Here is a 72,089-nt window from a genome sequence, read left to right as displayed (position 1 = left end):
AAAAAATTGTATTCTATACACAGGTGGTGTAGCTTGCAACACATATAGGCTTCTCCACTGACTAACACACACCGCAAGAGGACAACGAGGATTTGCTTTGCTAGATTTAGCCAAATGCTGTGAAAAAAAACTTGCACAGCACTGACACAGACCTGCCTGGCAAAAAGTAATAGAAACTGATGTAACCTAGCCCTGAAAAGGACTGCAATTACAATTAGTCTTTACTCCCAACCTATCTATTTAAGAGCACAGACCTGCCTGATAAAAGTGATAGGAACTGATGTAACCTAGCCCTGAAAAGGACTGCAATTACAATTAGTCTTTACTCCCAACCTATCTATTTAAGAGCACAGACCTGCCTGATAAAAGTCGTAGGAAATGATGTAACCTAGTCCATAAAAGGACAGCAATCATAACTATTCCCTACTCCCAAGCTATCTGTAGATTTGTGCGAAAATTGGCTTGAAATTAACAAAGTATAGCGCACACAGCAACAGCGGTGCCGTCTAACATGCAGCTGCAGCAGTGAGAAAATGGTGGTGACGGGGAAAATGGCCGGGTCTTAATGGGCAAGGACATGTGACATACACTGACAATGACACATGCCCTTGCTTGTGTGAAAAAAAGCAGTTTGCTCCGTGTGTGCACTGCTGATAGGCTGACAGATTGCACCTCAACACTGTAAATGCGGGAAAGAGAAAAAAAAATGGAGATCTTCATTATTTCTGCAGAGATCCATCCCCTGCCCCTCCCCCCGCCCCGCTGTACACTCAAACTGCGTATTAACATTAATTTTCAGCATTACTGAGAAAAAATCCAGTTATGATTTTGGTGCACGAACAGTTATCGAACATAACCTCTAACAGCCGAATTTCTTTCAAATTGCTCGTGTTCGCCGAACGGCTCGAACACTGCCCAAAACAGCTCGAATTTGAGATTGGCGAACAGTTCGAGTCGAACACCGCTCACCTCTACCCAGAAGCACAAGTTGTTCAGTGCTCAGAGACAATGCCAAGGTAAGGCAGGCTGAAATCCGACCACCACTGATCAAGATACATCGCTTGAGATGAAAGATTACTGGATCAAAAACAGGCATAGACATCAACTGCAACTCAGATGTCAGCAACGTGTATGTGGGCTGCTGCTAAGGGCTGGTATTATTAAAGATGCTCTATTTGGACCTTTTTTATTTGAAGGTACACTAAAAATCAACTCCCAAACCTACTACCTATTTTTAGAAGACACTTTTTTAAAGCAGTGGTACAGGAAAAAGTCTACATCCTTCAAGAAAACCATGACTTTTCTGCAGGACAATGCTCCATCGCATGCATGGAAGTCTCCACTATCTCCACTACTTGGATAGCCAGTAAAGATGAAAAAATAATGACATGGCCCCCTTCCTCACCTGGCCTAAACGCTGTTAATAACTTGTGGATCCTTCTTAAATGGGAGATTTATGGTGATGGAAATCAGTACACTCAAAAAGGTGATTGTCTACAGAAAAAGAAACTGACAGGCTCCATAGATGGAAGGCTTATGAATGTTATTGAAAAGAAGTGTGGCTATATTGGTCAATGATTATTATTATTATTATAGCACAATTTATTCCAAGGTGCTGTAAAAAAGGGGTATACATAATAAAAACAAGTACAATAATCTTAGACAAAAGAAGTGGCTAACTAGTACAGGAGCAGAGAGGATCCTGTCCATGAGGGCTCACAATCTACAAGGGATGGGTGAGGATACAGTAGGTGGGGGTAGAGCTGGTTGCGCAGCGGTATGGTGGAGCGAGGGTTACTGCAGGTTGTATGCTTGTCGGAAGAGGTAGGTCTTCATATTGCTTTTGAAGGCTTCCATGATAGGTGAAAGTTTGATGTGTTGGGATAAAGTGTTCTAGAGAAGGGGTGATGCACGGGAGAAATCTTGTATGCAATTATGGGAAGATGAGATAACAGGGGAATAGAGAAGGAGATCTTGAGAGGATCGGAGGTTGCGCACAGGTAAGTACCAGGAGACTAGGCAACAGATGTATGGAGGAGACAGGTTGTGGATGGCTTTGTATGCCGTGGTTAGGGTTTTGAACTGGAGTCTCTGGGTAATGGGGAGCCAGTGAAGAAATTGAAAGAGGGGAGAGGCCGGGGAATAGCGGGGGAACTGGTGAATTAGTCGGGCAGCAGAGTTTAGGATAGATTGGAGGGGTGCGAGCGTTTTAATGATATATATTTTTTTTTGAGATGTCAGAAAATGTATTTCTGAGTTGTTTGGTTATTTTCACTTAAACAGATGAAAATAAACAATTGAGATGAGAAAATTAATTTTTTTCATTTAGTTGCATAATTCTGCTTACTATTAGTTGCCAAATAATTAGGCCCATAGAGATATTCTCCTAAAAATACAAAAACTCACTTTTACTTACTTAAATATTCAGGTTTCTTAACCTTTTGTATTGATTGACAGCACTGGAGTTATTCAATAATAAAATTAGTCATCAAAAATAATAATTGCCTAATAATTGTGCACACTGTGTGTTCTTTTCACTGGCAGTAGACGTTATCCATAAGATATATAGTATCTAGTCATAGTATCTAGTACTTTTGCATATAATCACGCTTTAAAGATTTAATAGCGTGAAACAATCACAAATCACTTTATATGCCAGTAGCATACTGTATCTTTTAAATAGTGTGTTACGTGTTGTTACCAGTATTTTATAGGTCTTGTTTAAATGGGACTTCTCTTTTAGAAATATGAAAAAGTGGTGTCATTTTTAAGTCATTTGCAAATGATATTTGTAACAACTCATTTACTATTTACAGCTAAAACTCATGAATTCTTTTTGCATTTATCACTGACTTTCATAAAGTTGTACAAAACCACTCGTGTATTATTATGTATGAGCTAACACAATACTTATAATAAGTTGCACCTAATGCATTAGCAAGGGACATCATTCGCAACACAAAATGACTGTATAAATTAGATGTCCTATTAGCGCCGTGCATAACAAATTTTACATCATTATATCCACACAGATAAATAGTAGGAGATATACATTAACCTTGATAATTCATTCTAAATTTTGTGAAGGAGGAATCAAGGAACAGTGTTTAATGACTGTGACAAACAGAGTTAACACTGCCCTAATTATGTAAAATTCAGCATGAAACGCACTAACAAATAGAAAAAAAGGTGTTGCTTTAACAGTATATATGTAAAGCAACAAATAGAAAATAAATAACACCTAAATTCTATATACTGCACAGCATGTCTACATATCCACATGGGCAACACCATGAATACACCTTCAAGATGCAATGTCACACTGGTCCTACCGGGAATATTGTGTGGGGTGGCATAATGTACAGTAGCTAAATTCCATTAGTTTTCATTACATGTGCACTAACAACTCTGTGTTACATTTATTTAGTCGGAGAACAAGTGGTACGGCCATTTCACCAAAGTGCCCCAGGAACTATTTTTCAACACGACAGAGGTAGGCCACAAGTTGCTAATTTTTCTGTGATGTGCTACTATGGCCTGCAGGGTCTTCTGACTTGCCTCCCATTGAGCACATCTGGCATGTTCGTGGTCAGAAATTGAAAAGAAATCTGCAAGCACCGTATTGTTGTCATTTGTGTGCAAAGTACAGGGTAGGCCATTTATATGGAAACACCTAAATTAAATGGGAATGGTTGGTGATATGAACTTCTTGTTTGTGGCACATTAGTATATGGGAAGAGGAAAACTTTTCCAGATGGGTGGTGACCATGGTGGCCATTTTGAAGTCGGTCATTTTGGATCCAACTTTATTTTTTTCAATGGGAAGAGGGTCATGTGACACATCAAACTTATTGAGAATGTCATAAGAAAAACAATGGTGTGTTTGGTTTTAACGTAACTTTTTTCTTTCATGAGTTTTTTGCAAGTTTATGACCACTTATAAATTGTGTTCAAAGTGCTTCCCATTGTGTTGAATTGTTAATGCAACCCTCTTCTCGCACTCTCGACACACTGATAGCAACACCGCAGAAGAAATGCTAGCACAGGCTTCCAGTATCCATTGTTTCAGATGCTGCACATCTCGTATCTTCACATTATAGACAATTGCCTTTAGATGACACCAAAGATAAAAGTCTAAGGGGGTCAGATCAGGAGACCTTGGTGGCCATTCAACTGTCCCACGACGAACAATCCACTTTCCAGGAAACTGTTCATGTAGGAATGCTCGGACTTGACACCCATAATGTGGTGGTGCACCATCTTGTTGGAAAAACTCAGGGAACGTGCTATCTTCAGTGCATAAAGAGGGCAACACATCATCATGTAGCAATTTCAGATATCCAGTGGCATTGAGGTTTCCATTGATGAAGAATGACCCCACTATCTTTGTATCCCATATACCACACCACACCATCAAGATACAAGATGTGCAGCATCTGAAACAATAGATACTGGAAGCCTGTGCTAGCATTTCATCTGCGGTGTTGCTATCAGTGTGTCAAGAGTGGGAGAAGAGGGTTGCATTGACAATCCAACACAATGGGCAGCACTTTGAACACATTTTATCAGTGGTCATCAACTGGTAAAAAAACTCATGAAAGAATAAAGTTATGTTAAAACTAAGCACATCATTGTTTTTCTTATGAAATTCTCAATAAGTTTGATGTGTCACATGACCCTCTTCCCATTGAAAATATAAAGTTGGATCCAAAATGGCCATGGTCACCACCCATCTGGAAAGTTTTCTCCCTCCCATATACTAATGTGCCACGAAAAGGAAGTTAATATCACCAACCATTCCCATTTAATTTTGGTGTATCCATATAAATGGCCCACCCAGTACATTAACCATTTCAGAACTTTCCTCAGACAACCATTAGTAACCTCACTGATGCCAAAGCTTGAAAGTTGTTGTGCGAGGCTCATTCTCAATACTGAACAAATCAAGATAATTTTGAAAAATATTGTTTCCACTGTTTCATAATTTGCATATTATAAACATTTATTCTGTGGTTTCCATAATTTCATGAATTTTCTGTCTTGGTGTTGCAAGTTTAACCCCTTTACAACTCAAGGTAGTTTGCACATTAATAACCAGGCCAATTTTTACAATTCTGACCACTGTCACTTTATGAAGTAATTACTCTGGAACGCTTTAATGGATCCCCCTGATTCTGAGACTGTTTTTTGTGACATATTGCACTTTATGATTGTGGTAAAAGTTATTCGATATCACTTTCGTTTATTTGTGAAAAAAACTGAAATTTGGCGAAAATTTTGAAAATTTTGCCATTTTCAAAATTTAAATTTTTATGCCCTTAAATCAGAGAGATATGTCAGACAAAATAGTTAATAAATAACATTTCCCACATGTCTACTTTACATCAGCACAATTTTGGAACCCACATTTATTTTTATTAGGGAGCTATAAGGGTTAAAAGTTGACCAGCGAATTCTCATTTTTCCAACAAAATTTACAAAACCATTTTTTTAGGGACCATGTCACATTTGAAGTCACTTTGAGGGGTCTTTATGACAGAATAAACCCAAAATTGACACCATTCTAAAAACTGCACCCCTCAAGGTGCTCAAAAACATATTCAAGAACTTTATTAACCCTTCAGGTGCTTCACAGGAATTTTTGGAATGTGGAAGAAAAAATTTAACATTTAACTTTTTTCACAAAAATGTTATTTTAGACCCAATTTTTTTATTTTCACAGGGGTAACAGGAAAAAATGGACCCCAAAATTTGTTGTGCAATATCCCCTGAGCACTCAGATACCCCATATGTTGGGAAAAACCACTGTTTGGGCACAAGGCAGGGTTCGGAAGGGAAGGAGTGCCATTTGACTTTTTGAATGTAAGATTTGCTTGAATAATTAGCGGACGCCATGTTGCATTTAGGAAGCCCCTGATGTGCCTAAACAGTGGAAACCCCCCACAAGTGACACCATTTTGGAAACTAGACCCCTCAGGGAACTTTTCTAGATGTGTGGTGAGCACCCTGAACCCCCAAGTGCTTTACAGAAATTTATAACATGAAGCCGTGAAAATAAAAAAATCTAACTTTTTCCAACAAAAATGATGTTCTAGCCCCAATTTTTTTATTTTCTCAAGGGTAAGAGGAGAAAATGGACCCAAAAAACATTTGTGCAATTTCTCTTGAGTACACCAATACCCCATATGTGGGGAAAATACAGTGTTTGGGTGCACGGCAGAGTTCAGAAGGGAAGGGGCACTGTGTGACTTTTTGAACTCAAAATTGGCTGGAATTGAGAGTGGATTCTATGTCGCCTTTGGGGAGCCTCTGATGTGCCTAAATAGTGACCCCATTTTGGTAAAAACACCCTCAAGGATATTATCAAGGGGTATAGTAAACATTTTGAACCAAGAGGTGCGACACAGAATTTGAGAACATTAGGTCATCATATTGAATAAGTTGTCATTAGTCTTGAATGCAAGTGCTCGCTACTTGAGTTTGCATCGGGTACTCAGGTATGCACCGTGTATCGCACGTGCTCGAGTGACATGCTCGAGTCCCCGCCTGCATGTTTCATGGTTATTAAACACCCAAAAAAAGCATGTGGGAATCGCTCGTGCATGGCAGGCAATCACCGCGAGGATCTTTTGGCCGCGAAGCATATGGGGTGGAGACTCGAGCATGTCACTCGAGCACCCGCGATAATCAGTGCATACCCAAGCACCCGATGTAAACTCAAGTAGCGAGCACATGCGCTCAACACTAGTTGCCATATAGTCATCTTTTTTTTTACTTTTGAAAAAAATCCCAACCCTAATACAACCCGAGCCCTAATCCTAGCCCAACCCTAAAATTAACCCCAACCCTAACCCTAGCACAACCCTAACCCTAACCATAACCCTAGATTTTTTTTTTACGCCGTTCCTTGTGCAGTATAAGTGATTAGTCGACTTTATTCTCGGGTTGGTGCGATTACAGCGATACCAGAATCATATAGGGTTTTTATGATTGACAGCTGTCACACACCAAAAGACGCATTTTTTTGTAAAATCTAGTTTTTGCATCGCCATATTTTGAGAGCTATAATTTTTCCATATTTTTGCCGACAGAGTCATGTGACGGCTTGTTTTTTGCAAAATGAGTTGACTAGTGTTGAGCGAGCATGCTCGACACTGCTCGGTACTCGCCCGAGCATCACATTACTCGGGATGTTCGGCGAGCACCGAGAATTTCCGGGTTACTCGGGCGGGAGCTCGGGTCTCCGCCCTGCATGATTGGAGCTCTTTACAGAGCCAATGAACTTGCAGGGATTGCCTGCCAGTCACTGTAATGCCGCAGCCATGTTGGTTGTGGGCATTACATTGATTGGCTGGCCGCACCGCATCACCTCGAGTATTTAAAACCGGGCGCCGCCATCTTGGACACAGAGGGCTGGGATCAGACAGTGTAGGGACAGCGCTGCTGATTTAGGGAGAGATATATAGTGCGAAATAGTTAATGTAGGGTCTGTAAAGGCTGCCAGTTCACACAAACAGTACTTCTCAGGACTAATATCCATCCCAGATATCAGGCAGGCAGGCTGTATAGGAGACGCAGTGGTTATACCAGCAAACGCTGCATTACAGTCCTGTGTGCTCCTATTGCTGAAATTGCTGGACTTAGCTCCAGGTCTCGGGGGCCAGGAAAAATCTTTTTTTTTCATCTAAATCCTCTTTTTTTTTCCTCCTTCACACTGTACAGATACCCATCTTATTAACCTTTTGGTGTCCCCCACCCAAAAAAAAAAAAAAAGTGTGTCTGTGACAGTTCAGACATCTGTTGAAAATAGTCTGGTGTAGGCCAGAGAGACAGAAGTGTGGTTTTGCTGTTTCACTGTAAAAAATCTCTATTATCCTTCTTTTGGCATTTTTTGCCATAAAAAAAAACTAATAGGGTCTCCCTGATTTTTCAGACACAAATATATCTGTTGAAAATAGTCTGGTGTAGGTTAGAGAAACAGAAGTGTGGTTTTGAAATTCCACGGTTCAAACCTCTGTATTATCCACTTTGGGCCATTTGTATCTAAAAAAACCTGTTTGAGTGTGTCGCTCACTGTTCAGCCGCAAATATATATATTTAAAAAAGTCTGGTATACACCAGTAAATTATAACTGTGGTTTTGCTGTTCCACGGTAGAAAATCTCTATTACCCTGCTTTTGGTATTTTTTTCCATAAAAAAAAACCTATTAGTGTCTCCCTGATTTTTCAGACACAAATATATGTGTTGAAAATAGTCTGGGGTAGGCCAGAGAGACAGATGTGTGGTTTTGCTGTTCCACGGTAAAAAATCTCTACTATCCTGCTTTTCGCATTTTTTCCCGTAAAATAAAAAACTAATTGTGACTCCCTGATTTTTCAGACACAAATATATCTGTTGAAAATAGTCTGGTGTAGGCCCAAGAAATAGAAGTGTGGTTTTGCAGCTCCACGGGTCAAATCTCTGTATTATCCTGCTTTTGGCATTTTTTGCCGTAAAGAAAATCTAAGAGTGTCTCCCTGATTTTTTAGACACAAATACAGTATATATGTTGAAAATTTTGAAAATAGTCTGGTTTAGGCCAGAGAAATAGAAGTGTGGTTTTGCAGTTCCATGGGTCAAATCTCTGTAATATCCTGCTTTTGGCATTTTTTGCCGTAAAGAAAAACTAATAGTGTCTCCCTGATTTTTCAGACACAAATATATCTGTTGAAAATAGTCTGGTGTAGGCCCGAGAAATAGAAGTGTGGTTTTGCATTTCTACGGGTCAAATCTCTGTGTTATCCTGCTTTTGGCATTTTTTGCCGTAAAGAAAAACTCATAGTGTCACCCTGATTTTTCAGACACAAATATATCTGTTGAAAATAGAAGTATGGTTTTGAAGTTCCACGGGTCAAATCTCTGTATTATCCTGCTTTTGGCATTTTTTGCCGTACAGAAAATCTAATAGTGTCTACCTGATTTTTCAGATACAAATTTATCTGTTCAAATTAGTCTGGTGTACGCCTGAGAAATAGAAGTGTGGTTTTGCAGTTCCACGGGTAAAATCTCTGTATTATCCTGCTTTTGGCATTTTTTGCTGTAAAGAAAAACTAATAGTGTCTCCCTGATTTTTCAGACACAAATACAGTATATATGTTGAAAATAGTCTGGTGTAGGCCCAAGAAATAGAAGTGTGGTTTTGCAGTTCCCCGGGTCAAATCTCTGTATTTACCTGCTTTTGGCATATTTTGCCGTAAAGAAAAACTAATAGTGTCTCCCTGATTTTTCAGAGACAAATATATCTGTTGAAAATAGTCTGGTGTAGGCCCGAGAAATAGAAGTGTGGTTTTGCAGTTCCACAGGTCAAATCTCTGTATTATCCACTTTTGGGCCATTTCTATCTAAAAAAAAACAGTTTGAGTGTGTCGCTCACTATTCAGCCGCAAATATATCTCTTTAAAATTGTCTGGTATACCCCAGTAAACAATTACTGTTATTTTGCCATTCCACTGTAAAAAATCTCTATTATTCAGCTTTTGGTATTTTTTTGCATAAAGAAAAACAGTAATAGTTTCCCCCTGATTGTTCAGATTGTTTAAAAGTGTCGGGTGTAGGCCAGAGAAATCGATCAGTGGTTTTCCTCTTCCACGGTTCGAATCTACTTTTTATTACCCTTTTTCCATTGATAGTGCGAGTGTAAGCTATTTTACTTCCTTTACAATGGGCAAGGCGCGTGGCAAGAGATGTGGACGTGGACGTTCTGGTGATGGTGCGTGCAGAGGACGGGGCCGTGGCCAAGGTGAAAATGTGCCACAACCAACAGCCACATCTTCTCGCTCTCACTTCTTGACCGAATTACTATGGAAGCACAGAACAACACCAGTATTGCGAACTGATCAGTGAGAGCAGGTTATTAATTTGATAGCAGATAATACTTCCAGTTACCTGGGCACCACCACCTCACAGGGTGAGGGAGGCAGAGTACCCCAACAGGCAGGAAGAAGCAGTGTGGTGGCCGCACACAGAAGGCAGGCAACAGTTCCCTGTAACACCAACACGAGGGACGTTGCCAGTATAACCTGTAGGTCTTCCAAAGTCTGGAATTTTTTTAAAGACTCTGCTGATAACCCCAAAAAGGCTATTTGTGCCACCTGCCATGACAGCATCAGAAGGGGTGACAAAACTACCAGCCTGACCACTACCAGCATGATCAGGCACATGGCAGCAAAGCACCTGACTTTGTGGGGCGAACCCCAGGGTCCACGACCAGTGTCAGCGGGTGTCACCACTGCTTTTTCCGCTGTTGTGCGTGCAATAGAACACCCAGTTTTGTGTGCAAGGCAATTCCCTGTCCATACTGCATGCAAACATGCCCCCTCCTCTCAGTCTTTACTTGTTCTTGCAGTTTCTCAAGAAACAGCATCAACGTCCATGTCCACGTCCCACCGCAGTGTTCAATTGTCCATTTCTCAGATCTTTGAACGAAAGCGGAAATTCGCAGCCAACACCCCACAGGCCACAGTCCTAAATTCGCACATTTCACGACTGCTTGCATTGGAAATGCTTCCTTTTAGGCTGGTGGAGACGGAATCCTTCCGCAACCTTATGGAGGTGGCCTTCCCTCAGTACTCGGTCCCCCGCCGACACTATTTTGCCCGGTGTGCCAGCCTTGCACTACACAAGCACGTGTCCCAAAACATCTGCCGTGCCCTCAACAACGCAGTTACTGGGAGAGTCCACCTGACAATGGACACGTGGACAAGTGATTGTGGCCAGGGACAGTACATCTCCCTGACGGCACACTGGGTAAACATAGTGGAAGCCGGACCCAGTCGGAACTTGGGATGGAACACATCCTCCACACACCGAGGATTGCGGGCCCTATGTCAGTCAGAGTTGCCCCCACAGTGTACAGTTCCTGCGCATCATCCTCCTCCTCATGTTCAGCCTCCATCTCAGATTTCACCACATCAGTTACAAGCTGGAAGCATTGCAGTACTGCCTCAGCCAAGCGGCAACAGGCTGTGCTGAAACTCATAAGCTTAGGTGATAAACCTCACACTGCTTGTGAGTTGTGGACAGCTGTGAAAGACCAGGCAGATCTGTGGCTGAGACCGCTGAACCTACATCCAGGCATGGTCGTGTGTGACAATGGCCGTAACCTGGTGGTGGCTCTGAGGCGAGGCGAGATCACACACGTACCATGCCTGGCTCATGTGCTTAACCTTGTGGTTCAGTGGTTTCTTAAATCGTACCCCGAGTTGCCAGATCTGCTCGTCAAAGTACACCGCCTGTCAGCTCATTTTCGCAAGTCGACTACAGCTTCCGCCGCCCTTGCTGCGTTGCAGCAGCGTTTTCAGCTTCCGTCACACCGACTGGTGCGTGATGTCCCCACACATTGGAACTCTACCCTCTACATGTTGCAAAGGATTTATGAGCAGAAGAGAGCAGTTGTGGAGTACCAGCTGCAACAAGGCCGTCGATATTCTGGTCAGACTCCACACATAAGACCTCAGGAGTGGACCTGGATGTCTGACATGTACCATCTTGACAAACTTTGAGGAGTCCACCAAGATGGTGAGTGGCGATGATGCCATCATTAGCGTCCGCATTCCAATTGACTGTCTTTTGCAACGCTCTCTGCAGAGAATTAAAGAGGAGGCATTGCAGCCAGAGTAGGATGAGATGGATCAAGAAGCCGTAGCGGGCGATTACACACAGCCCAGCCTCATCTCATCCCAACGTGCATTGGGGGACAATGAGGGAGAGGTGGAGGAGGAGGAGGAGGAAGAACAGGAGCTTGTATCATGCGCTGTAGACGGTAGTACCTGTACAACTGTCATACCGTCGGTTCAACGTGGGTGGCCTGAGGACAGGGAGGAGGTGGAGGAGGAGGAGGAGAGCATGGTCAGTCTTCATCTTGGTGAGGACACGGAAGTCTTGCCCATTACCAGTCTGGCACGCATGGCTGACTTTATGTTACGCTGCCATAACCATGACCCTCGCGTTGTCAAAATGTTGGGTGACAGTCATTACTGGTTGGTGACACTTTTAGACCCCTGCAACAAGCAGAACTTTCACTCTCTTATTCCTGAGGTGGAGAGGTCTACAAAAATGGGGCAGTACCAGAAGGCCCTTGCCGCAGAACTGTTAAAAATAATTCCCATCTGAACACGCTAGTGGCAGAGGTCACAGTTCATTGCTCAACCAAGGCGTACATGCCAGAGAGACGGAACTCCAATCCAGCAGAGGCAGGGGAACACTGTCAATTTTCTGGGACAGTTTTCTCAGACCCTCCCTTCGGACAAACCCTGAGGCGTGGGGTACTCTAACAAGGAGTGGAAAGATTCAAAAGATGGTGAGGGAATACCTTGCCGACCGTACCAGTATCCTCCGTGATTCCTCTGTGCCTTTTAATTATTGGGTATCCAAGCTGGACACTTGGAATGAACTCGCTCTGTACACCTTGGAGGTCCTGGCTTGCCCTGCTGCTAGCGTGTTATCGGAGCGTGTTTTTAGTGCTGCTGGGGGAATTATAACTGATATGCGGACTCACCTGTCAACTGACAATGCTGACAAGCTGACCCGTATCAAAATAGACAAGGGCTGGATTGGGCCAGACTTCTCATCACCATGAAATGACAGCAGAGTAACATAAAGTCAAATCCACTGTGTTATTTCAGGAGGTGCATTCCCATGCACCGCTTCACACCCACATATGGGTATACGCTTCCTCATTTCGGCTGTATTTTGCTCTTCTCCTTATCCTCAGCCTCCACCACCACTATACCACCAGGGTGACCGTGGTCCGTGTTGCCATTATTGAAAGTTCCTCCGTCCTTATTTTTGTCAGCTTTTGCTTGGAAGGCATAAGCAAAGACTGTGGGAGACCCACTCCCCAATAATGGGAATAATATTTTTAAGATGCTGTACTGTATGGCTCTTGAAAGGGGAATTGAAACCGTCTTGTTAAGCTACTGGGACCACCACGTCTCTTCTGAGGGTGATTAAAAGCGTCTTGTTAAACCACTCTGAACTCCACAGCTCTTCCAAGGGGCATTGAAATGTTGCTTTTAATTAACTCTAACCTCCACGGCTCTTCGAACGGGCATTGCATTTCATCCTAATTTTTGGCAGCTTTTGCTTGGAAGGCATAAGCAAAGACTATGGGAGACCCACTCCCCAATAATGGGAATAATGTTTGTAATAAGCTGTACTGTATGGCTCTTATAAGGGGCATTGCAAATTCCTCCGTCCTAAATTTTGGCAGTTTTTGCTTGGAAGGCATAAGCAAAGACTGTGGGAGACCCACTCCCCACTAATGGGAATAATATTTTTAAGATGCTGTACTGTATGGCTCTTGTAAGGGGCATTAAAACCGTCTTGCTAAGCTAGTGTGACCTCTACCACTTTTCCAAGGGGCATTAAAACCATCTTGTTAAGCTACTGGGACCTCCACGTCTCTTCTGAGGGGTATTAAAAGCATGTTGTTAAGCTACTGAGACCTCCACGTCTCTTCTGAGGGGCATGAAATGCGACTTCTTAAGCTACTGGGACCTCCACGTCTCTTCAAACGGGCATTAAAAGCATCTTCTTAAGCTTCTGCGACCTCCACCACTTTTCCAAGGGGCATTAAAACCGTATTGCTAAGCTACTGGTTCCTCCACGTCTCTTCTGAGGGGCATTCAAACCGTGTTGTTAAGCTACTGGGACCTCCACGTCTCTTCTGAGGGGCATTAAAAGCGTCTTATTAAGCTACTGCGACCTCCACCACTTTTTCGATGGGCATTAAAACCATCTTGTTAAGCTACTGGGACCTCTACCACTTTTCCAAGGGTTATTAAAACTGTCTTGTTAAGCTACTGGGACCTCCACGTCTCTTCTGAGGGGCATTAAAAGCATCTTGTTATGCTCCTGCTACTACCACGTCTCTACAAAGGGGCATTAAAATCATCTTGTTAAGCTACTGGGACCTCCACGTCTCTTCCGAGGGGCATTAAAACGATCTTGTTAAGCTACTGTGACCTACACGTCTCTTCAAAGGGGCATTAATAGCATCTTGTTAAGCTACTGCGACATCCACCTCTTTTCTGAGCGGCATTAAAACCGTCTTGTTAAGCTACTGTGACTTCTACCACTTTTCCAAGGGGCATTAAAACCATCTTGTTAAGCTACTGGGACCTCCACGTCTCTTCTGAGGGGCATTCAAACCGTCTTGTTAATCTACTGGAACCTCCACGTCTCTTCTGAGGGGCATTAAAAGCATCTTGTTGAGCTACTGAGACCTCCACGTCTCTTCTGAGGGGCATTAAAAGCATCTTGTTAAGCTACTGGGACCTCCACATCTCTTCTGAGGGGCATTAAAAGCGACTTCTGAAGCTACTGGGACCTCCACGTCTCTTCAAACGGGCATTAAAAGCATCTTCTTAAGCCACTGCGACCTCCACCACTTTTCCGAGGGGCATTAAAACCGTATTGCTAAGCTACTGGTTCCTCCACGTCTCTTCTGAGGGGCATTCAAACCGTGTTGTTAAGCTACTGGGACCTCCACGTCTCTTCTGAGGGGCATTAAAAGCGTCTTGTTAAGCTCCTGCTACCTCCACGTCTGTACAAAGGGGCATTAAAATCGTCTTGTTAAGCTACTGGGACCTCCACGTCTCTTCCGAGGGGCATTAAAACGATCTTGATAAGCTACTGTGACCTACACGTCTCTTCAAAGGGGCATTAATAGCGTCTTGTTAAGCTACTGCAACATCCACCTCTTTTCCGATCGGCATTAAAACTGTCTTGTTAAGCTACTGGGACCTCCACGTCTCTTCTGAGGGGCATTCAAACCGTCTTGTTAACCTACTGGGACCTCCACGTCTCTTCTGAGGGGCATTAAAAGCATCTTGTTAAGCTACTGAGACCTCCACGTCTCTTCTGAGGGGCATTAAAAGCGTCTTGTTAAGCTACTGGGACCTCCACGTCTCTTCTGAGGGGCATTAAAAGCGATTTCTTAAGCTACTGTGACCTCCACGTCTCTTCAAACGGGCATTAAAGCCATCTTGTTAAGCTACTGTGACCTCCACCACTTTTCCAAGGGGCATTAATGCCGTCTTGTTAAGCTACTGGGACCTCCACGTCTCTTCCGAGGGGCATTAAAACCATCTTGTTAAGCTACTGGGACCTCCACGTCTCTTCTGAGGGGCATTAAAAGCGACTTCTTAAGCTACTGGGACCTCCACGTCTCTTCAAACGGGCATTAAAGCCATCTTGTTAAGCTACTGTGACCTCCACTACTTTTCCAAGGGGCATTAATGCCGTCTTGTTAACCTACTGGAACCTCCACGTCTCTTCTGAGGGGCATTTAAAGCATCTTGTTGAGCAACAGAGACCTCCACGTCTCTTCTGAGGGGCATTAAAAGCGTCTTGTTAAGCTACTGGGACCTCCACATCTCTTCTGAGGGGCATTAAAAACGACTTCTTAAGCTACTGGGACCTCCACGTCTCTTCAAACGGGCATTAAAAGCATCTTCTTAAGCCACTGCGACCTCCACCACTTTTCCGAGGGGCATTAAAACTGTATTGCTAAGCTACTGGTTCCTCCACGTCTCTTCTGAGGGGCATTCAAACCGTGTTGTTAAGCTACTGGGACCTCCACGTCTCTTCTGAGGGGCATTAAAAGCATCTTGTTAAGCTCCTGCTACCTCCACGTCTCTACAAAGGGGCATTAAAATCGTCTTGTTAGGCTACTGGGACCTTCACGTCTCTTCCGAGGGGCATTAAAACGATCTTGATAAGCTACTGTGACCTACACGTCTCTTCAAAGGGGCATTAATAGTGTCTTGTTAAGCTACTGCAACATCCACCTCTTTTCCGAGCGGCATTAAAACTGTCTTGTTAAGCTACTGTGACCTCCATGTCTCTTCTGAGGGGTATTCAAACCGTCTTGTTAACCTACTGGGACCTCCACATCTCTTCTGAGGGGCATTAAAAGCATCTTGTTAAGCTACTGAGACCTCCACGTCTGATCTGAGGGGCATTAAAAGCGTCTTGTTAAGCTACTGAGACCTCCACGTCTCTTCTGAGGGGCATTAAAAGTGTCTTGTTAAGCTACTGGGACCTCCACGTCTCTTCTGAGGGGCATTAAAAGCGACTTCTTAAGCTACTGGGACCTCCACGTCTCTTCAAACGGGCATTAAAGCCATCTTGTTAAGCTACTGTGACCTCCACCACTTTTCCAAGGGGCATTAATGCCGTCTTTTTAAGCTACTGGGACCTCCACGTCTCTTCCAAGGGGCATTAAAACCATCTTGTTAAGCTACTGGGACCTCCATGTCTCTTCTGAGGGGTATTCAAACCGTCTTGTTAACCTACTGGGACCTCCACGTCTCTTCTGAGGGGCATTAAAAGCATCTTGTTAAGCTACTGAGACCTCCACGTCTCTTCTGAGGGGCATTAAAAGCGTCTTGTTAAGCTACTGGGACCTCCACGTCTCTTCTGAGGGGCATTAAAAGCGACTTCTTAAGCTACTGGGACCTCCACGTCTCTTCAAACGGGCATTAAAGCCATCTTGTTAAGCTACTGTGACCTCCACCACTTTTCCAAGGGGCATTAATGCCGTCTTTTTAAGCTACTGGGACCTCCACGTCTCTTCCGAGGGGCATTAAAACCATCTTGTTAAGCTACTGTGACCTCCACGTCTCTTCAAAGGGGCATAAAAAGCGTCTTCTTAAGCCACTCTGAACTCCACACCTCTTCCAAGGGGCATTGAAATGTTGTTTTTAATTACCTCTAACCTCCACGACTCTTCCAACGGGCATTGCATTTCCTCCTAATTTTAGTCAGCTTTTGCTTTTCAATGCAAAGGCGAAAACTAAGGGAGACCCACTCCCAATAATGGGTAGAAGGTTTTTAGTACGCTGTAATCCACGTCTGTTTCAATGGACATTGCAATTGCTCATAATTTTTGGAAAGCCTTCCATTCACTGCTTAGGCCAACAGTGTACAGGAGACCCAGTTGCTATAAATGGAAAAAAAGGTTTAGTTAAGGCCCTCTGTCCGCCATGTCATTTCCAAGGGGCATTGGAGTGCCTCGAAATTTTTGGTAGGCATTGCACTCACTGTATGCCCTATAACTGTGTAGCCGAACTGCTCCTTTTGTTACAGAAACATATCCTACTAGAGATTCGTGGTTGACTGGCCTGATATTGATGTGAATGGTCCCTGTTCCTCCTGCTTTTTCTCCTTTGCCACCACCTCATCCATCATTTATCACCTGAAGCTTTGTTTTAACCGGAGTCATAGAACTGGGATAGTAGCAGGAAACCATCCAGCAATCCTTGGATGAGGTAGGATATGCTCCAAAACGCTGACCACCTCAGGCCTAGCCGCTACTACATACATGCGCTTGCATTCCAAGAAAACAAAGCAGATGCTAACTTCTATCATCATCATTCTCCTCACCTTGGCACTCTCAGCTCCCCTGATGGAGAAGCCAGGGCCCACCGGAGGAGTATGGTTCTCTGGTGGGCTCGTCCAATGCTGCCCTAAAGCAGGCCGGGCTAAGAAAAGTGTGTGGGGGGAAGCTGACAGGAGAAATACTGGGGACCGAGTATGGACACCCGGCCGCCCCCTGGTGGCTGGGGACCGAGCATGGACACCCGGCCGCCGGGCGGCTGGGGACTGAGTATGGATACCAGGCCGCCAACGCAGCCATGACGTGGTGGCAAGATTCTGGATCCACATGCCTAAAAGGCCCAATTTTAAGTGCAAGCAAGCAGTATGGTATTGTAGCCTGGGGGTGGGTGGGTGGCAGGCTGCATACTTGCGCTTGCATTGCAAGTAATGGAAGAGGTACAATTGAACACTTCCCTGGAACAAGGACTTGAACGGGTATAGTTGCAAGTCTGCAACGACAGGTGCAGGGTGGGAGGCATCTTCGCATGTACCATGAACAGGGGTTTGGCATGCACACACTACAGTGAAATAGGCTGTCCTTCCCACTAAATGCACTGGGGAGGGCACAGGTAATGTTTTGGTATGCGCGCTTAATCTTATGTAAAAGGCACACCAGGACTAATAGGTACGGCTGTGGACTGAGTGTGGATACCTCGCTGCCGAAGCAGCCATGAGGTAGTGGCCAGCTTTGGCCTCCTCCAAACTAAAAGGCCCCATATCAAGTGCAAGCTAGCAGTATGGTATTGCAGCCTTGTGGTGGGTGGGTGGCAGGCTGCACACTTACGCTTGCATTCCAACAAAACAAAGCAGATGCTAACTTGTATCATCATCATCAAGCTCCTCACCTTGACAATCTCAACTCCCCTGATGGAGGGCCCACCGGAGGTGTCTGGTTCTCTGGTGGGCTCGTCCAATGCTGCCCTAAAGCAGGCCGGGCTAAGAAAAGTGTGTGGGGGGAAGTTGACAGGAGAAATAGGGGCGGATGGGGACCGTTTATGGACACCCAACTGCCCCCAGGTGGCTGGGGACCGTGTGTGGACACCCAGCCGCGGGGCGGCTGGGGACCGAGTACTGACACCCGGCCACCCCCTGGCGGCTGGGGACCGAGTGTGGACACCCGGCCGATGGGCAGCTGGGGACTGAGTATGGATACCAGGCCGCCAATGCAGCCATGACGTGGTGGCCAGATTCCGCCTCCACATGCCTAAAAGGCCTCAATTTCAAGTGCAAGCAAGCAGTATGATATTGCAGCCTGGGGGTGCGTGGGTGGCATGCTGCATACTTGCGCTTGTATTGCACGGAATGGGAGAGGTACAATTGAACACTGCCCTGGGACAAGGACTTGCACGGGGATAGTTGCAAGTCTGCATCTTCTGATGCGGCAAGGATGACTTCTGATGGGCACACTTTTAGGCAGTGACCTGGGTGTCAGAGATGCTTACAGGGGTCTTCCCCATGCTGTTCCCATGTCTTTTCAGCACTGTATGCATGTGTCACACAGCACATGGCCAGATAAGGTTGTTAAATGTTAAAATGACATTTCCCCGTCAATGCATTTGTCACGGTTGAAAGCAATACAAAAGTGCATAAACGCATAAAAAATGCTATTTGTGAACATAGCCCAAGGTGTAGAGGAGTATTTTTTTTTTGGTTATTTATTTTAACTTATACACAAGTCTTTACCCTGGAAAGGAACTTCCTTAACATATTTCACAGGAAAGCAGTTTCAGTTTCGTTTTTGAATGTTTTATTGTGAGCCCTTAAAACTGGCTTAATGCCTTTGACCACGTTGTTGACAGCAGTGACCTGGGGATCAAAAATGCTTCCTGGGGCGATCCCCATGCTGTCCCCATGTCATTTGAGCACTGTCACTATCGTTTTGGGCACTTGTTACGCTTTTAAAAGACTGCCGGGGATGCCGCCGCAAAAATGCTCGAGTCTCCCATAGACTAACATTGGGCTCGTTGCTCATGGCGAGCTAGGCCCGAGCTTCGAGCACCCGAGCATTTTAGTGCTCGCTCAGCACTAGAGTTGACGTTTTAATTGTTACCATTTTCAGGCATGTGAGATTTTTTGATCGCTTTGTATTCCGATTTTTAGGAGGCAGAATAAACAAAAAACAGCAATTCAGAATTTTTTTTTTTTTTTTAATGCTGTCCCACGCTTGGTAAAATTGATAAGGTAGTTTTACTCTTCAGGTCAGTACATTTACAGTGGTGCCACATTTATATCGTTTTTATATGTTTTGGCGCTTTTACACAATAAAAGCTATTTTCTAGAAAAAAATATTTTTTTGCATCACTTTATTCTGAGATCTTTAACTTTTTTGTTTTTTGGCTGATGGAGCTGTATGGCAGCTTGTTTTTTGCGGGACAAGATGACATTTTCAGCGGTATCATTTTTATTTAGATTTGTCTTTTTGATCGTGTGTTATTCCATTTTTTGTTTAGCAGTATGATGATAAAGCATTGTTTTTTTTTTTTTTTTGTTTGTTTTTTTTTTACAGTGTTCACTAAAGGGGTCAACTAGTGGGACAGATTTATAGGTCAGGTCGTTCTGGACGCGGCAATACCAAATATGTGTACTTTTATTGTTTTGTTTTTTTTCAAAATAATATTTATTGATGGGTACATTATATTTTTATTTTTCGTGGATTACTTTTTGGATTTTTTTAAAATATTTTTGGAAAAATTTTTTTATTTTTCATTTTTTAACACTTTTTTTACTTTCTCCCACTATGGGACTTTCACTTTTTTCACTCTGATCGCCTGTATAGCATATACATCCCTGTGCTATACAGGCTATCAGCGCTACAGATGCAGAAGGTAGTTTGGTCATGCACTGCGCATGATCAGAGTATCTTCCTGCTGTCTGGTGTCCCGGATGTTGTCATGACAACATCAGGTCGTCATGGCAACATACGGGAAGCCGCTGCAGACAGCGTTGGATGCCGGCAGGAGAGGTGAGTATCGGCGATCATCTCCCCTTGCCCCCACAATGCTGAGATCGACTTTGATTGCAGCATTGCAAGGGTTAATGTGTCGGGAGTGGTGCAGGACCACTCCCAGCACAAAAAGCAACGGGTGTCAGCTGTGACAACCAGCTGACACCCGGTGGCGATCGTGCCCGCACAGCCTGTGTGCGGGCGAAATCAACAGGGCGTACTAATAAGTACCGGGCTCTTAAAGCCCAGGGCGCAGGTACTTATTTGTACGCCATGGGCTTTTAAGGGGTTAATGTTGAAGACTGTGTAAATACTCTACTAGAGAGGGTGTAAAAAATGTACTATAGACATGGCAGTGTAATTATAAGTTCACTTCACATTTCAGACATAATTTATTATGCTTGGTTATGTAGAACCATCATAAACTGCAGCAATATACAGACATCATCATCACTGTCACCATTGGGGCTCACAATCTATATTGCTTTTTTGTGTGTCTTTGGAGCATGGAAGAAAACCCATGGAAACACAGGGAGAACACACAAACTCCTTGCAAAAGTTTTCCTTGGTGGGCTTTGAACTCGTGACCCCAGCACTGCAAAGCAACAGTGCTAACCATTGAGCCATCGTGCTGCCTAATAATAGTCAAGTTATTTTCAATTAAAAATAATCAATATTTTAAGATTGTAGCTTAATTTGATCATAAAGTTTGAAAACAATCATCATCCATTCATATGCAGCAGATAAATTTAAGAAAATTTATTCCATACATAAAGTGACTCATTTTTGTTAAAACAAAATAACAGAAAAAAACCCAGTGAGTACAATCTTAAAAAAAAATTAATGTGTATGAGAAAAATACCAAACAGTCTTAAATCCATACACATGTCACCATGCTCTGATAGTGGTTGCCTTGCAGCCCTAAAATGGATACTACAAACAGACTTGGCACTAGCTACTCCATTTCCCAGAGCCCTGGAGTTGCTTTGGCCTGCACTCTTAAACCGATATACAGGGATCTGGACTTACTCAAGGGCCCCAGGGCAAAGGCCATAGAGTCAGCTCCTGTTTAGTGGCGCAAGCTGGCAAGAAGGATAGTCAGGTAGCCAGATCAAAACCAAGACGGCCACAAAGGTACCAAATTGTCAGACAAGAGAAACATCAACTAACAAGCCACAAACATTACAAGAAAACAGGGAAGCACAAAGCTATAACTGGCAGATTCCAGCAACATGTTGGAGGCTTTAGTAGGGTGTGGTGCTCTCCAATTGGCAGAAGCTGATAACTTCAGCTGTGCAGCACAAACACCCATACAGCCAGACTGGACATCACTGTAGGTCCTAGCCACTCTAATCCTAGTGGCTGGACAAAGCTTGTGCTATGCAAAGCTTCTGGTTCTGACATCTTTCACCAGGGTCAATCATAGAGTGAATACAGCAGCGCCTGAAAACAGACACAGGAGTTGCAGGAGCAGGTGCTGGTGAAGACACAATTATTTTTGCTCTAAAAATCCAAACAATTGCACATCCCTCATCACAAAGAAATGTTTATATAATTTATTCAGACTTCAAAAGTTAAGTGACATCTTTCTCCAGTGGCAGAGCCACCGCGTTTTTTTTTAAGCAAAAACACTTCAGGAAACGATTGAACTTTTTCCTGAAACAGTTTTACTTGCGGCTTTGATCTAATATATTATGGTAATGTGACTTCTTATTAGAAGCTGTCCCCCTTTATGTACCAGAAATTTATGTCTAACTTAAAACTAGTCTTTAAAACTCCAAATTATATTAGGGAAATGACTGATTTTGAAAAACTTATAGCTGCAAAAACCTCCCAAAAAAGAATGTTATCTGCTCTACAAAAACAATTATGCTCAGCCAGAACCCCTAAGAAACTGCCATATGTAATGAAGTGGGTACAGGATCTGAATAGACCTTTCACCCCATCTGAAATTAAAAGAATACTACTAGCACCTAAAGTCTCCTCTAGATGTGTTAGAGTACAAGAGAATGGCTATAAAGTTCTCTCCAGGTGGTATATGACTCCATCAAAACTTCAGAAATTTTACAAAGGACTTGATCCTAACTGCTGGAGATGCTCTTCTGAAGTGGGCACTATGCTCCACATGTGGTGGAACTGTACATTGATTAAGCCCTTCTGGACAAAAATAATTCAAACTATTAATAAAATTTTAAACTTGCAACTCTTGACCTCGCCGGAGATCTGTCTTCTGTTTCTGTTCCCAGATAACATCCCTAAAATAAAATTAACTCTTCTTAGACAGCTCCTGGCCTCGGTGAAGTTACTTGTGACATCCTTATGGAAATCTGCGAAGACCCCAAATATCTCACTCTGGGAAATGAAGGTTGAACAAATATACAGGCTAGAAGAATTGGCTAGTTGGGATGAAAAAAGGCATAAACAATTCTCGTTGATATGGCGTCCCTGGCACAAATATATTACAGACCGCACAATATTAACCTAAAATACTTAGATCGCTAGCCCATTCTAATCCCAACTCCCCCCCCTCCCATCATCTATATCTTTGTAGTTCCCCCCCCATCTCATCTCCCCGTTTATCCCACTTCCCTTTCAATCTTCCCCCCTTCTCCAGGTTTTTTCTCTTCTGAAGTTTTTTATTTCCAGGATATCACAATAAACCTTCTTGAATATGAAAACATGTTATGTGACCACAATTTGTACTACGACATGTTCAAAAGAATTGAACCTCTCTCTTATATATTTTTTCTTTTCCGAAACGTATCAATGTTTGGCTGAAATTTATACAGTCTGTTTAATTTCTGTTCTTATAATCTATGTGATATAGTTATCTTTGATTTGTTTCATTAACAATGTGACTTTTCTTTGCTCAATTGCTAACCTTCTTTAAAAAACCTTAATAAAAAGATATTTAAAAGAAAAAGAAGCAGCCCCAATAATGGCCATTGTACTTCTACTAAGCACTTAACAAAGTGGTTAAAAGAAGTGATGAAAGATTGAACATATGGCTGGCAATGCCGATTTTACATTGCTGTGCACTATGCTTTTTTTTTTTTCCAGTGGTTTTGTGATGCTTTTTCAGGTGGACTTTGGGCGGAAACTAGTAAGTGACGTTGTGTGCACATACCCAAAGAAAGCTTTTTGCTGGTCAACAGCTTGTTCAGTCCACACGCTCAATTTAATTACAAATGTCCTCGCCCTACCTGTATTTTTTAAATAACTTTTATTTTCCAAACAAAACATTTGATAAATTGTTTTCATATTCTTTTAGTGCTAGGATTTTTTTAATAACTATCTACACAGAATCAGCAATTTTAGTTCAGTATTAAATCAGAATTGTCTTTTGGAAGACAGGGCATTTCCTTCTTCTGGTAATAAAAATGTGGATAAAAGAGAAGTAACTAATCAGTTTTAATCATTTTAATGTATCAAGTTCTCTCCAATTAGTAATTTAGGAGTTATTTTACACTCTGCATTTTACAGAGGTTTTGGAACTAAAACCAGATTTTACACAGTAGCCCTCTCAGCACCTCAAGCCCCCTAGTCCTGATATTCTGAGATACACAAAAATCCTCCCAGAATTGCTGATTTCTGGAATGTATCAGTTTTCTGACTAATGGGGGCAATAGTCAGTTAAATTACTGATAGATAACATGTTGGCAGTATTTGATAAATCAGTCATAGCATAAAAAGTCTCCACTCACACACTGGGAGTGGTACTGGAATAAAACACAAAAAGAGAGACCGAAATACACTGTAATTGTTGTTCATATGTTAGAGTGGTAATTCAGGAAAGATTCAGACAGGTATCAGAAGTTAATGCTGTGAAGAGAAACAGTGCGCGTCTCCATCAGGAGCAAGAGTGAATGTGAATAAACCAGTGCAAAGGTACCCGGTGTCTAGAACAACTGATAATAAGGGAAGTGCAGATTCATTTACTACATTTAGGCAGCTCATTGAAACGAGTGTTTCAGTTTTTCTCCAGCTCTTCTATACTTTATAATGCTGCAGGAATTTTGTGATAGTCTTAAAATAATATAAAAAAAAATTCTATACTAAAGCATGTTGTTTTTTGAAAACACACCACAGTCTGGTTATTACCTTTATTCTGGCTATATGACAATAGATTCCTCTCTATAGGCATTAAAGCTCACCTGAAAAAAAAAGACAAAATGCACAAAAAGCCATTTCCCATTTCTTTTTTCCCTGGCAGGAGAAGATGTCAGATGGAGCAAAGGCAGTGAGGGACATTCAGCGAACTTCCCTGGACTGCAGGGCGTAGACCCAAATCCAGGACTGCCCTGCTGTATTCAGCATGGTTGAGACCTATTTGAGCTTTTAATTCTTTGATGCTGATATTCTGCTCCATCCAGGGATTCATGTTACTAAATCTCAATATTTGCTGCTACTGCAGTGCTACACAAGCTAGGCCACATTTGAGCGTTTAATTCTTTGGTGCTGATATTCTTCTCCATACAGGAGTTGACATGATAAAGTATAAATTTACTCTGTTACTACCGTGATGCAAAAAGTAGAACATCTGAGGTTGTAATTCTTTTGCGCTGAGATTCTACGCATCTATTAATATACTTACCTTGTAATGTCTTCACATCCTGTTCCGTCCAGATGTGTCTAGATCCCAGAATTCCAAGCTGTGGAAGTTCGCCGACTGCTATATTGGGACACCCAAGTGATAGGTGTCTCAATATGGAAACCGCTGGTGGTACGCACCATGCACACACACACTGTATACGCCGTATGCACCATGCACAAACACTGTATACGCCGTACGCACCACACAAACACACACTGTATACACCGCATGCACCACACACACACTGTATACGCCGTACGCACCACACAAACACACACTGTATACACCGTACGCACCACAAAAACACACACTGTATACACCGTACGCACCAAACACACACTGCATACGCAGTACGCACCACACACACACACACCGTATACACCGTACGCACCACAAACACACCGTATACGATGTGCGCACCACACACACACTGTACAGTTAGGTCCATATATATTTGGACAGAGACAACATTTTTCTAATTTTGGTTCTAGACATTATCACAATGAATTTTAAACAAAACAATTCAGATGCAGTTGAAGTTCAGACTTTCAGCTTTCATTTGAGGGTATCCACATTAAAATTAGATGAAGGGTTTAGGAGTTTCAGCTCCTTAACATGTGCCACCCTGTTTTTAAAGGGACCAAAAGTAATTGGACAATTGACTCCAAGGCTATTTCATGGACAAGTGTGGGCAATCCCTTCGTTATGTTATTCTCAATTAAGCAGATAAATGGCCTGGAGTTGATTTGAGGTGTGATGCTTGCATTTGGAAGGTTTTGCTGTGAAGTAAACATGCGGTCAAAGCAGCTCTTCATGCAGGTGAAACAAGTCATCCTTAAGCTGCAAAAACAGAAAAAAACATCCGAGAAATTGCTACAATATTAGGAGTGACAAAATCTACAGTTTGGTACATCCTGAGAAAGAAAGAAAGAACTGGTGAACTCATCAATGCGAAAAAACCTGGGCGCCCACGGAAGACAACAGTGGTGGATGATCGCAGAATAATCTCCATGGTGAAGAGAAACCCCTTCACAACAGCCAACCAAGTGAACAACACTCTCCAAGAGGTAGGCGTATCAATATCCAAATCTACCATAAAGAGAAGACTGCATGAAAGTAAATACAGAGGGTTCACTGCAGAGTGCAAGCCACTCATAAGTATTAAGAATAAAAAGGCTAGACTGGACTTTGCTAAAAAACATCTAAAAAAGCCAGCACAGTTTTGGAAGAACATTCTTTGGACAGATGAAACCAAGATCAACCTCTACCAGAATGATGGAAAGAGAAAAGTATGGAGAAAGCGTGGTACAGCTCATGATTCAAAGCATACCACATCATCTGTAAAACACAGCGGAGGCAGTGTGATGGCTTGGGCATGCATGGCTGCCAGTGGCACTGGGTCACTAGTGTTTATTGATGATGTCACACAGGACAGAAGCAGCCGAATGAATTCTGATGTATTCAGAGCCATACTGTGTGCTCATATCCAGCCAAATGCAGCCAAACTGATTGGTCGTCATTTCATACTACAGATGGACAATGACCCAAAACATAAAGCCAAAGCAACCAAGGAGTTTATTAAAGCAAAGAAGTGGAATATTCTTGAATGGCCAAGTCAGTCACCTGATCTGAACCCAATTGAGCATGCATTTCACTTGTTAAAGACTAATCTTCTGACAGAAAGGCCCACAAACAAACAGCAACTGAAAACCACCACAGTGAAGGCCTGGCAGAGCATCAAAAAGGAGGAAACACAGAGTCTGGTGATGCCCATGAGTTCAAGACTTCAGGCAGTCATTGCCAACAAAGGGTTTTCAACCAAGTACTAGAAATGAACATTTTATTTACAATTATTTAATCTGTCCAATTACTTTTGGTCCCTTTAAAAACAGGGTGGCACATGTTAAGGAGCTGAAACTCCTAAACCCTTCATCCAATTTTAATGTGGATACCCTCAAATGAAAGCTGAAAGTCTGAACTTCAACTGCATCTGAATTGTTTTGTTTAAAATTCATTGTGGTAATGTCTAGAACCAAAATTAGAAAAATTTTGTCTCTGTCCAAATATATATGGACCTAACTGTATATGCCGTTTGCACCACACACACAGACTGTATATGCCGTACGCACCACACACACTGTATATGCCGTATGCACAACACACACACACACTGTATACGCTGTAAGCACCACTCACACACACTGTATACGCCGTACGCATCACACACACTGTATATGCCATACACACCACACATACCACACTGTATATGCTGTATGCCGTACACACCACACGCACACACACTGTTCGCGCCGTACGCACCACACACATGCACACACTGTATATGACATACACACCACACACACACACAGACACACACACTGTATAAGCCATACGCACCGCACACACACACACACACTGTATACGCTGTACGCACCATACACACACACACTGTGTATGCCGTACGCACCACACACACACTGTATTTGCTGTACGCACCACACACACACTGTATATGCCGTACGCACCACACACACTGTATATGCCGTACGCACAGCACACACACACACTGTATACGCCGTACGCACCACACACACAGACACACACACACACACACTGTATATGCCGTACACACCACACACATCACACTGTATATGCTGTATGCCGTACATACCACACACATACACTGTACATGCCGTACACACCACACACATTCACACACTGTATATGCCATACACACCACAAACACACACACAGACACACACACTGTATAAGCCGTACGCACCACACACACACACTGTATACGCCGTACGCACCATACACACACACACTGTATACGCCGTACACACGACACACACTGTATATGCTGTATGCCGTACACACCACACACACACTGTATATGCCGTACGCACCACACACACACACACACACACTGTATATGCCATACGCACCACACACACTGTATACGCTGTACACACCACACACACCACACTGTATATGCTGTATGCCGTACGCACCACACACACTGTATATGCCGTACGCACAACACACACACACACTGTATACACCGTATGCACCACACACACACACACACACTGTATATGCCGTACACACCACACTGTATATGCTGTATGCCGTACACACCACACACACACAGTGTACACGCCGTATGCACCACACACACGCACACACAGTATATGCCATACACACCATACACACACAGACACACACACTGTATAAGCCGTATGCACCACACACACACACTGTATACACCGTACGCACCACCACACACACACTGTATGCACCATACACACCACACATACACACACTCTGTATAAGATGAAACTGCACCTGCTGAGGGAGCACAACAAGCACCCACATCATGTCAAAATAACTTCATGTCTCACTTTCTAAGGGGCCGCAGAACACCACTCTTGAAGCCAGAGCAGTGTGAAAAGGTTGTTGGTAGGATAGAAGATAATGTCATCTTTGCCATCACCACCACCACCCTGTCTTCCACATGGTCCAGTCTCAGTAGCAGTGAGTCTGGACCACATATTCCTCACCCTGATCCTCCTTCCTCCCATGATGCTGAGTGCCCAGAGACAAGTGATCCTACACTTGGACACTCCAAAGAGCTGTTCACATTTCCATTTATAGATTCTGGTCTCTTGATTCAAGCGGGGCAAGAGGAGATTTCATGTAGCAATGCCCAAATGTTTGATCAGCCCCAGTCACATGAAGGCGATGGTGGGAAAGTGCAATTACTGTTGCAAGAGTTGGATGATGATGATGAGACACAATTACCAGCAAGTCAGGAGGAGGCCCAGAGTGTGTACCTGGAAGAAGAGGTGGTGGACCATGAAGACACTGACTTAACCTGGCAAGTTGACATGCATAGCAAGGACAGCAGTGCAGATGGGGATGAAGGAGTAGCACCACAACAGGCAGGAAGAAGCATTGGGGTGGCCAAAGACATAAGGTGGGTAACTGTTCCCCAAAACACCAATACAGGGGAAGTTGCCAGTACAACTGTTAAGTCTTCCCAAGTCTGCCTCTTTTATAAAGACTGTGCAGTTAACCCAAAAAAGGCAAATAGCAAAATCTGCGATGCCAGCATCAGCAGGGGCAGCAAAGCTACCAGCCTGACCACCACCTGCATGCTCAGGCACATGAAAGAAAAGCACCTGACAAGTTGGGCCAGACACCAGGTCCAGAGATGGTGTCGGCGGGTGACACCACTGCTTGTTCCGCTGTTATGAGTGCACGCCAATCCCCTGTCCATGATGCAGGTAATGATGCCTCCTGCCCTGCACCTGCCATTGCACACTTGCAACCATCACCATCAGCAACCAAGTCCACGTCCTTGTCCCAGCGCAATGCTCAGTTGTCCCTACCCCAGTCCTTTGAATGCAAGCTCAAATACACAGCCACCCACCCACAGGCCACAATACTAAACTGCTACATTTCTCAACTGATTGCATTGGAAATGTTGCCTTTTAGGCTCGTGGAGACAGAATCTTTCCGCAACCTCATCACGGCGGCTGTCCCTCGGAACTCGGTCCCTAGCCCCCACTATTTCTCCCGGTGTGCGGTCTCTGCCTTACACAAGCAAATGTACCAGAACATTACCCGTGCCCTCACCAACACAATTGCTGGGAAGGTCCATCTAACCACCGACACATGGACAAGTTCTTGTGGCCAGTAATGGTACATTTCACTGACAGCACACTGGGCTAATATTGTTTAAACCGGGACCCAGTCGAACCCTGGGACGGAACACGTCCTCCCGATGCCAAGGATTGTGGGCCGCGGGTCAATCAGGATTGCCCACACATTCTACAGCTCCTGTATCTCCTCCTCTTCAGCCTTCAACTCTGAAATTACCACATCAGTCTCAAGCTGGAAGCACTGCAGCACTGTCTCGGACAAGTGGCAACAGGCTCTGCTGAAGCTTATCTGCTTAGGCAAAACTGCACACCACTGCAGAGTTGTTGAAAGCTGTAACAGAGCAGGCAGATCTGTGGCTGACACCACTGAACATACAGTCAGGCATGGTCGTGTGTGACAATGGCCGGAACCTGGTAGCAGTTCTGAAGCTTGGCAACCTTGCACACGTACCATACCTGGCCCATGTGCTCAACTTAGTGGTTAAGCGGTTGCTCAAAACCTACCCAGATCTACCTGAGCTGCTTTGGAAAGTACACCGCGTGTGTGCCCATTTTCAAAAGTCAGCTACAGCTTCCGTTCCCTGGCAGCGCTTCAGCAGCATTTGCCGCTTCCATCTCACAGACTGGTGTCAACACTCAATGTTACATATGTTGGGAAGGATTTGTGAGCAGCAGAGGGCAGTTGTTGAGTACCAGCTACAACACGCCCGTCGGAATTCAGGTGAACCTCACATAAGAGCTGAAATGCTTCTCTGTCTACTGAAATGCTCTCTGCTCACAATTAATGAGGAAACATTGCAGGCGGAGCATGATGAGATGGAGCAAGGAACTGTACAGGGTGATGCTCCACAGTCTAGCCTCATCTCATCTCAACGCGGATTGGGTGATAATGAGGAGGAGGAGGAGGAACAGGAGCTGTTTTCCTGCGCTACAGATGGTACTACCCTTAACACATTCATACTGTCTGTTCAGCCTGGATGGCTTGAAGAGGGGGAGGACCAGGAGGAGGACCAGGAGGAGGATGAAGAAGAGAACATGAACAGTTGTCCTCTTGGTGGGGACAGGGATGTCTTGCCAGTTTGCAGTCTGGCTCACATGGCTGACTTTATTTTCCGCTGCCTTTCCCAGAACCCTCGGGTTGCACGCATTTTGGGCATCAATAATTACTGGTTGGCCACACTTATAGATCTGCGCAACAAGGAGAACTTTCTATCTCTCCTTTCCATGGTTGACAGGTCTAATAAAATGTTGCAGTACCAGAAGGCCCTTGCTGAAGAATTATTTAAAAAATTCACATCTGACAATGCTAGCGGCAGAGGTCACAGTTCCTTGGACAACCAAGGAGTACAGGTGAGGGAGAAACAAACCAAATGCAGCAGAGGCAGAGGAAAGCTGTCAAAGGTCTGGGACAGTTTTCTCAGACCCTCCCAGCGCCCAGGCTCTGACGCGCGGGGTACTCTTACAAGGAGGAAAAAGTTTTGGAAGATGCTGAATGAGTATTTAGTTGACCATACCAGCATCCTCCGTGATTCTTCTGTGCCTTACAACTATTGGGCATCCAAGCTGGACATGTGACATGAACTGCTGGACATGTGACATGGATAGACACAGATTATAACTATCTACATGATTCTTGTTGTTTGGATTACCTAACATTATCACATGTACCTTTATGTCTGAGAGGTAACTAAACTGACCCACTGACATTTTTCTATTTCTCTACATCTAAAAAATAGGGAGTTAACTGTGTGTTTGTCTACTTGTGGCTGAGAGTCTCAGGCAATGGCAGAGAAGTTATGGGCATATGCCAGAGAGAGAGCTTCATCATCATCACAGTGCACCCTAAGAGGCAGTACTGTTGTTACAAGAATGTTGTCACCCCGATACAGACCCTACTTTGAAGCAAGTATCAGCACAACTGCTTACTGCTATCCAAACTTGTAAAACATCCCTAACCAGAAAAATCAAGGAAGTCAGGGTGGACCTCGGTCTCTTGCAACATGACATGATCTCTCTAACATTAGTGAGAAAATCTGTCTTGCAGCGGACTGAATCTCAGGTGTTGAGGATCAGGTAACATCTCTCCAAGAACATATTTGAACATTGGAGCAGAAATGGAACTGTGGCAGCAAAAGCGCACCTCCGCCAAGAGCTCCTCCAACACCACTGCTGTCAAGATTACTGAATTGAAAAGTCATAGTAACCATTTTTCAATTAGCTCATCAAGCTCAATTGATCCAATATGAAAACGCCACAGTGATGCTGTTCATGGACTTTTCATCTGATCTGCAAAAGCTCAGAGGCTTTTTTATTTGTGAGTAAGATGACATTTTTATTGGTACCTATTTAGAATACAGTATGCACAACTTAAATAAATAACATTGATGATCCATCCCTTTGTTAGGTAATCAATATCGGATCGGTGAGGGTCAGAAATTGCTTAGAGATACACCAGAACTTATTTATTTATCATTACAAACACTTTCAGCATTTGGATCGAGCACTTATTAAAAGGAATCTGTCAGCAGGCTTTTGCTACCTCATCTGAGAGCAGCATAATGTAGGCAAAAAGACCCTGAATCCAACGATGTATCACTTAGTTTATTGGGTACAGCAGTCCTGATACAATCAGAGACTTTCCATTTAGCAATGCAGCAGAGCTGAAAAAAATTCCTCCGCCCACACCAGGCTAAGTATCAACAATGTCTATAGACAGTGAGCTGCTTATCGCAGAAGGGGGTGGAGTAGGATCTGGATTATAAAACCTTCAATCTAACTAAACAAAAACACACATCTGGATATGTAACACATCTTTAAGTTCTGTGTTTTAACCCCTTCCTCATGCTGTCCTCATATTTCATAGCAAAAGCTTGCTGACAGATTCATCTTAAAAACAGCCTAAGGCCAGTGCCAGGTGAGTATATTAAAAGTCATCCAAGATTCAGACTGAGAACTGATCCAAATCTTCATCTGTGTGCCATCCGTGTGCCATTCTTTATGTCCTTGTGGCATCTGTGAGACATCCGGATCCCTCTGTTTTTATACATTAAAGGGAATCTGTCAGCAGGTTTTTGCTACCTCATCTGAAAGCAGTATAATGTAAATAAAGAGAAGCTGAAACCAACAATGTACTACTTAGATGACAGGGTGCAGCCGTTCTGATACAAGAGTTTTTTTGATTTAGAATGAAGCAGAGCTCACCAAGCCTCCCTTGCCCACTCCAGTAAGGTGCTTAGTTGACTGACTAGTCTGGCAATGTTAATCTCTTAGTGATAAATCCTTCACAGTTAGTAAACTACAGCACATACTTTGACAAGTGACAAACCTTTGAATTCTGTGTGTCACCCTCTATCTCCTGCTGTCTTCATATTACATAGCAAAATCCTGATGACAGATTCTCTTTAATATAATAAAGCAAATATACAGTGAAGGAAATAAGTATTTGATCCCTTGCTGTTTTTGTAAGTTTGCCCACTGACAAAGAAATGAACAGTCTTTAAATTTAAGGGTAGGTTAATGTTAACATTGAGAGATAGAATATCCAAAAAAAATCAAGAAAATCACATTGTATAAATTATATAAATTTATTTGCATTTTACAGTGAGAAATAAGTATTTGATCCCCTACAAACCATTATGAGTTCTGGCTCCAACAGACAAGTTAGACGTTCCTAATCAACTCGTTACCTGCATTAAAGACAGCTGTCTTACATAGTCATCTGTATATAAGACTCCAGTCCACAGACTCAATTAATCAGTCAGCCTCTAACCTCTACAACACGGGCAAGACAAAAGAGTTTTCTAAGGATGTCAGGGACAAGATCATAGACCTGCACAAAGCTGGAATGGGCTACAAAACTATAAGCATGACGCTGGGTGAGAAGGAGACAACTGTTGGTGCAATAGTAAGATAATGAAAGAAATACAAAATGACTGTCAATCGCTATCGATCTGGGGCACCATGCAAAATCTCACCTTGTGGGGCATCCTTGATCATGAGGAAGGTGAGAGATCAGCCTAAAACTACACGGGGGGAACTTGTTAATGACAGCTGGGACCACAGTCACAAAGAAAACCATTGGTAACACATTACTCCTCAAATGTTTAAAATCCGTCAGTGCCCGCAAGGTCCCCCTGGCTCAAGAAGGCACATGTGCAGGCGAGTCTGAAGCTTGTCAATGAACACCTTGATTATTCTGTGAGGTATTAAGAGAAGGTGCTGTGGTCAAATGAGACAAAAATTTAGCTCTTTGGCATTAAATCAACTAGCTGTGTTTGGAGGAAGAGAAATGCTGCCTATGACCCAAATAACACCGTCCTCACTGTCAAGTAGGGAGGTGGAAACATTATGTTTTGGAGTGGTTTCTCTGCTAAGGGCACAGGACTACATCACCGCATCAATAGAAGAATGAATGGAGCCATTTACCATAAAATCCTGAGTGAAAACCCCCATCCCTCTGCCTGGACATTAAAAATGGGTCGTGGCTGAGTCTTCCAGCAAGACAATGACCCAAAACATACAGCCAAGGCAACAAAGGAGTGGCTCAAAAAGAAGCACATTAAGGTCAAGGAGTGCCCTAGGCAGTCTCCAGACCTTAATCCCATAGAAAAGTTATGGAGGGAGTTGAAGCTCTGAGTTGCCAAGCGACAGCCTCAAAATCTGATTGATTTAGAGATGAGCTGCAAAGAGGAGTGGACCAAAATTCCTCCTGACATGTGCGCAACCCTCAACATCAACTACAAAAAAAGTCTGACTGCTGTGCTTGCCAACAAGGGTTTTGCCACTAAGTATTAAGTGTTGTTTGCCAGACTAATCAAATACTTATTTCTCACTGCAAAATGCAAATAAATGTATCTAATTTATACAATGTGATTTTCTTGCTTTTTTTGGGATATTCTATCTCTCAATGTTAAAATTAAACTACCCTTAACAGCTTCGCAACCCTGGGATTTTCCATTTTTGCATTTTCATTATTTGCTCCCCTTGTTCCCAGAGCCATAGCGTTTTTATTCTTTGGGCAATATAGCCATGTGAGGGCTTATTTTTTGCATGACGAGTTGTACTTTTCAACGCCATTACTAGTTTTACCATATCGTGTACGGGAAAATGGGAAAAAAATTCCAAGTGCAGTGAAATTTCAAAAAAAGTTCAATACCACAGATGTTTTTTTTTACATTTTTTTACCATGTTCACTGAATGCTAAAACTGACCTACCATTCTTATTCTCCAGGTCATTACGAGTTCGTAGACACCAAACATGTATAGGTTCTCGTTTATTTAAGTGGTGAAAAAAAATACAAAATTTGCTTAAAAAAAAATATGGCGCCATATTCCAAGACCCGTAGCGTCTCCATTTTTCAGGATCTGGGGCCAGGTGAGGGCTTATTTTTTGAGTGTCAAGCTGATGTTTTTATTGATACCATTTTGGGGTGGATCTGATGTTTTGATCGCCCGTTATTGCATTTTATTGCAATGTTGAGGCGACCAAAAAACGTAATTCTGGCATTTAGAATTTTTTTCTCGTTGCGCCGTTTACCAATCGGATTAATTCATTTTTTATATTGATAGATCGCACGATTCTGAACGCGACGATGCCAAATATGTGCATGTGGGTTTTTTTTTTATTATTTTATTTTGAATGGGGCGAAAGGGGGGTGATTTAAACTTTTAGATTTTTTTAATTTTTGAAATATTTTTAAAAACATTTTTTTTTCACTTTATGCTTGCTTCTATAGTCTCCATAGGAGACTAGAAGAAGCACTTGTCAGCAGATCACCTCTATGTAGCAGAAATGGTCATGTGCTATGAGCGCTGACCACTAGGTGGCGCTCATAGCGATCAGCTCATGACAACTACTGGAGTCTGCTGCAGACACAGGGTTGTCATGCCCACGCATCGGTGACCCGCGATCATGTGACGGGGTCACCGATGGGCTGGGTAAGTGACTCGCTTCCGGCGCGATGATGTTAAATGCCGCTATCAGAGATTGACAGCGGTATTTAACACGTTAACTGCCGCGGGTGGATCGCAATTCCACCCATGGCTGTTGCAGGCACATGTCACCTGTAATAATCAGCTGACATGTGCCCGGTTGAGTGCGGGCTCAGCGCCGTAGCCCTCACTGAACCGGGGGTTACAGCCTGTGGCGTACTAATATGCCACAGGCTGTAAAGTGGTTAAAATTATAGACTGTTCATGTCTTCGGCAGTGGGCAAACTTACAAAACAGCAAGGGATCAAATAATTATTTCCTTAACTGTATATGATCAAATGCAGTTTCCTAGGTTAATAGTGGTAATTTATCCATAATAATATGATGCTACACAGAAGATCCATATGTGAGCCAATTTTATTTTGCGCACCCATAAATTAGTATAGATGAGTTGAGATATGGAAAAGAATAGTGCATGCTGCAATTTTTTCACTAGACATTTGGTCCATGTGAGCAAAACTGTCATCTGAAGAGCCCAGTTGAATTACATTGGTTATTTTGGTTATTGTGCTGTCAGATTTTTACTTGGGCTGCACGCGTCCATTCAATACATTCATCTGAACAAGCTCTTAAACTGATGGAAAGAGTACTCAGCAAACCATGGAGACAGTCACCACCTCCAATGGTATACTGCAAAAAAACAAAGACTGATCAGCATCACCCAACAGAATGAAGCAGGTGTGAAGAGTTGCTAGCTTCTGTGACGTACAAATCAAAAGTGCAGCAGCACGTTGTGTGCAAACATTGAATATTGAATATAAAAAATATGATCTGTGCTATTGTCATATACAATATACATATAAAATTGAGGTACTTCGCACAGAAATTGGTGCAAACAGCATGCTGCTGCATTTTGCATTTTGTATTTGATTTGTGCAGTAAATTGTATCTTAGTTTCTCCTTAAAATAAGCAGTGCTTGGAAAATGCAAGCAAAACTTCAAATATTCTGTTAAAATAAAAATAAATGATAAAAAATATCTAATTTTAATAAATACAGTGTATTCAAAACTATATTAGTCTTCCAAAAATATTCATTCCATACTTATGAATACAAATTTTGTAAACTACCATTAATTATTTATATTTCTTTCTTTCATTTTATTAAAATTTGCAGCAGAGCAAATAATTTAAAAACCATAAAACCCAAGTCTGCTCTGGTTCTTATTGTTCCTGCTATTTAGAAATAAAATAAATAAGATTGCAACATTGTAAAAATCATTATTCTAGCATCACGTTCCTTAGAGAAAGGTGTTATAAAATCTAGAGGCCCTCAGCAGAGAATGCAAGAAATAACTGTGGGGTCATACTATTCAACAAATAAAAATATGTCACCTGCAAAAGGTTTCTATTATGTCCCTATCATGAAAGCCAAAGATTCATAGTTCAAGAAAGCCTCAGGCAAGATGAACTGGTGCACAATCTTTCTTGTATCTGCAAAAACAAAATCATTCTTCATTGATATTATAGAATTTCCTCTTATAATGTGAAGCATGGTGTCTAGAGCCATTATAATGCTTACTGCATTGCCTTCTGCTTCATACAATGTTTATAGTAAATAAATGACAAAAAATGTACACCTAAGCTCACCAAATACTTAATTTTCCTGTTTTCTTCTATTATTAGTAAACTACATTTAAGTAACAAACATTTATCTAATTTTTACAAAGTGAAAAGAGACAATGACCCAAATATTTTGAAGGGAAATAATTATATTAGAGCATATAGCTACATAATAAAATTAAAAATAAATAAAAAAAATACAGAAGCAATTAATTATTTGGAAAATATGTGTTACAAAGATGGCTATTGAATATTAAATAATACTATAAAAAATGATTCCATTATATATGTACATAACTTGTATTTACATATGAAGCTACAAAAAGCTGAGTAGAGATTTTGGCAGTCAAAGATTTTTCATTAGAGAACTCTTGGTTTATCTAATGACAAACACTATAAATATATTGACATAATATTTCTTTTCCTTGTGCTGTCCATTTTATTTAGAATCCTGATATTTGTTAAGAATTTTAGAGTTACAGAAATAAACATTTAGGTAAACAGCAATACTGAATAGTCCCAGCTATAGTAACAGTACACAGAAGGCGAAATGCTTACCAAATAATATGAGGAGTGAGATACAAATAATACCAGTCACAAGAATCATAACAACTAATTAAAAAATATTAAAAGGAAAAAAGTACTGCAAGGCCTTACATTTCAGAAAAGATGTGTTTGACACGCTAAGTCTCCTAGAACTGTGTCCGACCTCTTTCAAGCTGTTTAATGCACTGAGCGACTGTACTTGGTTTGAACAGTTATCCTGTGCTGACAGAGTCTCTATTAATGGAGGATAAACAGAAAAAACACTAGTCTGTTTAAAAACATACTGCACTGTTTTATGTTTTTTAAAATGTAAAAATTTTTTACAAAAATGATTACGTTTGGGGTACTGATGACTGCCATTACAGTTTTTAGACCTATTGCTGTATATGGAAGAAACCAAGGCTTTTTGGAGTAGGAACCGTTTTGGTGTTCATTTGTAAAATGAATAAGAAAGAAGAAAGCACCAAGATCCTGACTGTATAGTCAATGAGAATGCATAGCGTAGCACCAGTCCAGGAATAGACAACATATAGCTCATGTTCACCAGCCCATAACTTTTTTGAGAAAAATGACTTTCTTAATAACAGCAGAAAACTAAAAAAAGAAAAAAAGAAAGAAAAGTTGTGTTTCTATTTTGCAAGAGGACACAGATGTCAACAGTCACAGAGAGTGATTGCTGATTCTTAGCAAAAGACCGAAGAACCCCATAAATGTTGTAAATAGCACAATTTCCAAACCGTTAATGTCACTATTTTGTTCTGTTCTAAACAGAACACATGTTTTGTCTTAATTGAAATAATAATTGTTTGGATGGGATACAAAAAAAAATATTTTTTCATTTATCAAAGTGGTAAGCTCTTGATACTTCCTTAACAGATATAATTTTTCTGTCCTTTGCGGTATTTGAACACAGGACCCCAGCACTGCAAGGCTACAGTGCTAACTACTGAACCACAAAGCAAACAAATACTTTTTAGCTAAACAGAGGATTTTTAATTATGTGATTCACCACAAATCAAATTTTCTAGAAAATTTGGCAAAGCTGGCAAATTCAAATTTCAAAAGATCCACTTATCTCTACTTGTGAGTGATATTTCTAATCTAAATGTGAGATGGATGACTTATTAGATGCCACAGTTGACCTGTGTAGGCCTCATTAGGCAAAATGTCTCTCTTTTGTTGTCAATGGTGGATTTTACGGTAACCACTTTACGCTGCTGGTATAGACCATTTTGTTTTTTGCAAAGCCTGGTGGCATACATTGCCACATAAAATAGTTGGAAGCAACACTTTTCTAGCTATGGCCATAAACTTCTTCCAGCGGATATAATTCTCTAAAGAAATTTGGCAAATTTAGGACATGTACCATACAGGGAATATATTTTACTGTAGTTTGCCCAAAATGTAAAGCAACATTCTTAGCATTGTTTCTTACTACAATGTCAAGTTGTAGTTGATGGCCATCTGGCATGATCTTTGTTGCTTGATGCAAAGAGACAACTCATCTTCTGTCTGCCTTTTTGTCCTCATGCTCATAGCTGTAAAACTGATTGGCAGCACTTCTTAAAGGAATTAATCACTTTATCTTTATTTTTACATGTGTTTAGGACATGAGTTTGTGCACACTTACAATAATTTAAATAACACAGGTTCTTCTGCACTTGAAAGTGCAGCTTTTCACAAAGACTGCACAGCTCTCATTTCCATAAAATATCTGCTAAAGGAGGAACATATCACCAAATTAGTCCACCAGCCTCCTCCAATTGAAAAACAACTCACATGGAAAAGCATTTTTTCAAAAGGAGGAGGCTCATGGTTTGGTCTCGTCACATACTCCTCCAACAGCATGCATTTTATGGGCAGGAGTGCTATGCAGCCTGTGAAGAAAGTTGCACAAGCAAGTGGAGAAGATGAACCTGTCATACCTGTACTACAGTAAACGTACAAAAATCATATCCCTAATGCATTTGTTAAAATGAAGATAAATTAGCCAACTATTATTAAAGAATGCAAAACAATAGGGTAGGGATTGGTTCTAAGGCCTTTCCATGTTGCCGTTGGTATCAATTGAGAAAGATTTGGAGAATGTATAGGTGATGGAACTAGAACTAGCGCCCTTTCTATACAGGTTGCTCTGGTGCATCACTGGAGCTCAAAACATTGGCCCAATTGGTAGCCATTGGTACACTTGTTTGTACTGTACATAACCATAATTGCTGCACCAAGTGTCAACAGTGCAGGGCACTTTCAATGACAAGTCCAGACCTATGTTCTTCTGCAAGTAAAAGCACAAAGCTGGCAACATTTCTTTAAAAAGATAATGGCATTTGGGCTCCTTCCAGTGAGGCTGAGCACCAGCATCTTGACCAGGTAGGTTATTAAGTTGGAATACAATGATTGAGCATGTATTGATTTTAGGAAACACATGACGACGACAACGATGATTGAAGAAGCAGCCTATCAAGATAAAAGACGAGTACAAAGAGAAGGTAGAGGAGTACATCCTGAGCCTTGTTCATTTTGCTGGACAGTTTCCTTTTACTACGTGAAAAGGTGATACTACTTGATGTGCTGTGATGGGAGCCATAGATCCAAATCAATTTATACCAGGACCTCAACAGCTTATTTTTCTCCGGTAGAGCTTACAAATTGCAATGTGGCAAATGTGAAAAAGAATTCCCACACCAGAGATGACAGTATATATAGGACTCACCAAGACAAAGGCCAAAATCAGAGTTTTCAGGCTTTGTTAAGCCTCCTCCACCAACAGCCCTCTGATGGTATCACCTACTTGATGCTTCGATCGATTTCCCAGGTCCTGTCCACTACATAATCAGCATCCACATCATCACCATCATTATCCCTGACTTGGCCTATCTGTTCCTGCTGCAATTTCTAGTACACTACTACTACCACCACTAACACAGCTGGATATTTGAATCGTGTCTACTTCCTCCAACTTCTTCTTATCCAAGTCCAAACACTGATTTTTCTCATGCAACATATCAACTGGAAGATGTTGTTTTGAAATATCTCTCTTAGTACCAAGAGGGTTGTGGCTTACGGGACAAGGCACATGACTAGAAGTGAGAGTAAAACAGAGATGTCACTGGTGGAATTAGATGTCTTCAGCCTTAAAAATTCACTGTAGCAGCCGAAGAAATTAACAGTGGTGGAGGAGTAGAGTGCACAACACTAACTCAATATGATGGTGCCACAGTCAGCGGTAACATCATCCTTCTGTGACTGAGGTGAGTGATGTATTAAAAAGTCCATAATGTCCTTTACTTCAACACCAGTAATTTGCTTGCTGGAGGCAAAGAAAAGCAATGGTGATTTATGTTTAGTAGTACTACAACCCAGACAGCTGGTGCCAGTGCTGATGTTGCAGCCATCCATTTGCATTGGAACTTTTTTGTTACCATACAGTTTACTACACTACTAGTGCTGAGCGAGCATGCCCGACACTGCAAATTACTCGCCCGAGCATCTCACTACTCGGGATGTTCGGTGAGCACCGAGCATTTCCGGGTTACTCGGGCGGGAGCTCGGGTCTCCGCCCTGCACCTTTGGCGCTCTTTACAGAGCCAATTAACATGCAGGGATTGCCAGCCAGTCACTGTAATGCCGCAGCCATGTTGTTTGTGGGCATTACAGTGATTAGCTGGCTGCACAGCGTCACCTCGAGTATTTAAAACTGGGCGCCGCCATCTTGGACACAGTCGCTTCGGATCAGACAGTGTAGGGTCAGTGCTGCTGAGCTAGGGAGAGATTTAGAATCCAAAATAGTTAGTATAGGGTCTCTAAAAGCCTGCCAAATCAAACAAACAGTCCTTCTCAGGACTAATATCCATCCCAGATATCAGGCAGGCAGGCAGGCTGTATAGGAGATGCAGTGGTTGTACCAGCAAATGCTGCATTACGGTCCTGTGTGCTCCTGTTGGTCAAATTGCTAGATTTATCACCACGGTCTCAGGGGCCAGGAAAAAAATTTTTTTTTCATCTAAATCCTGTATTTTTTTTCCTTTGTCAGACTGTACAAATATGCATCTTATTAACCCTTTGGAATTCCCACCCCCCCAAAAAAAAATTAGTGTGTCTGTGACACCAATGTATCTGTTTAAAAGAGTCTGGTGTAGGCCAGAAAAATGTAACTGTGATTTTGCAGTTCCACGGGTCAAATCTCTGTATTATCCTATTTTTGGCATTTTTTGCCGCAAAAAAAAAACTGTAATAGTGTCTTCCTGACTGGTCAGACACCAATATATCTGTTTAAAAGAGTCTGGTATAGGCCAGAAAAATATAACTGTGGTTTTGCAGTTTCACGGTTCAAATCTCTGTATTATGCAGCTTTTGGTATTTTTTCCGTAAAGAAAAACAGTAATAGTGTCTCCTTGATTGTTCAGACACAAATATATCTGTTTGAAAGATTCTGGTGTAGGCCAGAAAAATATAACTGTGGTTTTGCAGTTCCACGGGTCAAATCTCTGTATTATCCAGCTTTTGGTATTTTTTCCGTAAAGGAAAACGGTAATAGTGTCTCCCTGATTGTTCAGACACAAATATATCTGTTTGAAAGATTCTGGTGTGGGCCAGAAAAATATAACTGTGGTTTTGCAGTTCCACGGGTCAAATCTCTGTATTATCCTATTTTTGGCATTTTTTGCCGGAAAAAAAAAACTGTAATAGTGTCTCCCTGACTGGTCAGACACCAATATATCTGTTTAAAAGAGTCTGGTGTAGGCCAGAAAAATATAACTGTCGTTTTTCATTTCCACGGTTCAAATCTCTGTGTTATGCAGCTTTTGGTATTTTTTCCGTAAAGAAAAACAGTAATAGTGTCTCTCTGATTGTTCAGACACAAATATATCTGTTTGAAAGATTCTGGTGTAGGCCCGAAAAATATAACTGTGGTTTTGCAGTTCCACGGTTCAAATCTCTGTATTATCCAGCGTTTTGCTATTTTTTCCGTAAAGAAAAACAGTAATAGTATCTCCCTGATTGTTCAGACACAAATATATCTGTTTGAAAGATTCTGGTGTAGGCCAGAAAAATATAACTGTGGTTTTGCAGTTCCACGGTTCAAATCGTTGTATTATCCACTTTTGGACCTTTTTTAAATAAAAAAAACAGTTTGAGTTTGTCGCTGACTTTTCAGCCCCAAATATATCTATTAAAAAAAGTCTGGTATACGCCAGTAAATAGAACAGTGGTTTTGCAGTACCACGTTTCAAATCTCTGTATTATCCAGCTTTTGCCTGTTTTACGAAAAAAAAAAAAATAAAATTAGTGTCTCCCTGTTTGTTCAGTCACCAATATGTCTGTTTAAAAGATTCCGGTGAAGGCCAGAGAAATAGAACTGTGGTTTTCCTCTTCCACGGTTCTAATCTCCTTTTTATTACCCTTTTTCCATTGATAGTGCAAGTGTAAGCTATTTTACTTAATTTACAATGGGCAAGGGACGTGGTACTGGACGTTCTCGTGATGGTGCGTGTAGAGGACGGGGCCGTGGTCAAGGTGAAAATGTGCCACAACCAACAGCCATATCTTCTTGCTCCCACTTCTTGACCGAATTACTAGGGAAGCACACTTTAACACCAGTATTGCGAACTGATAAGTGTGAACAGGTTATTAATTGGATAGCAAATAATACTTCCAGTTACCTGGGCACCACCACCTCAGGTCTGTCTTCCACACGGTCAAGTTTTAGTAGCCGTGAGTCTCGACAGCAACTGATCCCACACTTGGACACTCTGAAGAGCTGTTCACTGGTCCATATCCATATTTGTGCCCCTCGACTGCTCCGCTTGAAGTGTTGGAAGAGGTGATCCCATGTAGCGATGCCCAAATATTTGAACAGCCACGGCCAGAGGAAGTCGACGGTGGCAATTTGTCAAAAGAGGTGGACGATGACAAGACACAATTGCCAGGAAGTGAGGAGGAGGATCGTGGTGCACAAGTGGAAGAGGAGGAGGTGGTGGATGATCTAGTAACTGACCCAACATGGCAGGAGGACACGCAGAGTGAGGCCAGCAGCACACAGTGGGAGGGAGGCAGAGTACCACAACAGGCAGGAAGAAACAGTGTGGTGGCCGCACACAGAAGGCGGGCATTAGTTCCCCGTAACACCAACACGAGGGACATTGCCAGTACAACCGGTAGGTCTTCCAGAGTCTGGAATTATTTTAAAGACTGCTGATAACCCCAAAAAGGCCATTTGTACCACCTGCCATGCCAGCATCAGCAGGGGTGACAAAACTACCAGCCTGACCACCACAAGCATGATCAGGCACATGGCAGCAAATCACCCGACTTTGTGGGCCAAACCCCAGGGTCCACGACCAGTGTCAAGGGGTGTCACCACTGCTTCTTCCACTGCTGTGCATGTAATAGAACCCCCTGTTGTGCGTGAAAGGCAATACCCTGTCCATACTGCATGCAAAGATGCCCCCTCTTCTCAGTCTTCACTTGTTATGGCAGTTTCTCAAGAAACAGCATCAACGTCCACGTCCACGTCCCACCAAAGCATTCAATTGTCCATATCCCAGACCTTGAAATGAAGGCGCAAATTCGCAGCCAACGCCCCACAGGCCACAGTCCTAAATTTGCACATTTCTTGACTGCGTGCGTTGGAAATGCTGCCTTTTAGGCTGGTGGAGACGGAATCCTTCCGCGACCTTATGGCGGTGGCCGTCCCTCGGTACTCGGTCCCCAGCCGACACTATTTTGCCCGGTGTGCCATCCCCGCACTACACAAGCACATGTCCCAAAACATCTGTCGTGCCCTCAACAACGCAGTTACTGGGAGAGTCTACCTGACAACGTACACGTGGACAAGTGCTTGTGGCCAGGGACGGTACATCTCCCTGACGGCACACTGGGTAAACATAGTGGAAGCCAGGACCCAGTCGGACCTTGGGATGGAACACATCCTCCCCACACCGAGGATTGCGGGCCCTATGTCAGTCAGGGTTGCCCCCACAGTGTACAGATCCTGCACCTCATCCTCCTCCTCATGTTCAGCCTCCATCTCAGATATCGCCACATCAGTTACAAGCTGGAAGCACTGCAGTACTGCCTCAGCCAAGCGGCAACAGGCTGTGCTGAAACTCATAAGCTTAGGTGTGAAACCTCACACTGCTTGTGAGTTGTGGACAGCTGTGAAAGAGCAGGCAGATCTGTGGCTGAGACCGCTGAACCTACATCCAGGCATGGTCTTGTGTGACAATGGCAGTAACCTGGTGGCGGCAATGAGGTGAGGTGAGATCACACACGTACCATGCCTGGCTCATGTGCTTAACCTCGTGGTTCAGTGGTTTCTTAAATCGTACCCCGAGTTGCCAGACCTGCTCGTCAAAGTACGCCGCCTGTCAGCTCATTTTCGCAAGTCGGCTACAGCTTCCGCTGCCATTGCTGTGTTGCAGCAGCGTTTTCAGCTTCCGGCATGCCGACTGGTGTGTGATGTCCCCACACATTGGAACAGTACCCTCTACATGTTGCAAAGGATTTGTGAGCAGAAGAGAGCAGTTGTGAAGTACCAGCTGCAACAAGGCCATCGATATTCAGGTCAGACTCCACACATAAAACCTCAGGAGTGGACCTGGATGTCTGACATGTGTACCATCCTGACATACTTTGAGGAGTCCACCCAGATGGTGAGTGCGATGACGCCATCATTAGCATCAGCATCCCACTTGTCTGTTTTTTGCAATGTTCTGTGCAGAGAATTAAAGAGGAGGCATTGCAGCCAGAGTATGATGAGATGGATCAAGAAGCCGTAGCGGGCGATTACACACAGCCCAGCCTCATCTCATCCCAACATGCATTGGGGGACAATGAGGGAGAGGAGGAAGAGGAAGAACAGGAGCTGGTATCATGCGCTGCAGACGGTAGTACCTGTACAACTGTCATACCGTCGGTTCAGCGTGGGTGGCCTGAGGACAGGGAGGAGGAGGAGGAGGAGATCATGGTCAGTCATCATCTTGGTGAGGACACGGAAGTCTTGCCCGTTACCAGTCTGGCACGCATGGCTGACTTTATATTACGATGCCTTAACCGTGACCCTCGCGTTGTAAAAATGTTGCTTGACAGTCATTACTGGTTGGTGACACTTTTCGACCCCCGCTACAAGGAGAACTTTCACTCTCTTATTCCTGAGGTGGAGATGTTTACAAAATTGGGGCAGTACCAGAAGGCCCTTGCTGCAGATTTGCTAAAAAAATTTGCTTCTGAACACGCTAGCGGCATTGGTCACAGTTCGTTGACCAACCAAGGCGTACAGGTGAGAGAGGCGCAACTCCAATCCAGCAGAGGCAGGGGAACACTGTCAATGTTGTGGGACAGTTTTCTCAGACCCGCTCAGCTTACGGGCGCTGAGGCGCAGGGTACTCTCACAAGGAGTGGAAAGTTTCAAAAGATGGTGTGGGAGTACCTTGCCGACCGTACCAGCGTCCTCCGTGAATCCTCTGTGCCTTTTAATTATTGGGTATCCAAGCTGGATACTTGGAATGAACTCGCTCTGTACGCCTTGGAGGTCCTGTCCTGCCCTGCCGCTAGCGTGTTATCAGAGCGTGTTTTTAGTGCCGCTGGGGGAATTATAACTGATAAGTGCACTCGCCTGTCAACTGACAATGCTGACAAGCTGAACCTTATCAAAATGATCAAGGGCTGGATTGGGCCAAACTTCTCATCACCACCAAATGACAGCAGAGTAACATAAAGTCAAATCCACTGTGTTCTTTCGGGAGGTGTATTCCCATGCACCGCATCACACCAACACATGGGTATACATTTCCTCATTTCAGTTGTAATTTGCTCTTCTCCTTATCCTCAGCCTCCACCACCACTATACCACCAGGGTGACCGTGGTCCGTGTTGCCAGCATTTTAAGTTCCTCCCTTCGAATTTTTGGCAGCTTATGCTTGGAAGGCATAGGCAAAGACTATGGGAGACCCACTCCCCAAAAATGGGAATAATGTTTTAAGATACTCTACTGCATGGTTCTTCAAAGGGGCATTAAAACCGTCTTGTTAAGCTACTGCGACCTCCACCACTCTTCCAAGGGGCATTAAAACCGTCTTGTTAAGCTACTGCGACCTCCACCACTTCTCCAAGGGGCATTAAAACCATCTTGTTAAGCTAGTGCAACCTCCACGTCTCTTCCAAGGGGCATTAAAACCGTCTTATTAAGCTACTGCGACCTCTACGTCTCTTACCAGGGGCATTAAAACCGTCTTTTTAAGCTACTGCGACCTCCACCACTTTTCCAAGGGGCATTAAAACCATCTTGTTAGGCTACTGCGACCTCCATGTCTCTTCCAAGGGGCTTTTAAACTGTCATTTTAAGCTACTGAAACCTCCACGTCTCTTCCAAGGGGCATTAAAACCGTCTTGTTAAGCGACTGCAACTTCCATGACTCTTCCAAGGGGATTTAAAACCGTCTTGTTAAGCTTCTGCGACCTCCACGACTCTTCCTAGGGTCATTAAAACAATCTTGTTAAGCAACTGCGACCTCCACCGCTCTTCCAAGGGGCATTAAAACCGTCTTGTTAAGCTAATGCCACATCCACGTCTCCTCCAAGGGGCATTAAAACCATCTTGTTAAGCTACTGCGACCTCCACCATTCTTCCAAGTGGCATTAAAACTGTCTTTTTAAGCTATTGTGTCCTCCACCACTCTTCCAAGACGCATTAAACTGTCTTTTTAAGCTACTGTGACCTCCACGCTTCTTCCAAGGGGCATTAAAACTGTCTTGTTAAGCTACTGCGACCTCCACGTCTCTTCCAAGGGGCATTAAAACCGTCTTTTTAAGCTACTGTGACCCCCACCACTCTTCCAAGGGGCATAAAAACCGTCTTGTTAACCTAATGCAACCTCCATCTCTCTTCCAAGGGGCATTAAAACCATCTTGTTAATCTACTGCAACCTACACCGCTCTTCCAAGGGGCATTAAAACCATCTTGGTAAGCTACTGCGACCTCCACCACTTCTCCAATGGGCATTAAAACCATCTTGTTAAGCTACTGCAACCTCCACGTCTCTTCCAAGGGGCATTAAAACCATCTTATTAAGCTACTGCGACCTCTACGTCTCTTACCAGGGGCATTAAAACCGTCTTGTTAAGCTACTGCGACCTCCAACACTTTTCCAAGGGGCATTAAAACCATCTTGTTAGGCTACTGCGACCTCCATGTCTCTTCCAAGGGGCTTTTAAACTGAAGTTTTAAGCTACTGCAACCTCCACGTCTCTTCCAAGGGGCATTAAAACCGTCTTGTTAAGCGACTGCAACTTCCATGACTCTTCCAAGGGGATTTAAAACCGTCTTGTTAAGCTTCTGCGACCTCCACGTCTCTTCCTAGGGGCATTAAAACAATCTTGTTAAGCAACTGCGACCTCCACCGCACTTCCAAGGGGCATTAAAACCGTCTTGTTAAGCTAATGCCACATCCACGTCTCCTCCAAGGGGCATTAAAACCATCTTGTTAAGCTACTGCGACCTCCACCATTCTTCCAAGTGGCATTAAAACTGTCTTTTTAAGCTATTGTGTCCTCCACCACTCTTCCAAGGGGCATTAAACTGTCTTTTTAAGCTACTGTGACCTCCACGTTTCTTCCAAGGGGCATTAAAACTGTTTTGTTAAGCTACTGCGACCTCCATGTCTCTTCCAAGGGGCATTAAAACCGTCTTTTTAAGCTACTGTGACCTCCACCACTCTTCCAAGGGGCATAAAAACCGTCTTGTTAACCTAATGCAACCTCCATCTCTCTTCCAAGGGGCATTAAAACCATCTTGTTAATCTACTGCAACCTCCACCGCTCTTCCATGGGGCATTAAACCCGTCTTATTAAGCTACTGCGACCTCTACGTCTCTTACCAGGGGCATTAAAACAGTCTTGTTAAGCTACTGCGACCTCCACCACTTTTCCAAGGGGAATTAAAACCATCTTGTTAGGCTACTGCGACCTCCATGTCTCCTCCAAGGGGCTTTTAAACTGTCATTTTAAGCTACTGCGACCTCCAGATCTCTTCCAAGGGGCATTAAAACCGTCTTGTTAAGCGACTGCAACTTCCATGACTCTTCCAAGGGAAATTAAAACCGTCTTGTTAAGCTACTGCAACCTCTACGTCTCTTCGAAGGGGCATTAAAACGTCTTGTTAAGCTGCTGTGACCTCCACCATTCTTCCAAGGGGCATTAAAACCGTCTTTTTATGTCTATTGTGACCTCCACCACTCTTCCAAGGGGCATTAAACCGTCTTTTTAAGCTACTGTGACCTCCACGTCTCTTCAAAGGGGCATTTAAACTGTCTTGTTAAGCTACTGCGACCTCCACGTCTCTTCCAAGGGGTATTAAAACCGTCTTTTTAAGCTACTGTGACCTCCACCACTCTTCCAAGGGGTATTAAAACCGTCTTGTTAAGCTACTGCGACCCCCATCTCTCTTCCAAGGGGCATTAAAACCATCTTGCTAATCTACTGCGACCTCCAACGCTCTACCAAGGGCATTAAAACCGTCTTGTTAAGCTACTGCGACCTCCACGTCTCTTCCTAGGGGCATTAAAACCATCTTGTTAAGCTCCTGCGACCTCCACCACTCTTCCAAGGGGCATTAAAACTGTCTTGTTAAGCTAATGCCACATCCACGTCTCCTCCAAGGGGCATTAAAACCATCTTTTTAAGCTACTGCGACCTCCACCAGTCTTCCAAGTGGCATTAAAACTGTCTTTTTAAGCTATTGTGTCCTCCACCACTCTTCCAAGTGGCATTAAACCATCTTTTTAAGCTACTGTGACCTCCACGTCTCTTCAAAGGGGCATTTAAACTGTCTTGTTAAGCTACTGCGACCTCCACGTCTCTTCCAAGGGGTATTAAAACAGTCTTTTTAAGCTACTGTGACCTCCACCACTCTTCCAAGGGGTATTAAAACCATCTTGTTAAGCTACTGCGACCCCCATCTCTCTTCCAAGGGGCATTAAAACCATCTTGCTAATCTACTGCGACCTCCAGCGCTCTACCAAGGGCATTAAAACCGTCTTGTTAAGCTACTGCGACCTCCACGTCTCTTCCTAGGGGCATTAAAACCATCTTGTTAAGCTCCTGCGACCTCCACCACTCTTCCAAGGGGCATTAAAACTGTCTTGTTAAGCTAATGCCACATCCACGTCTCCTCCAAGGGGCATTAAACTGTCTTTTTAAGCTACTGTGACCTCCACGTTTCTTCCAAGGGGCATTAAAACTGTCTTGTTAAGCTACATACTTGTTCGCTTGCATTCCAAGGAACAGAAAGCTAAGGAGATGGATGGCCTCATGATGATGAATAATTTACTCGTTGTGTAGGTGGCCGACCACAGCTGCTGTCTACCTTTTGAACTCTGTGTTGAAGCCTGATTAACCCAGGACCCGCAATCCTCTGTGTCTGGAGGATGTGTTGCATCCCAGTGTCCAACTGTGTCCCGGCTTACACAATATTAACCCAGTGTAAAGGCGTGAGATGGACCATCCCTGGCCACATTCACTTGTCCACGTGTTTGTGGTTAGGCTGTCCTTCAAATAGGGGCGGCTGGGGACCGAGCGTGGACACCCGGCCGCCGGGCGGCTTGGAACTGAGTATGGATACCAGGCCGCCGACGCAGCCTTGATGTGGTGGCCAGATTCCGCCTCCACATGCCTAAAAGGCCCAATTTCAAGTGCAAGCAAGCTAGCAGTATGGTATTGCAGTCTGGGGGTGGGTGGGTGGTAGGTTGCACACTTACGCTTGCATTCCAAGAAAACAAAGCAGACGCTAACTTCTATCATCATCATCATGCTCCTCACCTTGGCACTCTCAACTCCCCTGAAGGAGAAGCCAGGGCCCACCGGAGGAGTCTGGTTCTCTGGTGGGCTCATCCAATGCTGCACTAAAGCAGGCCGGGTTAAGAAAAGTGTGTTGGGGGATGCTCCAAGGAGAAATAGGGGCGGCTGGGGAACATGTGTGGACACCCGGCTGCCGGGCGGCTGGGGACCGAGTATGGATACCTCGCTGCCAAAGCAGCCATGAGGTAGTGGCCAGCTTAGGCCTCCTCCAAACTAAAAGGCCTCAATTCAAGTGCAAGCTAGCAGTATGGTATTGCAGCCTGGGGGTGGATGGGTGGCAGGCTGCATACTTGCGCTTGCATTGCAAGGAATGGGCGAGGTACAATTGAACACTGCCCTGTGACAAGGACTTGCACGGGGATAGTTGCAAGTCTGAATCTTCTGATGTGGCTAGGATCACTTCTGATGGGCACACTTTTAGGCAGTGACCTGGGTGTCAGAGATGCTTCCAGGGGTCTTCCCCATGCTGTTCCCATGTCTTTTCAGCACTGTATGATGTGTCACACAGCACATGGCCAGATAAAATTGTAAAATATTAAAATGACATTTCCTGGTGAATGCATTTGTCACGGTTGAAAGCAATACAAAAGTGCAAAAACGCATAAAAAATGCTACTTGTGAACATAGCCTAAGGTGTGGAGGAGTATTTTTGTTTTGGTTATTTATTTTACCTTATGCACAAGTCTTTACGCTGGAAAGGAAGTTCCTTAATTTATTTCACAGGAAAACCGTTTCAGTTTAGTTTTATTGTGAGCCCGTAAAAGTGTCTTAATACCTCTGACCACATTGTTGACAGCAGTGACCTTGGGGTCAGAAATGCTTCCTGAGGTGATTCCCATGCTGTCCCCATGTCTTTTGAGCAGTGTCACTATCGTTTCGGGCACTTTTTAGGCTTTCTACAGACTGGGCTCATTGCTCGGGTAGAGCACCCGAGTATCACGGCGAGCTCGGCCCGAGCTTCGAGCACCCGAGCATTTTAGTGCTCGCTCAATACTATACTCTACCATTACACATTTTTATGGCTTTTTCTTTTCTATCTCTATAGATGACCTGTAATGTCCACTCTCTGTGCACTTTTACTACAAAATGGCTGCTTCACTCCCTGTTTCTTCTTTTATACAGGCTATTATAGATATGCTATATTATGTGATAGCTGCAAGGCATTATGGGTAAGCTTGCCAGGCTGCAATTCAAGGCATTCTCTGACTAATTGCAGTCTTCTGCAATGTGTAAAATATCAGCAAGCATTTGAGGCAATTAAGACGAAGCGAGACATAAATTGTTCAAATTCGCCAAACTCTGAAAATTCCTAAACATTTGGCACAAATTTGTTTTGCAGTAAATTGATTTGCTCATCTCTAGTGGGTGTATAATGTTTAATATATTTTATTAACCATTCCTAGCAGATTCAATTAACACGTTACTTATTTGATTTGCTCAATTTTGAAACTAATACAGACTGTTATAAACTGTAAACTAGTTAATACATTAATTAAAGAGGTTCTCCAGAAATAGAAAAAATAAAGCTTATTTTAAAGACTGTCCATTGTTTGTTTTACTTTTTATTCATATCATAAAGCTGTAGTAAACGTGAAAATAAGCGACTTTGAAATATATTTTATTAAAGAAAGCATCTTCTTTCACATCCTGGACTGATCATTCAATCTCATATTCTCAATTCATGGATAAAATGTATCTTTTATGAATATGAACTTTTCCATTACTTGAGAGATAGGAGATAGTAGTTGGTACTCATAAAGTTCTATGAAGAACTGTATCTGTTGTTTTTTCAGTACAATTTGCATCAGAATGTCTGTCTGCCTCTAACTCCTCCTTTTACATCCCTCCTCCATTCACCATAGAATTTTAAAAGAACCAACTGTCATCTCCTGTCTCAATAATAGGAAAATCTGTCACCACTGAATAAATATTATTCTAGAGATGAGTGGGTCAGGCCACAATCACTGAATCCCTTGGCTTCCTCAAACTAGGCCAGGACTTGTAGCTCTGAGGCCCGGGAGAGTTCTGCATAAGTGTATGGAAGGCATGACGTCATGCACAGAGCTGTCTCTGCGCATGACGTCATTGCGATAAAGATAAATGATAAGAAGATTCAGCAAAGACCAGATTGGTGATGGTGTGGATTGATGTAGCTAAAAATGAACAGAAAGGGGAGTATAAGTGTTTTTTTAACCTTTTAATGGCTCTTTATGGTTAAGAAAATTGGTGGTCAGTGACTGTCATTTTGATGAATACGGGCAGAAGTGAATTACAAAAATATGTACTTTGTGAATGGGATTTTTTTTAATATTCAAGTAGAAATCAATTTTACTCAAATATACTTGCTCTTCTTGAAATTATCCAACAATTGATAGTGAAAGATCAATCAAGGAGGGGAAAGATGCACATTTCCTTGGCATATAACAAAAGTTGCTTATCTTCATGTATACTAATGATTTGTAAAACCAAAATTAAATGGACGCTTATTCCTTAATCCCTCAAAGCTGTCCTCTTTATTCACAGAGTGCAAACCAAAGCTCTCTTTTTAATCCTTCAAAGGTGCTCTTTATTCACATTGTGTAACCCCAAACTCCTCTGTATTCCCACAGTGCAGCCTGAAGCTATTCCTCAATATTCCCAGAGCCTTATTCCATTCCTCATTATTTTTACAGTGCATCCTAAAGGTACTCCTCAGTATTCCAACAATGCAGCCCGAAGCTATTCCTCTGGATTGCCACAATGCAGCTTGAAGCTATTCATTTGTATTCCCACATTGTAGTCTTAAACTATTCGTCTGCATTTCCACAATGTAGCCTGAAGCTTTGTTTCTGTATTCAAATACTTTTTTTATGGTTATGCTTACACTGTATCTTTTTCCAGTGATCAAAAATATACTTGTTTTCAAGCCGAAAATGATTCAAGAATGGCTCTTTTTAGTGGCATTTTATGATCATGAAGCTTTCTGACGTATTTTTACGCCTACACTTTTTGTCAACGTTTTCAGCATCTTTTTTAGAGCTTTTTATGTGCATTTTCAGGGCATTTTTTGATATGCATAAATAAATGAAGAAAACAGTGTTTTCCAGGCAGAAACACCTACAAAATACATCGGTATCTCCGAAGCATCTTTTTACCTTCCCATTGAAATTGATTTACATTGAAAGGTCCTAAATGACTGTTTGGAAAATCCCTGAAAAATACATACTGTACTTCTTTTATACTCTTGGCGTATTTGAAAGCCTGAAGCATTTAAAAGATGCTGAACAGTCTGCACATAAGAACGGCAAGTTGTTCCAACATTTGTGAGCGCTTTTTCCGGTGTTTTTATGAATGGACCCACTTAAAAATCAGCTGAAAAAGGCTAACTGTGACCATATGCTAACATTCCACAGTTCAGTTGTAAAGAAGCTCAAAGCTCAGTCAATACCACTCTTTATTCAGAAGCACAGTTAAGCAATAGGTCAAGGTATATAGCTAAAAAAAGTTAGACTATAAAGAGATGTATACAGTGCCTTCTGAAAGCTTTTGGCCCCCTTGAACTTTTCAACCTTTTGCCACATTTCTGGCTTCAAACATAAAGATATAAAGTTCTAATTTTTGGGGGAAGAATCAACAACAAGTGGGACACAATCATGAAGTGGAACAAAATTTATTGGATATTTTAAACTTTTTAAAAAAATTAAAAACTGAAAAGTGGGGCGTGCAATAATATTCAGCCCCTTTACTTTCAGTGCAGGAAACTCACTCCAGAAGTTCAGTGAGGATCTCTGAATGATCCAATGCTGTGCTAAATGTGTGGTAATGAAAAATAGAATACACCTGTGTGTAATTAAGTCTCCATATAAATGCACCTGCTCTGTGATAGTCTCAGGGTTCTGTTTCAAGTGCATAGAACATCATGAAGACCAAGGAACACCCCAGGCAGGTCCGAGATACTCTTGTGGCGAAGTTTTAAGCCGGATTTGGATACAAAAAGATTTCCCAAGTCTTAAACATCTCAAGGAGCACTGTGCAAGTGATCATATTGAAATGGAAGGAGTATCAGACCACTGCAAATCTACCATGACCCGGCCGTACCTCTAAACTTTCATCTCGAACAAGGAGAAGGCTGATCAGAAGTGCAGCCAAAAAGCCCATGATCACTCTGGATGAACTGCAGAGATCTACAGCTGAGGTGGGAGAGTCTGTCCATAGGACAACAATCAGTCATCCACTCCACAAATCTGGCCTTTATGGAAGAGTGGCAAGAAGAAAGCCATTTCTCAAAGATATCCATAAAAAGTCTCATTTGAAGTTTGCCACAAGTCACCTGGGAGACACACCAAACATGTGGAATAAGGTGTTCTGGTCAGATAAAACCAAAATCGAACTTTTTGGCCACAATTCAAAACAATATGTTTGGCTTAAAAGCAACACAGCTCATAACCCTCAAAACACCATCCCCACTGTCAAACATGGTGGTGGCAGCATCATGGTTTGGGCCTGCTTTTCTTCAGCAGGAACAGGGATGATGGTTAAAATTGATGGGAAGATGGATGGAGCCAAATACAGGACCATTCTGGAAGAAAACCTGTTGGAGTCTGCAAAAGACCTGAGACTGGGATGGAGATTTATCTTCCAACAAGACAATGATCCCAAACACAAATCAAAATCTACAATGGAATGGTTCAAAAATAAATGTATTCAGGTGCTAGAATGGCCAAGTCAAAGTCTAGACCTGAATCCAATTGAGAATCTGTGGAAAGAGCTGAAAACTGCTGTTCACAATCGCTCTCCATCCAATCTCACTGGGCTTGAGCTGTTTTGCAAGGAAGAATGGGAAAGAATTTCAGCCTCTTGATGTGCAAAACTGATAAAGACATACCCGAAGCGACTTGCAGCTGTAATCGCAGCAAAAGGTGGCGCTACAAAGTATTAACTCAAGACGGCCGAATAATATTGCACGCCCCGCTTTTCAGTTTCTAATTTTTTAAATAAGTTTAAAATATCCAATAAATTTCATTCCACTTCACGATTGTGTCCCACTTGTTGTTGATTCTTCCCCCAAAAAAATAGAATTTTATATCTTTATGTTTGAAGCCAGAAATGTGGCAAAAGGTAGAAAAGTTCAAGGGGGCCAAATACTTTCACAAGGCACTGTACATATCTACCTCAAGTAAATAAATGAACCATAGAATGTATATCCAACAAAAATATTGGTGGCTCAGAACTACACAAATTCAAAGCCCACAGAAAAACTTTATTTAGCAGATACAAAAATAAAAAAGATACAGATAAAAAATTGTGAATCGTCCAATAGATGGCACTACTACACAAGTAGATGTAAATGACTTGTAATATACCTCAATGTATATGGAGTATATATGCATACAATATTGTAAGGGGTAACATTTCTCCTTGTAGAGAGTGACAAGCCAGGCCTGGCATGTCAGAATAAGTAGACTTATATGTGCCATGCATGCTGCTCTGGGAAATTAAATATGCAATTTGCCTCTTCAGAGAGGAAGAGGACTAGAACTTTAGTACCACCTGTTGGAAGTAGCAATCTTAAATGTCAATATCAATATTGACTTTTAGGATTTCTACTTCCAATAGGTGGTACTAAAGTTCTACTCTTCCTCTCTGAAGATGCAATTTACATATACAATATTGAAGAAATTCCTGTCAGTATGTGACAAGTAAAGATAAAAATGAGAATAAGTAGAATAACAGACTACATGCAACAATAGACTGGTGGGTATTTAGCAACTAGTGGTGGGGTGATAGCACTCTACGCATGTTTTGGTGGCATGCTTTCAGCTGGCATGCCTTGTTCACAAAACCTCCTCTATCAGTAGTGGTAAAACAAGCTGACAGCCCTGACCAGTTCACAGTTTTGTTTCTACTGTGGAAGGATAGAGGAGGCAGTGTAAATACCGAGTGGATAGGGATTTTTTACTCCTGCATGGTACGTGCATATGACCTAATTTTTTAAGCAGAAGACTCTTTAACAGTGATGAGCAAGCACTAAAATGCTTGGGTACTCGTTGCTCGGGTTGAGCAAATTGGAATACTCGGGTGCTCAACCCGAGCAACAAGCCCAATGTAAGTCTATAGGAAACTCGAGCATTTTTCAGGCGGCTCCCTCCGGCGGTCTGCAAAGGGCCTAAAAATTGCTCAAATTGATGGGAACAGTGCTCAAATGACATGGGAACAACATGGGGAAGACCCCTGGAAGAATTTCTGACTCCCAGGTTACAGCTGTCAACAACGTTGTCAGAGGTATTACGCCACTTTTACGGACTCAAATAAAACATAAAAAACGATGCCAAAATGGAATTTCCTGGGAAATATGTTAAGGAACATCCTTTCCAGGGTAATGACTTGTATACAAGACAAAATAAATAACCCAAACCAAAAATGCTCCTCCACACCTGGGGCTATGTACACACTTAACGTTTTTGGTGCATTTTTGCACTTTTGCATTGCTTTCAACCAAGACAAATGCATTCACTGGGAAATGTCATTTTAACATTTTACAACCTTATCTGTCCATGTGGTGTGTGACACATCATCAGACACATGCATACAGTGCTGAAAAGACATGGGAACAGCATGGGGAAGACCCCTGGAAGCATCTCTGACTCGCAGGTCACTGCCTAAACGTGTGCCCATCATAAGTGATCCTTGGCGCATGCGAAGATGCCTCCCGCTATGCAGACTTGCAGCAATCACCATCTACGTCCTTGTTCCAGTGCAGTGTTCAATTGTCCCTACCCCATTCCTGGGGAATGCAAGCGCAAGAATGCAGCCAGCCACCCACCCACAGGCTGCAATTCTATACTGCCAAATTTTTGACAGTTGCTTGCACTTGAAATGTGGCCTTTTAAGCTCATGGAGGTGGAAGCTTTTCACAACCTCATGCCGGCGGTGGCCGGGTGTCCATACTCGGTCCCCAGCCACCACTATTTCTACCGGTATCGTCTCCGCCTTTCACAAGCATGGGTCCCACAACATTACCAGTGCCCGCGCCAGTGCACTTACTGGAAAGGATTGCCTAATCACAAACATGTGGTCAAGTGATTGTGACCAGGGACGGTACGGAGCCAGTCCACAGCTTTTTTTGCTGAGTTGTATTTCACCACAGCCATATTCTTTAGCTTGGTGAAAGGACTTGGGAAACCATATCTACTCCAGCTATCATTTCTCACGGGAAGTCCTCTAAAGCTGCTTTCACTTGAAATGTGGCCTTTTAGGTTCGTGGATGCAGAAGCTTTTCACAACCTCATGCCAATAGCGTCTGGGTGTCCATACTCGGTTCCCAGCCGCCACTATTTCTCCCGGTATCGTCTCCGCCTTCAACAAGCACGGGTCCCACAACATTACCCATGTCCTCCCCAGTGCACTTACTTTGAAGGACTGCCTAGCCACAAACACTTGGACAGGTGATTGTGGCCAGGGACGGTACGGAGCCAGTCCACAGCTTTTTTTGTTGAGAGTTGTATTTCACCACAACCATATTCTTTAGCTCGGTGAAATGACTGGCATAGAGGGAAACCGTATCTACTCTGGGTGTCATTTCTCCCAGGAAGTCCTCTAATGCAGCTTGCTGCAGAAGCAATGGCAGCCCGTCCAACATCATCTCGCACTTGTCGGTGGTGCTTTGACACACAAACATCTTTCTTTGCACCTTTAATTTCATGACAGCAGAGTTGCGAAATGGCCTGATCTGCAATGCGGTTTGAAAAATAACATGCATAAGCACATCCGATCCACATTAAAAAGCAGCCATAGAGTGTCCGGGAACCTTCCCCCACACTTTTCTTAGCCAGGGTTGCTTCTCGGCAGGGTTAGTCGGGCCCACCAGAGAACCGGAGACTCTTCCGGTGGGTCTTGGCTTCTCCTTCAGGAGAGATCTGTAAGGCAGCACTAGTCATCATGCTGGGGGACACTCGCTTCACCGGGTCAATCAAAGTACACATGCATCGACTTTCCGATATTTCACAATTCAGCAGTTTATTACACTTCATAACTGCTTATAACCGAGTCCATCTCAGTGGCTCGCTGACATATTGCACATATAATGTCCAAGAGCCTTTCCAGTGACCGATATGTCCACTTGGCTCCAGATACAGCCTTCAGCGAGGTAACAACATAAATGTCCACATCAAGTAGTGTTTTTACCTTTGCCCGGTCGTCGCTGCTTCAGTCAGATTTGTTCTGCCACCGCTGTGGCTTTTTAACCTTCCCAGATGGGGGTCTCTAGCCCTCGTACTTTCAAAGGCTACTGGTATGTTTTCACACATAACATCCAGCCTCTGCCTTCCAGGCTTCACCAGGCCTCACTAGGCCTCACACTCTAACGGTGCTGATGTCACAGTCATGTGATCAGACCTTCTGTGTGCACAGGACCTGTGCTGATGTCACAGTCATGTGATCAGTCACCTGAGGGGGAGGTACATGGTCAGCCAAAACACACCCTGGACCATTACAGTAATGCCGCAAGCCGCTGCATTACAGTTCATAGTGCCGAGGTGAGGCAAGGTGATGATGGTAGAGGCCACCATCTGCTTAGTTTTCTATTACTTGGAATGCAAGCGCAAGTATGTAGTCAGCCACCCACCCACTCACCCACAGGCCGCAATACTAAACTGCCAGAATTCTGGGCAGCTGCTTGTACTTGAAATGTGGCCTTTTAGGTTCGTGGAGGCGGAAGCATTTTACAACCTCATGCCGGCGGCGGCCGAGTGTCCATACTCGGTGCCCAGCCGCCACTATTTCAACCGGTGTCGACTCCGCCTACCACAAGCGAGGGTCCCACAACATTACCACTGCCCTACCCATTAAACTTACTGGGAAGGACCACCTACCCACAAACTCTTGGTCAAGTGAATGTGGCCAGGGATGGTATGGAGATAGTCCACAGCTTTTTTTGCTGAATTGTATTTCACCACAGCCATATTCATTAGCTTGGTGAAAGGACTTGGGAAACCATCATTTCTACTCCAGCTGTCATTTCTCCCAGAAAGTCCTCTAAAGCTGCTTTCACTTGAAATGTGACCTTTTAGGCTCGTGGAGGTGGAAGCTTTTCACAACCTCATGCCTCATGCCTCGTGTCCATACTCAGTCTCCAGCCGCCACTATTTCTCCTGATGTTGTTCTGCCTTCTACAAGCGCGGGTCCCTGAACATAAATGCTGGTATTTTTCTGTGGAAATCTGCTTGCATCCTACCTGCCTGGAATATTTCCAGCAAACTATGGTACGACGTCATGGTATTAGCACTGCCCCCAGTACCCACAGCGAAGCCATCCAAAATTTCCTTCTCAGGAATTTTATTTGGTAGACTGAGTGGCTGCTCAAATACATTAGTTTCCCACAAAGGAGCTGAGGATAGAGTGGCAGTAGGTGCAAGTTTCTCCAGCCTGTTAGATATCAGAGGGTGAACAGCAGCATATTGGATCAGTGGTTTGCACTGAAGCCTTGCAGCACTGGGATCCTTGGTTCAAATCCCAGCAAGGGCAACATCTGCAAGGATTTTGTATGTTCTCCCCGTGTTTGCGTGGTTTTCCACCTCAGTAAAAAAGCAGCCATAGAGTGCCCAGGAACCATCCCACACACTTTTCCTACCCAGTACTGCTTCTCAGCAGAGTTAGACGGTCCCACCAGAGAATCCTCTGGTGTGCCCTGGCTTCTACATCAGGAGAGTTCATGATAGCGCTAACTTTGCAGCTGCTATGGGGCTCTTGAGCAGGGGAGAAAGGTGAGCCCTCTGAATTAAATCCTCTGGTGGGCCCAATGTTTTTCAATCTGAAACAGCTTCTCAGTGGGAGTTGTATTTCACCACAGCCATATTCTTTAGCTCGGTGAAAGGACTGGCATAGAGGGAAACCATATCTACTCCGGCTATCATTTCTCCGTCACCATGTTCCGCCCATTGTCACACACAACCATGCCTGGCTGTATGTTCAGTGTTGAGAGCCACAGATCTGGCTGCTGTGTTACAGCTTTCAACAACTCTGCAGCGGTGGGTGGTGTGTCACCTAAGCATTAAGCATGTTATCTTCATCACAGCCTGTTGCCGCTTGGCCAAGGCAGTGCTACAGTGCTTTTAGCTTGTGACTGATGTGGTCATTTCGGAGATGAAGGAGGAGGTGCTGGAGCTGAACAATGTGATTACATTAAGGTTATTTTGGCGACTCTGTTTTTTATACTAAAGAAAGATCCAACTTTTTTTTTTACGCTTTTTTTTACATCATCAGACATATCCTGTTTCATTTATGATGGAGGGACTATGAAAGTTATTTTTATAGGGCCATCAGGCGGCCCTTACTATTCTTAAAGGCCAGCAGTCGGCCCCCACTATTGTTAGAGAGCCATCAGCCGGCTATGCTTTGTTGTTCCCATTGTTAAAGAGTGGGTCTCCTATACTGTTATTGCGTATGCAGTGACTGCAAGGGCTGCCAAAAATTCGGACACAAACCAATACCCCTTTGAAGAGACATAGAGGACAGCCTCAGTAAAAAAAATGTTCCGATTATAAAGGAGCAGGTCTCCTATAGTGGTAATGCCCATGCTGTAACTGCAAGGGATGCCAAAATTTGGGAAAAACCCCACTAAGAATTTAAAGACACATAGAGCAAGTCCACAGTAATGAGTATGACATGTTCCCATTAGAAATTAGAGAGTTTGCTATACTGTTATAGGGTATGCAGTGAGCCAAAAGGCTGACCAAATTTAGGAAAAGCCCCACTAACAATTTAAAGACACATAGTGCAGGGCCACAGTAACGAGTACGACATGAAACCAATAGAAAGAAGAGGGTCTGCTATACAGTTATAGGGTATGCAGTAAGTCCAATGACTGACCAATTTTAGGAAAAACCCCACTAACAATTTAAGGACACATAGAGCAGGGCCACAGTAATGAGTACGACATGTTCTCATCAGAAAAGAGAGGGTCTGCTATACAGTTATAGGGTATGCAGTGAGTCCAACAGCTGACTAAATTTAGGAAAAACCCCACTAAGAATTTAAAGACACATGAAGCAGGGCCACAGTAATGAGTATGACAAGTTCCAATTAGAAAGGAAAGAGTCTGCTATACAGCTATAGGGTATGCAGTGAGTCCAAGGGCTAACCAAAATTAGGAAAAACCCCACTAAGAATTTAAAGACACATGGAGCAGGGCCACAGTAATGAGTGCGACATGTTCCCATTAGAAAGGAGAGAGTCTGCTATACAGTTATAGGGTATGCAGTGAGTCCAACGGCTGACCAAATTAGGTCAGGGCCACAGTAAAGACAAATTCCCATTAGAAAGGAGAGGGTCTCCCATAGTGTTGGCCTCTGCAGTGGATGCAAGGGCTGCAAAAAATTGGAAGGCAATCCACTGCCCCTTGGAAGAGACTTACAGGTAGTGTTGAGCCACCCCCGTAGTGTTCGGGTTCGGTTCGGTTCGTCAAACACCGGGATGTTCGAGGAACTGTTCGTCGAACTGTTCGTTGAACACCTTAGAACACCGTCGAACACCGTTAAAACCAATGGCAGGCAAACAAAAACACATAGAAACACATAGAAAACACCTGCAAAGGTGTCCAAAAGCTGACAAACTGCTCAGAAGACACTCTCTTTAAAAAAGCCGGCCGGCAAATTCAGCAGCGGCATACACCGGTACCCGACAATTTAGACAAGAAGGAATAGAGCATCACACATAGATTAGATAGATAGAAACATGTCAGTCACACATATAAGAAGCACAGTGACAGTGTTGGTTACTGCACTTGTCATTTAGTGTAAAGGATTTATTAAAAAAAATATTAGTGTTTTCATGCACCGTCTCTTTAAAAAAGCCGGCCGGCAATTCAGCATCTGTACCCGACAATTTAGAACAGAAAGAATAGAGCTTCACACATAGATTAGATAGATAGAAACATGTCAGTCACATATATAATAAGTACAGTGATAGTGTTGCTTACTGTACTTGTCATTTAGTGTAAAGGATTTATTTAAAAAAATAATAGTGTTTTCATGCACTGTCTCTTTAAAAAAGCCGGCCGGCAATTCAGCAGCGGTACCCGACAATTTAGAACAGAAAGATAGAGCATCACACATAGATTAGATAGATAGAAACATGTCAGTCACATATATATGAAGTACAGTGATAGTGTTGGTTACTGTACTTGTCATTTAGTATTAAAATAAAGGATTTATTATTAAAAAAATTGGCGTAGGGTTCCCCTTAATTTTAGGCTCTAGCGGAGGTTAAGCAGACGGCTGGGGCAGATGTTTGAAGCCTGGGAAGGGGGTAATACCCACGGAGCTTCCCAGGCTACTAATATCAGCCCCCAGCTGAATACATAGCCTTTACTAGCTATTAAAATGCGGGACCCCCCAAAAAAAATGACGTGGGGTCCCCCCTAATTTAATAGCTAGCAAGGGCTAGGCAGACAGCTGGGGGCTGATATTAATAGCCCAGGAAGGGAGCCATGAATATTGGCCCCCTCCCAGGCTAGAAACACCAGCCGTCAGCCGCCCCAGAAATGGCGCATTCATAGGATGCGCCAATTCTGGCACTTAGCCTCGCTCTTTCACGCTGCCCTGGTGCGGTGGCAGGGGGTAATAGGGTTGGGGTTGATGTCAGCTTATAATGCCAGCTGACATCAAGCCCAGGTTAGTAATGGAGAGGCGTCTATAAGACACCCCCATTACTAACCCCATAGTCAAAGTTAAAAAAAACACAAACACCCAGAATAAAGTCCTTTAATTGAAATAAAGACACAATCCTTTATTGTTCTAAATTAAACCATACTTACCATCACGCCCATTCCAGCTGAAGCCAACGATCTCCTGCAATAAAAGAAAAATAATAAAGCAACCTCATCCTTACCTTTCCATGGTTCCCACGACAGCTTCAGCTCTGCTACATCGAGATGACAGGCTGGACCGCAGCAGAACGCTGCCATCCAGCCTGTCATCCCGCAGACACTGAGAAGCGCAGGCTTGCTTGCGCTGCTCAGCGTCTCTCTGTGACGACATCCAGATGAGCCGAGTTCATGTCCAATGAACTCGGCTCACCTCATGCACGTCACTGACAGCGTGGGAAAATTCTCACGCTGAAGCGCTGATTGCAGGAGAATTTTCTCACGCTGTCAGTGACGTGCAGGAGGTGAGCTGAGTTCATTGGACATGAGCTCACCTCATGCACATCACTGACAGCGTGGGAGAATTCTCCTGCACTCAGCACTTCAGCGTGAGAATTTTCCCACGCTGTCAGTGACGTGCATGAGGTGAGCCGAGTTCATTGGACATGACCTCGGCTCATCTGGATGCCGTCACAGCGAGACAGTGAGGAGCGCAAGCATGCCTGCGCTTCTCAGTGTCTGCGGGATGACAGACTGGATGGCAGCGTTCTGCTGCGGTCCAGCCAGTCATCTCGATGTAGCAGAGCTGAAGCTGTCGTGGGAACCATGGAAAGGTAAGGATGAGGTTGGTTTATTATTTTTCTTTTATTGCAGGAGATCGTTGGCTTCAGCTGGAATGGGTGTGATGGTAAGTATGGTTTAATTTAGAACAATAAAGAATTGTATCTTTATTTCAATTAAAGGACTTTATTCTGGGTGTTGTGTTTTTTTTAAATACTTTACTAGAAATTCATGGTGGTCATGTCTAATCCTGGCGTGACCCCATGAATTTTGGGCTTGGGGCCAGCTGATAATACCAAGCTGGCCCTAACCCCTTTATTACCCAGTGAGCCACCGCACCAGGGCCCTGGATGAGTTGGGTACAGCGCCAGAAGATGGCGCTTCTATGAACGCGCCATTTTCCGGGGTGGCTGCGGACTGCAATTTGTAGCGGGGGGGGGGGCCCAGAAAGCTTGGGCCTCCCTGCGCTGCAGATTCCAGCCCCCAGCTGCCTAGTTGTACCTGGCTGGACACAAAAATAGGGCGAAGCCCCACGTACTTTTTTTTTAATTATTTCATGAAATTCATGAAATAATTAAGAAAAAAAGGCCTTCCCTATATTGTTGTGTCCGGCCAGGTACAAATAGGCAGCTGGTGGTTGGGGGCAGCCCGTTCCTGCCTGCTGTACCTGGCTGGACACAAATATAGTGCGAAGCCCCACTTCAATTTTTTTTAATTATTTCATGAAATTCATGAAATAATTAAGAAAAAAAGGGCTTCCCTATATTGTTGTGTCCGGCCAGGTACAAATAGGCAGCTGGTGGATGGGGGCAGCCCGTTCCTGCCTGCTGTACCTGGCTGGACACAAATATAGTGCGAAGCCCCACTTCAATTTTTTTAAATTATTTCAGGAAATTCATGAAATAATTAAAAAAAAATTGACGTGGGGCTTCGCACTATATTTGTGTCCAGCCAGGTACAGCAGGCAGGAACGGGCTGCCCCCAACCACCAGCTGCCTATTTGTACCTGGCCGGACACAACAATATAGGGAAGCCCTTTTTTTCTTAATTATTTCATGAAATAATTTAAAGAAAATTGACGTGGGGCTTCGCCCTGTTTTTGTGTCCAGCCAGGTACAACTAGGCAGCTGGGGGCTTGAATCCGCAGCGCAGGGAGGCCCAAGCTTTCTGGGCCACCCCCGCTGCAAATTGCAGTCCGCAGCCACCCCGGAAAATGGCGCGTTCATAGAAGCGCCATCTTCTGGCGCTGTACCCAACTCATCCAGGGCCCTGATGCGGTGGCTCACTGGGTAATAAAGGGGTTAGGGCCAGCTTGGCATTATCAGCTGGCCATAAGCCCGAAATTCATGGGGTCACGCCAATATTAGACATGACCACCATGAATTTCTAGTAAAGTATTTAAAAAAAACACAACACCCAGAAAAAAGTCCTTTAATTGAAATAAACACACAATTCTTTATTGTTCTAAATTAAACCATACTTACCATCACGCCCATTCCAGCTGAAGCCAACGATCTCCTGAAATAAAAGAAAAATAATAAAGCAGCATCATCCTTACCTTTCCATGGTTCCCATGACAGCTTCAGCTCTGCTACATCGAGATGACAGGCTGGACCGCAGCAGAACGCTGCCATCCAGCCTGTCATCCCGCAGACACTGAGAAGCGCAGGCTTGCTTGCGCTCCACAGTGTCTCTCTGTGAGGGCATCCAGATGAGCCGAGTTTATGTCCAATGAACTCGGCTCACCTCATGCACGTCACTGACAGCGTGGGAAAATTCTCCTGCACTCAGCGCTTCAGCGTGGGAGAATTCTCACACTGAAGCGCTGAGTACAGGAGAATTCTCCCACGCTGTCAGTGACGTGCAGGAGGTGAGCTGAGTTCATTGGACATGAGCTCACCTTATGCACGTCACTGACAGCGTGGGAAAATTCTCCTGCACTCAGCGCTTCAGCGTGGGAGAATTCTCACGCTGAAGCGCTGAGTGCAGGAGAATTCTCCCACGCTGTCAGTGACGTGCAGGAGGTGAGCTGAGTTCATTGGACATGAGCTCACCTTATGCACGTCACTGACAACGTGGGAGAATTCTCCTGCACTCACCGCTTCAGCGTGAGAATTTTCCCACGCTGTCAGTGACGTGCATGAGGTGAGCCGAGTTCATTGGACATGAACTCGGCTCATCTGGATGTCGTCACAGAGAGACGCTGAGCAGCGCAAGCAAGCCTGCGCTTCTCAGTGTCTGCGGGATGAGAGGCTGGATGGCAGCGTTCTGCTGCGGTCCAGCCTGTCATCTCGATGTAGCAGAGCTGAAGCTGTCGTGGGAACCATGGAAAGGTAAGGATGAGGTTGCTTTATTATTTTTCTTTTATTGCAGGAGATCGTTGGCTTCAGCTGGAATTGGCGTGACGGTAAGTATGGTTTAATTTAGAACAATAAAGGATTGTGTCTTTATTTCAATTAAAGGACTTTATTCTGGGTGTTTGTGTTTTTTTTAACTTTGACTATGGGGTTAGTAATGGGGGTGTCTTATAGACGCCTCTCCATTACTAACCTGGGCTTGATGTCAGCTGGCATTATAAGCTGACATCAACCCCAACTCTATTACCCCACTGCCACCGCTACAGGGCAGCGTGGAAGAGCGAGGCTAAGTGCCAGAATTGGCGCATCCTATGAATGCGCCATTTCTGGGGCGGCTGACGGCTGGTGTTTCTAGCCTGGGAGGGGGCCAATATTCATGGCTCCCTTCCTGGGCTATTAATATCAGCCCCCAGCTGTCTGCCTAGCCTTTGCTAGCTATTAAATTAGGGGGGACCCCACGTCATTTTTTTTGGGGGGTCCCCCATTTTAATAGCTAGTAAAAGCTATGTATTCAGCTGGGGGCTGATATTAGTAGCCTGGGAAGCTCCGTGGGTATTACCCCCTTCCCAGGCTTCAAACATCTGCCCCAGCCGTCTGCTTAACCTCCGCTAGAGCCTAAAATTAAGGGGAACCCCACGCCAATTTTTTAATAATAAATCCTTTATTTTAATACTAAATGACAAGTACAGTAACCAACACTATCACTGTACTTCATATATATGTGACTGACATGTTTCTATCTATCTAATCTATGTGTGAAGCTCTATTCTGTCTGTTATAAATTGTCGGGTACCGCTGCTGAATTGCCGGCCGGCTTTTTTAAAGAGACGGTGCATGAAAACACTATTATTTTTATTGATAAATCCTTTACGCTAAATGACAAGTACAGTAAGCAACACTGTCACTGTACTTTGTATATATGTGGCTGACATGTTTCTATCTATCTAATCTATGTGTGAAGCTCTATTCTGTCTGTTATAAATTGTCGGGTACCGCTGCTGAATTGCCGTCCGGCTTTTTTAAAGAGACGGTGCATGAAAACACTATTATTTTTTTTGATAAATCCTTTACGCTAAATGACAAGTACAGTAAGCAACACTGTCACTGTGCTTCTTATATATGTGACTGACATGTTTATATCTATCTAATCTATGTGTGAAGCTCTATTCTTTCGGTTCTAAATTGTCGGGTACAGGTGTATGCCGCTGCTGAATTGCCGGCTTTTCATGTTTCACTGTTGGCACTGTTCCCATCGATTTGGGCAATCACTGTAATGCCACAACCACCATGGCTGTGGCATTACAGTGAGTGGCAGACAATCCCTGCATGATTGGTGCTCTAAATAGCGCCAGACATGCAGGACACGCTTTTGGTGCACAAACAGTTATCGAACATAACCTCGAACAGCCGAATTTTTTGCAAATCGTTCGGGTTCGTCGAACAACTCGAACACCGCCCAAAACAGCTCGAATTTGAGATTGGCGAACAGTTTTAGTCGAACACCTCTCATCTCTACTTACAGGGCCTTATAAAAAATGTTCCCATTAGAAAGGAGTGGGTCTCCAATACTTGTAATACCCATGCAATGCCTGGGTGGTATACATGAACATACAGTATAAAAAATTTTCATTACGGGCATCATAAACATCCTTTAAAAAAATTATGTGGGTGTTGCATCATGGACCACGGTCACCCTGGTGATATGGTGATGGAGGATGAGGATGAGGAGAAGGAGAAGGACAAGAGTAAATATCCAAAATCAGGAAGCGTATACCCATGTGTGGGTGTGAAAAGGTGCATCGGAATACACCTCCCAAGAAAAGACACTGGATTTGAGTTTATGTTACGCTGCTATCATTCGGTGGTGTTGAGAAGTCTGGCCCAATCAAGACCTTGTTCATTTTCATAAGAGTCAGCCTGTCAGCATTTTCAGTTGACAGGTGGATGCGCTTATCAGTTATAATTCCACCAGCGGCACTAAAAACCCGCTCTGATAAAACGCTGGCGGCAGGGCAGGCCAGGACCTCCAAGGTGTAGAGAGCCAGTTCATTCCACGTATCCTCCTTGGATTCCCAATAATTACTGTATAAGGCACAGAGGAATCACGGAGGATGTTGGTACTGTCGGCAAGGTACTCCCTCAGCATCTTCCCAAAGTTTGCACTCATTGTGAGAGTACCCCGTGCCCCAGGGCTTGTGTGATGGGAGAGGCTGATAAAATTCTCCCAGAATGTTGACAGTGTTCCCCTGCCTCTGCTGGATTGGAGTTGTGTCTCTCTCACCTGTAGTCCTTGGTTGTCCAACGAACTATGACCTCTGCCGCCAGCGTTTTCAAATGGGAATTTTTTTAATAGTTCCGCAACAAGGGCCTTCTGGTACTGCCCCATTTTTGTAGACCTGTCCGCCTCAGGAATAAGAGATATAAAGTTCTCCTTGTAGTGTGGGTCTAGAAGTGTCACCAACCAGTAATGAATGTCACCCAAAATTTTGAGAACGCGAGGGTCATGGGAAAGGCAGTGTAACATAAACTCAGCCATGTGTGCCAGACTGCTAGCAGGCAGGACTTCCATGTCCTCACCACTAGGATGAGTGACCATGCTCTCCTCCTCCTCATCTCTGTCCTCGGGCCATCAATGCTGAACAGACAGTATGACAGTTGTGCAGGTAGTACCGTCTATAGCGCATGAAACTATCTCCTGTTCTTCCTCATCCTCCTCTTCCTTATTGTCACCCAATCCACGTTGGGAAGAGATGAGGCTGGGCTGCATGGAATCACCCTGTTTGGTTCCTTGCTCCATCTCATCGTTATCCACCTGCAATGCATCCTCTTCGTTCATGAGCAGAGAGCATTTCAGGTACTTATATTTGACATCCATGTCCACTCCTGAGGTCTTACGTGTGGGGTCTGAACTGTATACTGACGGATTTGTTGATGCTGGTACTCAACAACTGCCCTCTTCTGCCCACAAATCCTTCCCAACATCTGCATTGTAGAGTTCCAATGTGTGGGGACATCACACACCAGTCTGTGAGCCGGAAGCTGCAAACGCTGTTGAAGCACGGCAAGGGCGGCAGAAGCTGTAGCTGACTTTCTAAAATGGGCACACAGGCTGCGTACTTTGACAAGCAGATCCGACAGCCCGGGTAGGATTTGAGAAATCGCTGAACCACGAGGTTAAGCACATGGGCAAGGCATGGTACGTGTGTGAGCTTGCCTCGCCTCAGAGCCGCCACCTGGTTCTGGCCATTGTCACACCTGACTATGTCTGGCTGTAGGTTCAGCGGTGTGAACCACAGATCTGCCTGCTCTTTCAGAGCTGTCCACAACTCTTCAGCATTGTGCGGTTTGTCATTTAAGCATATTAGCTTCATCACTGCCTGTTGCCGCTTGGCCGAGGCAGTGCTGCAGTGCTTCCAGCTTGTAACTGATGTGGTCATTTTGGAGATGCAGGTTGAAGAGGAGTAGGAGGCTGAGGAGGATGAGGTGCAGGAGCTGTAGACTGTGGGGGCAACCCTGATTGACCTAGGGCCTGCGATCATTTGCATTGGGAGGACATGTTCCGACCCAAGGTCCAAATGGGTCCCGGCTTCCACTATGTCAACCCAGTGAGCCGTCAGCGAGATGTACTGTCCCTGCCCACAAGCACTTGTCCACGTGTCCGTGGTTAGGTGGACTTTCCCGGTAACGGCGTTGTTGTAATGTGCTTGTGTAATGCGGGGACGGCACACCAGGAGAAATAGTGGCGGCTGGCGACCGAGTACTGAGGAACGGCAGCCGCAATCAGGTTGCAGAATTCTTCCATCTCCATGAGCCTAAAAGGCAACATTTCTAGCTAAAGCAGTCAGGAAATGTGGGAATTTAGTAGTGTGGCCTGTGGGGCGTTGGATGCATATTTGCACTTGCATTTCAAGGACTGGAGTATGGACAACTGAACACTGCGCTGGGACAAGGACATGGACGTGCTTCCTGATGCTTCTACTTGAGAGTGTGCAATGACAGGTGCAGGGCTGGAGCCATCTTCGCACGCACCATGGACAGGGGATTGGCTTGCATGCACAACAGCGGAAGAAGCAGTGGTGCCACCCACAGACACTGTTCCTGGACCCTGGGGTTCAGCCCACAAAGTCGGGTGCTTTTCGGCCATGTGCCAGATTATGCTGGTGGTGGTCAGGCTGGTCGTTTTGCCACCCCTGCTCATGCTAGTCTGACAGGTGGTGCAAATTGCCTTTTTGAGGTTAAAAGCAGAGTCTTTTTAAAAACAAGCAGACTCGGGAAGACCTAACAGTTGTACTGGCAACTTCCTTCATGTTGGTGTTACGGGGAACGGTTGCCTACTTTTTTTTTGCGGCCACCAAACTGCGTTTTCCTGCCATTTGGGGTGCTCTGCCTCCCTCCCAATGTGTGCTGCTCTCCTCGCTTTGCATGTTCTCCTGCCAGGATGGGTCAGTTTCTATACCATCCACCATCTCATCTTCCAGTTCCGCACTCTGGTCCTCCTCATGACTTTCTGGCAATTGTGTCTCATCATCGTCCACCTCTTGTGTCACTTTCCCACCGTCGCCTTCATGTGACCGTGGCTGCTCAAATATTTGGGCATCGCTACATGCGATCTCCTCTTGCCTCGCTTCAAGTGGACCGGGCGAGAGGCCCGAATCTATAAATGGAAAAGTGAACAGCTCTTTGGAGTGTCCAAGTGTGTGATCAGCTGTCTCCAGACACTCGGCATAGTGGGTGTAAGGAGGTTTAGGGTGAGGAATATCCGGTCCTGACTCACAGCTACTGAGACTTGACCGTGTGGAAGACAAGGTGGTGGTGGTGGTGGCTAAATGACTGGAAGCATTATCTGCTATACAACCAATAACCTTTTCACACTGCTTTGTGTTCAATAGTGGTGTTTTGCATTCCCCTAATAATTGGGACAGAAAGGTCGAGCGAGAAGATGTGGGTGTTTGTTGTGGCACAATTTTAGCTTCCCCACAACGTCGACCTCTGCATGCACCATCACCATCACGTCCAGTTCCCCATCCCTTGCCACGTACCTTGATCATTTAAAATGGAGGACAATATCTTCCACGCTCACTGCAAATGACTGAATTTGGAGCGAACTTATATGTGATCTGTGTGACGGACAAACCACAGTTTTAAATAGCTGGCCTGTAGGTAACTATTTTGAACAGCAAACTGATGTCAATTGCTTCACTGACACACTGAAACAAATTTTTAATGGAGGTCAGAAATGGCAGTATTTCCTGAAAACGTATATGTGATCGTGTGACGGAGAAATCACAGTTTTAAATTCCTGGCCTGTAGGTAACTGTTTTGAACAACAAACTGGTGTCAATTGCTTCACTGACACATTGAAACAAATTTTTAATGGAATTCAGAAATGGCAGTATTTTCTGAAAACTTCTATGTGATCCGTGTGACGGACAAACCAGAGTTGTAAATAGCTGGCCTCTAGGTAACTATTTTGAACAGCAAACTGGTGTCAATTGCTTCACTGACACACTGAAACAAATTTTTAATGGAATTCAGAAATGGCAGTATTTTCTGAAAACTTATATGTGATCCGTGTGACGGACAACGACAGTTGTAAAAAGCTGGCCAGTAGGTAACTATTTTGAACAGCAAACAGGTGTCAATTGCTTCACTGACACACTGAAACAAATTTTTAATGGAGGTCAGAAATGGCAGTATGTTCTGAAAATCTATATGTGATCTGTGTGACGGAGAAAGCACAGTTTTAAATACCT

The sequence above is a fragment of the Phyllobates terribilis genome, unplaced genomic scaffold (assembly GCF_046119375.1).
Source record: "Phyllobates terribilis strain yellow unplaced genomic scaffold, ASM4611937v1 Scaffold_2__4_contigs__length_985480577, whole genome shotgun sequence".
Lineage (NCBI taxonomy): Eukaryota > Metazoa > Chordata > Amphibia > Anura > Dendrobatidae > Phyllobates > Phyllobates terribilis.
Note: the sequence above shows the minus strand (reverse complement) of the source record.